This window comes from Pollachius pollachius (genome assembly GCF_949987615.1).
Source record: "Pollachius pollachius genome assembly, chromosome: 2".
Taxonomy (NCBI): domain Eukaryota; kingdom Metazoa; phylum Chordata; class Actinopteri; order Gadiformes; family Gadidae; genus Pollachius; species Pollachius pollachius.
Window position 1 is genome coordinate 44,066,608 of NC_136935.1, and position 51,859 is coordinate 44,118,466.

At 43.9% G+C, this 51,859-nt stretch overlaps 1 protein-coding gene and 1 long non-coding RNA gene across 3 annotated transcripts; both read right to left on the bottom strand.

Annotated features, from left to right (window-relative positions):
• Positions 1-9,467: 9,467 nt before the first annotated feature.
• LOC307070303 lies at positions 9,468-22,525 on the bottom strand. Its single transcript, XR_013811548.1, has 5 exons — positions 22,427-22,525; positions 21,991-22,299; positions 21,655-21,714; positions 21,517-21,567; positions 9,468-10,006 (listed from the first exon to the last, which is right to left on the bottom strand). It is a non-coding gene; the product is annotated as an uncharacterized lncRNA (long non-coding RNA).
• Positions 22,526-32,256: 9,731 nt separating this feature from the next.
• LOC307070462 (uncharacterized protein) lies at positions 32,257-44,291 on the bottom strand. 2 transcript variants are annotated; one of them, XM_079728935.1, is made up of 8 exons: positions 44,193-44,291; positions 43,759-44,067; positions 43,413-43,472; positions 43,274-43,324; positions 33,811-33,870; positions 33,655-33,717; positions 33,412-33,519; positions 32,257-33,287 (listed from the first exon to the last, which is right to left on the bottom strand). In XM_079728935.1, exons 2-8 carry the CDS (start codon positions 44,057-44,059, stop codon positions 33,007-33,009), a joined length of 924 nt encoding a protein of 307 aa, XP_079585061.1. In that variant the 5' UTR covers positions 44,060-44,067; positions 44,193-44,291; the 3' UTR covers positions 32,257-33,006. The 2 variants fall into 2 exon arrangements, with proteins under 2 accessions (XP_079585061.1, XP_079585060.1); XM_079728934.1 differs by having other exon boundaries at positions 44,198-44,283.
• Positions 44,292-51,859: the final 7,568 nt, after the last annotated feature.

Below are 51,859 nucleotides of genomic sequence, written 5' to 3' on the forward strand. Positions count from 1 at the left end.
CTAGACCTTGCCGTAACGAATGAGACATGGACGTGTCATCACTGTTTGTTGTGAGGTAAACTACCGAACCGTATGCCTGTTCGGAGGTGTCACAGAAGACATGCATTGTATAGTCTGTGGCTTCAGTGGCGATGTCCTGTGGTGCGTAGGTTCGTGGTAGGGAGATATTTGCCAGCTCGGGGAGTTCCCTCTCCCAACTGGACCAGGCCTTGAGGATGTCAGGAGGAAGGTTTGGGTCGTCCCAGCTCCTCTTCTTCGCCCACAGTTTCTGGATGAGGACCGTGTAGGGAATGATGACTCCCAGAGGATCATATTGTCTGGCCAGCAGCTTGTATACGTGGCGCATGGTAGGAATCTCGCTTTTCATCGGCTTGGGCTTGTAGCCAAGTTGATCAGTCGGACAATGCCACCGTAGGCCCAGAGCCAGCTCCTGAGGGTCAGTGCTATTCTCAGCTAACCATAGCTCTGTGCTCTCTGATCTGGCAGTGGAAGGCAGATGGAAGACAACAGATGGGAAGTTATTTGCCCACTGCCGGATCTCGAATCCTCCCAAGGCTAGACACTGCCGCATCTTGTCCATGAGGAGCTTGGCAGACTTGGGTGTTGAAAGGCTCTGGAGACAGTTGTCCACGTAGAACAACTGCTCTATGGACTGCAGGATGTCTTCATTTCCCTCTGCGTGGTCTTTGACATGCTTCTGCAGTGCAAACGTTGCGCAGCATGGGCTGCTTGTTGTACCGAACGGCAAGACCTGCCATTGGTAGCTCTTCTCTTCGCAGGTTTCTCCAGACGAACCTCAGCAATGGCCGGTCCTCCGGTAGGAGACGAACCTGATGGAACATTGCCCGGATATCTCCACTGATGGCGAAAGCATACTGCCGGAATCGCAGGAGGACCCGATGGACAGTGCAGGACCCGAACACAGTGCAATCTAACAGCCGACAACGGCGTGGCAGAGTGACGTACACATATGCAATGTCTACACGAGGTGCAGGCTTATACACTAGCTGCCCGATTAGTGAGTGAATCAACTAACACAATAGCAGAAACCAGCTCCAACACACAAATCACGGCCACTATATGGAACAGAATTGCGGACTGCATATAACATTTATCCTGCATAAATATACGTAAATATATGTTGTTCAGTATTAACTCACTCTTCACGGACGCATTCTCTGTCATTGCGGGTTTTGCAATCGAGGCGCAACGAACTCTGACGTAATCCCGTGCACCTAGTAAAACTCTAGGACCCTACGGCGCTACCTGGGCTGTCCCAAGTGCCTGAATAGAAATAACAATATACATTATATATCTTCCATATGCGATTACGATATAACAAACTAACAGGGAAACAAACTAACAGGGAATTTACAACAATAACCCAGGGTCATTATTTGGATCAAACCACTTTCTTGGTTACCATCCAAAAATGTAACATCTGTGAACTAGTCAGAAAAAGTGTCCAGAAAAAATTAATATGCCTTCCATTCCGCCGAAGGGGTCCAACAGGGTTCACATTCTCATACTCTGTTGAGTTTTCTTTCGCTCGATTACTCGAGACAAAGAAAAAAGACAACAACACAGAGATATCACTGTCTCACAGGGCCAGGAGTATGCCCAACTCAATTCTTAGGTAACGGACGATGATCGTCCGTTACCTAATGTTTGCGGTGCCTGGCGGGATTCATCATGTGCCTAGCGATCAGCCACAGCAGGAAGGTGAACAGGCAAACAAACATTAATGCCACCACTGCAATCATCAGGGTCCAAGAAACACGCCCTGACAAAGAGGAAACCTAGAAAGTGCTGGAGGTTAAAATGCATACTCTGAATCCAAACATAAAGACACAAGAGATTCGGCATACACGCCATTTAGGCATTTTGCACCACCTCAATCCACATAGCATGGGATGCTATGCATTTCATGGGAACTTAGTTCACTCACTCAAGTGTATTTTTTGTCCCACCTCTGATGTTTACTCTACTACTACTACTACACTACTACTTTAACTGTTTTTGTTCCAATCAACAGTAACATTTAAACCGGGAAAACATAAATCATATTGCCAAGCTAAATCACCAGACGTGCATTTAACATTCGAATCACAATCACAATTATATCTATATTATAACACTGATAAAACTCAAAACACACGGGCAAGAAAGACACTTTTTCTTCAGTCCTGAACGGTTAAATGGGTGGTTGTGTGGGGTATATGCACGTGTGGCGATCCGGGGGAGACTTTAATTCTTCACAAGATCCAAATTGATTAATCGTGTAATGAGGACCGACAACGCCACCCTGGGAATTTCAACCAGGGAATTCTAAATAGAGAACCATAAGAGAAAGGAACACAGGTACGTTACACTAAGGAATGGCAGGAGACGTGGTTCACCAGTTTAACAAACACCAGTTATTTATTATTATTTTGCTAGCCCCTCTATAGCCAGGGTTCTAAATAAACTTTTTTGATTACCACCCAATTTGGCTGGTAACCAAAAAAGTTAATTTTTGTGGTTACCAGCCACATTGGTTACCAGCCAATTTGGCTGGTAACCTTCTAATGTTACCAGCCAATCAGAATTTCCACTAGCCAAATTTTTTCCAGAGAAAATAAGAGATATGAGTGCCGCTAAATCAATTATTTTTACATTTTGGATTTTATTAACACAATCCAAGTACATGGATATAACAAAAAAAACATTATTTTTTTCATTTTGATAATTTCAGAGCTCTACCGCATCACATTTCTTCAGCACTCTCTGAACTCTCTTCAATACGACCTGTTTTGGCGGATTTAATCCTGAAGCTCTCCTGATGACTCCAGGCACTCTCATGGTCCTTTACAGTCTCGAATTTAAAATTATTCGTTCCCACCACGAAATTGTTTGTTTTGTTTTTTTCTTTTAAATACATGTGGCAGTCCTTACAAAACATGACAACATTTTCGTGATCAAACACAAGCCATTCACGACCCGTCAGCCATTTGGCATTGAACTTTATTTTTTCCGCTTCGCACGCATTGTTGTTTAGATTCTGAATCACTGCCTTCTCGCCCCCAGACCTCTGTCCAACCAACCACTGCCGCATTTAGTTTAAGTTTAGGCTTCTTTCAATTACTTTAGGAAGCTCCCACACTTCTTTTGATAGTTTCTGCTCCGTTCATTAATTCTTTTTATTCTTCTTCTTTGTGTTTTCTGTTTCCATGGTTTCTCACGCTGGTTGGTTGCACTGCCTGCACGCAGCCAATGGCCGTCTTATACGTCATCACGTAACATCACGACAGTGTTCATGGGAAATGAAGTCAGTACTGCCCAGGGAGCCAGAACAGTAGAGCGGCTCTGACTGACATGATTGCCTCATGCATCACCGCCGAAGTGGCTAGTAAGTTTTTATTAACACCCGCCAAAATGATTTTTAACCCGCATTTGGCGGGTTGGCGGGTGTTAATTTAGAACGCTCTCTATAGCAATGGAGGCCAGACGGAGGTGCGGAATAATCAGGGGGAAGGGAATCCAAATTAAATTAAAACAACAAAGAAAACCTGAACCCAGGACCACAACACACCAAGGAGAACCGACATCCGGGACACCACCACCGCTGGCTTTCAGCGACCAGAGGAGAAAAAGGGCCCTCTTAGTCATACGCAAAACACACTCAAATTGCATAATAATAATACAAGTAGATAAAATGCAGACATCAAAATAAAGCAACCCATAAAAAGAGAGAAGCATAAATACACAGCCTGAGACTAGAAATCCACAAAAATGAAGGGACCAAAAGAGAAATTTCTTCAAAAGAATCAAAGAAATCAAAAAGGGAAAATAGAAAAAGCCGGAGATGCTAAATCAACAAATTAACAGTATAATTAGCTCACGACATAAGAACTAATAAACAAGTTCAAAAGAAAAAATAAATCAATAAGATGGCCTGACCGGCTAAACCCCCCACCCACACACTCTCATACGCTCACCCTCACACCAAGCACACACTGCCGATCCGACCGGGCGAATGCCAGTAACGCCAGTTATTGAGAGAGAAACCAGTCCCCGGCAACCCAGGGGCCAAGCAGTTACTGGCGGGAGACAGTCAAACAAGCAGAGTGGTAGTAGCATCGAGGCATGCAGAAGCACGGCAAAGCAGCAGTGTTCCTGTACCTATTTTAAGCGTCCGGAGAGTTCAGCTGGTCCCGACCAGCGGCGTCTACCCGAAGGGAAGTGCGAGGAGGGTCCGCACGGAGCAGTGGCAAACGGAGCCTCCGCAATTTTACGGGTGATGCGTTCAGGGTCTGCTAAGAAACGAACAAAAGAGCCATTTAGCACCTGGGCTAACAGGCTATGGCCATAGCAGTACCTGCGGTGTGCATACCTGTGCAGCGTATTTCAGATTTCTAAAACATTGATTTGTATAAAGACAACTGTGATGAATGAATGAATGAAATGATGCTGTATCTTCTTTTCCACCAGTTTCAAGCAAAGACAGGTTGAGAGGTACTGTCACTGTCAGAGCAGCTTGTCACAGGTCCATGCAGAAGAATGAAAAACCACACAGCTTGAGCGTAGGCTATGTTCAGGGATGGGTTTGTTAAATTGTCTGTTTCAGTTCAATGACTGTACAGAATGCGTTCATCAAGCCAACAAAAACTGCTGTTCAGATGTTGCCGTTTCTGGTATTTTAACATTTTAACATTTGTGAAATTTTAATTTCACAAATGTTAAAATTAAATTTTAATCACACGAAATAGAAAACTAAATACTAAATAGAATACACTAAAGCGAAACTTAGAAGTTACGAGGAGATCACCTACCGCTGCAGTCAACCAGTGTACGGAAGTGAAAAGCGGAAATGATTAGACCCGTTTACACCTGTTTTCCGGTTCGAACGCTGGGCGCTCCGCATAACCCCTATTGGCCAACGATCCGGAGAGGGTGCAAGGCAGCAGGCTCACCTGCCTTCTAGGGCAGTGACATATCATACTGCTACACACGGAATGCACAGCGGTGCAATGTCCCTTCCGTCGCAGTTCATGTGGATGTGTGTGTGTGTGTGTGTGTGTGTGTGTGGATGTGTGTGTGTGTGTGTGTGTGTGTGTGTGTGTGTGTGTGTGTGTATGCACACCGGCGCAGCGTTATTTTTTATTTTTTAATAAATCTTGATTAAATCTTTACGATACAAACAAGAAGAAGCAAACAGTCATTAATACAGAAAATACATTGATCAAGAGCAGAACCACGAGGAGTTTTGAATAAATACATTAAAAATAGAGCATAACTGAATGGATTTAGCAGCTTTCTTATTTTTTGAGTCATAGATGGTTTTGGTGTACTGCTCTGTTTCCTTACCAAAAGCAATAAAAGAAGGTTTAGAGTTACTAAATTTGGCTTTGTGAATATGATATTTCCCTAAAATGATCAACAAATTAATCAGGTATATTTCTTTCTGTTTTTTACTGTTGTTGTCATGGAAACCAAACAGTACATCTTTCCACAACAAAGACAAATCAGAGACAGGTTTATCAGTAATGTATCAGGATAGATCTTTCCAGAAAGTGGTGGTGTAGGGACATAGCCAGAATAGGTGCACCATTGTTTCTGTACATATTCCACATAAAGAACAGTTAACACATGTCACACTTAAACCTAAGGAGATATTGCTTAGCAGGATAATACCTACGTATGATTTTGAAAGAGACTTCTCTTACTTTATTTGTAAGGAGGTATTTGTAAGGAAGGTTCCAGATATTTCCCCAATTCAAGTTGTGAACAAAATTAGACCAATAGTGAACAACATTAGGGGTACTGGTGACATCTCTCTGGAATAAAGAGTGAATGTTACGATTATTATTCCTCATTGTGGTAGCGAAACATACATTACCAACTGAGGTCAACTTAGGGTCCAAAGCTGGTGAACAGTCTGGTTTTCCAGTCCCTCTCAAGAGAGTTAAAATACCAGATGGGATGGTATCCATAACAATAGCAAACTCTTTTGGGGTGATTGGAATGCCAAAAGTGTGAAGGAATTCAGAATAATTCAGCAAAGTTCCATTATCATTTAGTAATTGGGATACTAGGATTATGCTACTATTAAGCCAAGTTTTATAAAAGATTTATTCTCGAATTTAATAAGACGATTATTCCCGATGAAGCACCTATGTGGGGAGAAATTATGTTTGTAGATTAACGACCATGCTAAGAGCATTTGTTTGTGGAATTTGGATAAAATTAAGGGAATTTTTTCCATTTTATAATCACTCAAAAGTTAAAATTCTAGACCTCCAACCTTAGAGAAAATATAGTTAGGTATAAAATTCCATGTAGATGTGGGAATTTTTAGAAAATGCTTTATCCAATTTATTTTAAAAGTATTATTAAAGGGAAACTTCACCAATTTCCATTAAGCTTTGTATCGTTAGAAACCCACTCATATTTTTGAATGGTCAAGCATCATTCCCTTATTTTCCCCTGAGACCAGAGAGATCCGTATCGATCTCTAACACTTCCTGTTTTAAATGACACAATGTGACGTTAAATCACGCAATATGACGAATATTGCGTCATTTAAAACAGGAAGTGTAAGAGGGGAGGATTCTCATAAGACTACAAGCACCGGTCTTAATATGTCCATCGTTGGAACCCACTGACGCTACAGACCTATTAGATCAGTGCCAGTGAGTGGGATTTCACCAGCAGAAACTAAAATCCACAGCATCTGAAGCTAAGCTAACAGACGCTGTGGAGAAAACTGAATTAAAGACAATGGCGGAAGTTACTGGATCTGATATAGAAGATGTGGATTTTGAAGATCTGATGCTCGAATCAGATGTTCGTGGCTACCTTTACGAGCCGCAATATAGCGATGAGCAGATGAAGCTGTTAGAGGAACAGGAGGCGGCTGCTGCGGCCGCTACAGCCGAGGCAGAAGACCTGCCTGTCGCAGACGAGGAGCCCGGAATGGCTCGAGCTGGGGCGGATTGGTGGTGCCTGTGCTCTCACTGTGTGCCTATGGACACAGAGGTAGAGTCCGTCTGCTGCAAAGAATTTCAAAGATGTCGCCTCTCGAACATTGAAAAAAACTTGACTGGATGTAATATATGTTTTCTTGTAAACATATTCATTTGAGTGTCATTAATGTGCCCTTCAGCCCTTAATAAAAAAAAATATGTTTCTCAGAACAGAAACACGAATGAAAAGCACTTTGGTTATTATAGCTTTACTCGGCTTAAGGCACATATTGACAGGTGTGGCGTTTACCATTTTCAGGTAGCTGGAAACAGTTCAGCCCTGTTGGCATAGGCTTGACCTCCAATGAAGTAAGCAGCCTTCCCTTCTTTTCACGCTTTAGCCACCAGTGGCCACAGCTGCATCCTTCGCTCTCTAACTGCTGGGGACAGGTCTTCGGCAAAACGTAGCTTGTTGCTTTGAAGGAAGGTTGACTTCTTAGCAGCTTTCCAGATAGCGTTGCGGTATATACTGGCAATAAACTGTAGAATTATCCCTCGAGGCTTTGTGGCATCTTTCTTTGGTTGGCCGAGGCGGTGCAATGAGTCAATAACATCGGGGAGTCTGGCCTTGCGCTCCGGCGGGATGGACTGACAGATGCGTATCACCTCTTGGTCGACGTTCTGGTCTTTATTTTCAGCCATACCGTAGAGACGCAGGTTCCACCGTCACGAATAGTTTTCCAGCTCAGTTATTTGTTGTTCCAATAGGCTCGCCTTTTCCTCCGTCGCGTTGACTCAGTTCTCAATGTATGTCACTTTACCTTTCACTTCACGGATTTCAGCGCAGGCAAAGTCAACCGTCTTCTTTAGCCCCTCAATCTGTAGTGTATTGTTATCATTCTCGCCACACTCTTTTCCAGAGAGTCGATTCTCGTGGTGAAGATGACTAAGATTTTCTGCACGATACCATCACTGTCTAGACCCAAGGAGCGCTGCGGCTTCGTTTTCTTTGGTGCAGGAGGTTTGGTAGGAGTTGTGGAAGGAGTAATGGGGAGAGGGGGGAAATCTGGATCCCCGAGGGAGATCACAGGTGCATCTGCCATGCAGTAGTCGTGTAGGTTGTTCATAGGCGGATTCTCCGTCGGTACCTGCATGCTGCCGTAGTTGTGGTATGCCAGCTAGCGATGCTGTTAGCCAAAGTTTTTTTTTATCCCCCCCACGTGTGTCGTTAAGAGGCGAGAATTCTGCACGATACGACCTTAACAATAAGTTGACACGATGCACTCAACTCTGCATTAAGATACCTCCAACACTATACTTTAAGTAACTATGTTTCACAGCTCACAGTGAACAGCTCCGAAGGGTACGTGCACTCACACTAGGGTGACCAGATCCCAATTCACCAGAAGTGGGACAAAGACTACGTTTGTGCGGGACAATGCGGGACAAAGTGGGGGGGGAGAGAGAGAGGAGGCGACCTGGGACCTTCAGTGGGGGTTTCAGTCCGCAATAACAGATAATCCCCCGTTCCCCCCTTGTCCGTTCTATTTAGAAACATATTTGATAAACGTGTTTTATTTCGCTTATTTAGTTATATTTCATAATTAATTAAGGCCGCCACCAGAGGGCGCCTTCAACGCATTTGCCGCCCTAGGCGATTGACTAGGATCGCCCTTGCATTGCTTCTTGGTGGTGGGCGTGCCCTTAACCTGCGTCCGAGACCAAGTTTCATTGACATGATCAAACACCCCGCCCGCTCCCTGATGACAGCCCTGCTGTCTCCGCACGCAGCTATTTGATAAATGCTAGATGATAAATCACGCATTTCCAAAAAAAAAAAAAATCGAGTCTGACTGTCAATAACAATGCGGGACAACGTCTCAATTTGCGGGACGCGTTCAAAGTCATGGAAATGCGGGACTGTCCCGCACAAAGCGGGACATCTGGTCACCCTAACTCACACCGCCATCTTCCGCAGCCTTTCAGCGTTGCGCAGCGTTAGTTCGTTCAGTCACAGTTCTGTTCAGGCTGCGCACGGTGTGTGTGTGTGTGTGTGTGTGTGTGTGTGTGTGTGTGTGTGTGTGTGTGTGTGTGTCTTCTGTTTCCGTGTAAATGGTTAGGTGTGGTGCAAGGGTTACCAATACCGTCAGCAGAGATCGCAGAGATCGTCCGCAGAGATCGTCCTTCCTCGTAATAATCACGTGGAGAGCCTCTTTCCCCCGTCGCCTCCACCGACGTCCAGACTCACTCCACAACGAATGCTCAAAACCGCCGCACCACTCCCAACGACCCAGTTGACGCAAAACCGTACCAGACCTAACTCAGAACTAATAAAACAAAACGAAAAAACCTGCATGCAACCGCCTTCCTTCGCCTTGCATACTGTAATATTAATAAATCATGGAGACCGATGTAGCATGACTGTCTGTTTACTGGTAGTCTTCAACACAACACAGATTCACTAGTACAACTGTACTTGACTTAGGTTTCAACTGACACGGGAGGTGTCAGTTGAAACCGGAAGGTGGAGGTAAGGAGGTGAACTACAACTAATGTACAATACATCACATCTCTCTCCTTAAGATAGATATTCTCTCAACAGTTCTATCCTGTAGTAACTTCTGTTAAATTCCTGAGTTGTCTTTGCAAATTAAAACATATCATTTCTTATACTAAATAAAACTCTTACTTCATAGTTTAACCTTACAAACTAAATGTTCCTTGGCAGTATTTCTATTACTTAAAATTCACAACTTAAACAATGCCTTATATAGAAACAGAAAATAGCACAAACTTTTTCTTTTTTTCTTTCTTTCAATACTCAAGTTCATGGAGAGTAACGAGACGGTGGTTTGATCTCTCTGCCGACTCGTGAGCTCTTCACCACTCCTTCATTCACGGTAGGTGTTGCAGATGTTTTCACAGGTGATGACGCTGGTGTCTGGAATGATGCGTCACTTTCTGCAGGTTGTCTTTCTCCTGGATCGTAGTCTTCCAGTTGTGGAGGACTGTGTGTTGTGAAAGTCTTTTCTCTGGTTTTCAGCAGGTGTCGACGGTTTCTGCTGTAGGTACAGTGGGGCAAAAAAGTATTTAGTCAGCCTCCAATTGTGCAAGTTCTCCCACTTAAAAAGATGAGAGAGGCCTGTAATTTTCACCATAGATATACCTCAGCTATGAGAGACAAAATGAAAAATAAAATCTAGAAAATCACATTGTCTGATTTTTAAAGAATTTATTTGCAAATTATGGTGGAAAATAAGTATTTGGTCAATAACAAAAGGTCATCTCAATACTTTGTTACATGCCCTTTGTTGGCAATGACAGAGGTCAAACGTTTTCTGTAAGTCTTTACAAGGTTTTCACACACTGCTGCTGGTATTTTGGCCCATTCCTCCATGCAGATCTCGTCTAGAGCAGTGATGTTTTTGGGCCACACGGACTTTCAACTCCCTCCAAAGATTTTCTATGGGGTTGAGATCTGGAGACTGGATCATCCAAATGCTCTCTAGCAAACTTCCAACGGGCCCGGACATGCACTGGCTTTAGCAGGGGGACACGTCTGGCACTGCAGGATTTGAGCCCCTGGCGGCGTAGTGTGTTAGTGATGGTAGCCTTTGTTACTTTGGTCCCAGCTCTCTGGAGGTCATTCACTAGGTCCCCCCGTGTGGTTCTGGGATTTTTGTTCACCGTTCTTGTGATCATTTTGACCCCACAGGGTGAGATCTTGTGTGGAGCCCCAGATCGAGGGAGATTATCAGTGGTCTTGTATGTATTCCATTTCCTAATAATTGCTCCCACAGTTGATTTCTTCACACCAAGCTGCTTGCCTATTGCAGATTCAGACTTCCCAGCCTGGTGCAGGTCTACAATTGTGTTTCTGGTGTCCTTTGACAGCTCTTTGGTCTTGGTCATAGTGGAGTTTGGAGTGTGACTGTTTGAGGTTGTGGACAGGTGTCTTTTATACTGATAAGGAGTTCAAACAGGTGCCATTAATACAGGTAACAAGTGGAGGACAGAGGAGCCTCTTAAAGAAGAAGTTACAGGTCTGTGACAGCCAGAAATCTTGCTGGTTTGTAGGTGACCAAATACTTATTTTCCACCATAATTTGCAAATAAATTCTTAAAAAATCAGACAATGTGATTTTCTGGATTTTTTTTTTCATTTTGTCTCTCATAGCTGAGGTTTACCTATGATGAAAATTACAGGCCTCTCTCGTCTTTTTAAGTGGGAGAACTTGCACAATTGGTGACTGACTAAATACTTTTTTGCCCCACTGTATTTCCATCAGGTGTTTTGATGAGGAAGGATCTTGGCGTATCATGACTTTTCAACACAGTTGCTGGTTGCCAGTTGTCTTTCACTTTTACTCCGATCTTTTCTCCTTCCTCAAGAGTTGGTAGATGTTTTGCTCCACGATCAAAGTAGTGTTTCTGTTTTAGCTACCTGTCTTTGATGTTCTTGTGTGCGTTCTTGTGTATTTGTGGTTTCAGGAGCTGTTTTGATGTAGGCAATTTTGTTTTCAGTCTACGTCCCATTAACAACTGAGCAGGAGACAGCTTAACGCCATCTAGTGGTGCATTTCTGTACTCCATCAAAGCAATGTATGGTTCGTTCTGGCTTTCTGCAGCTTTCTTTAACAGATTTTTCACTGTCTGAATTGCTCTTTCACTCTGTCCATTAGACTGTGGAAATCCTGGACTGGACGTAGTGTGTATGAATTCCCAGTTCTGTGTGAATGTTCTGAATTCTGCACTTGAGAATTGTGGACCATTGTCCGACACGACTTCATCCGGAATTCCATGTCTTGCAAAGATTGACTTGAGCGCTGTCACTACATGTCCACTAGTGGTCTGTGTGAGCTTGGCGATCTCTGGGAACTTGGAGAAGTAATCCACACACATCAGATAATCACCTTGATTGTAGTGAAACAGATCAACGCCAACTTTTGCCCATGCCCTGTCTGGTATTTCATGGCTGATGAGTGGTTCTTTGGTGTTATTGCGTTTGAACTTATCGCAGACTGTACACTTCATAACAACATCCTCAATCTCTTTTGCCATTCCTGGCCAGTACATGACATCTCTGGCTCTTTCTTTGCACTTCACGATGCCTAGGTGAGACTCATGAACTCTCTCCATCATGTCTGTCCTCAAGCTGTGCGGTACGACAATTCTTGAGCGTTTGAAGAGTAGGCCATCAGAGCATGTGAGCTCTTCTCTGAAAGTCCAATACTTCCTGGCCTCTGGTGGAACATGTCTGATTTCTGCAGGCCATCCTGTCTGAACGCATTTCATCACCAGTTGCATCTCCTCATCTGCTGCTGTTGCTGTCTTGAAGGCATTCAGCTTTTCGGGTGTGATTGGCAGGTAAGATGACAAAACATGAACTTGTAATTCATCTTCCAACAGTGGTTCTGTGTGCTCTTTGAGAAAGGCACGGCTCAGTGTGTCTGCTATATACAACTCTTTGCCAGGTTTATATTTCACTTGCAAGTCATATGGTTGCAGTCTCATGAGCATTCTTTGTAGTCGAGGAGGGGCTTTCTGTAGTGACTTTTTGAACACTGTCTCTAAGGGCTTATGGTCTGATTCAACGTGCACAGATTTCCCATAAAGGTACTGGTTGAACTTCTCACAGCCAAAGACAATAGCGAAAAGCTCTTTCTCTATCTGAGCATATCTTTTCTGACACTCAGTGAGCGACCTCGATCCAAATGCTATGGGGTGTCCCTCTTGCAGTATCACTGCTCCTAATCCTTCAGAACTTGCGTCTACTGACAGCGTAATGTCTTTGCTGACATCAAAGTATCTCAACACTGGGGTGTTACTCACCAGTGACTTCAGCTTTCGGAAGCTCTCTTGTTGTTCAAAGTCCCAATGCCATGTTATGTCACTTTCTAGCAGTTTTCTCACAGGTGCACTCACCTCTGCCAGATTCGGTATGAATTTCGCCAGATACTGCAGCATTCCCAGGAACCTCATCAGAGCTGCTTTATCCTCTGGTTCAGGCATGTCCTGTATCGCTCTGATCTTTTCTGGGTCGGGTTTCAATCCGTCTGCTGACAAGACATGTCCAACATAGCTGACTTCAGTCATTCTGATCTTGCACTTAGCTCGATTCAGCTTCAGTTTGATGCTTCTGATTCTGTCTAACAGCTGTCTCAGTCTTTTGTCATGCTGCTCCTTATTTTCTCCCCAAACAAGAATGTCATCAACAATGTTCACGACTCCCTCCAGGCCTTCTAGACGCTGCGCGATGCACTTTTGAAACACCTCTGGAGCGGACGAGATGCCGAAAGGTAATCTCAGGAACCGATACCTTCCATACGGAGTGTTGAAGGTACACAGTTTGGAGCTTTCGTCGTCGAGTTGCACTTGCCAGAAGCCATGGTTGGCATCCAGTACAGAGAATTACATTTGGAATTTCTGCGACTATCTCTTCAACTGTGCGTAATGGATAATGCTCTCTGCGTATCGCTTTGTTGAGATCTTGTGGGTCAATACAAATCCTGAGTTTGTTTGGTTTGACTACAGTCACCATGCTATTTACCCAGTCAGTGGGCTCTGTTTGTCTCTCAATGACCCCAATGTCTTCCATTCTGTCTAATTCTTCTTTAACTCTGTTTTTCAATGCTACAGGTATTTTGCGCGGTGCATGGATGACTGGTGGAACGTCTTTGTCCAGTTGGATATGGTGTAATCCTGGAACACATCCTAAGCCTTTGAATAAATCTTCATATTCACCTAAGATGTCGTCATTTTCTTCATTTCCTATTTTGAACACTCTTTTGATCAGGCCTAGCTCTGTGCATGCATCTCTGCCAATAATTGCAGGTGAATTGCCATCAACAACTTGGAATTCAAGCTCATATTCCTTGTCTTTGTGGTAGCACTTCAGCTTTGCCTTGCCTTTTGGCTCCATCGTGTGGCCAGAATAGGTAACAAGCCTACAATTGGATTTCAGCAGTGCTTTCTTGTTAACTACTCTCTCATATTCTTTGTACGGCAATACATTGCACTCTGCTCCTGTGTCTAGCTTAAATGTCAATGCTGGCAAATACAATAAGGTCGACTCCTAAATGAGCAGGTCAGCGGTCTGTAATCCAATACTATCCCCTATCCCCTGGCTGTCCTTATAGGTCAATTATTACAAGCTGGCTTATTATTAACAACCTGTGATGTTTATTCGATCCACTAGCGGCGCCAGGATTTTGATTGTGGGTGGGCCTCCAGAAAACTGGATGGGCCAGTTAAAATAAGCCAACAATAAATACCGGGTTCCCCTTCTTCTCAGCTTCAGCGCTTTTCTGCGGCACTGAGGACAGCGACTCAGTAGCCTACCTGTGTGGCTCTTATGTTGCTGTCCTCAGCTCAGTGCTGAAGCGGACAAAGACATACACCTTGGCATTACGCCTAACTTCATTTATCTCTTTTGAACGTTAAATACACAAAACTGATAAATAATCACAAATGCACACAATTCAATTAAAACTTGCTTATGGGACTTGGGGCTTACAGTAGGAGACGGCGGGGTTTCGTGCTGAACACAGCAAGAATTTCTTGATATTCCAGTGAATTAGTCAATTCCCTTTCAAATGAAAGCAGGGACAAAGAGTGCAGTTTATCTGTCAACATTGTAGCCCTGGTGCCTGTTTTTATCCGATTGACAGCTGAAAAGAGTCTCTCCACAGTACATGTCGTCATGGGTAATGTGAGGAGGCTGTTCATGTTGGGGAAAATATCACGGGGCCATGCGTCGAGCACTTCTACGAGTGTTTCTTTCTTCTCGTTCATGGTCTTGTTGGCCTTTGCCTTTCTTTTAAGCTGCTGCACAAACACAGTGTGCTCTGCGTCTTCCACCGGAATGAAAAAGTGCGCGCAGGCGGGCCGGAAGAAAGCCTTGTCACCAACGGTGTCTGACCATGGCAAGCAGGCAGCAGCGGCTCTCATAAAGCCGTAAAGAGTGTTCAGCTCCATCATCTGCTTGTCCAGTATGTCATTCCATAATTTCTGTAGGTCAGAGTTTTGATGTACAGGTGATGATTTGCCCAGAATAGAATCAACGTGCGTATTGCAGCCTGTGGGCAGGCAGTCGTGCCTGCCCACGTGGGGTAGAAGCCGCTGATTGGCTGAGAAGCTTTTACTCAAAGCTTTCCTCAGGCTGCTTATTGGATTAACAGCTAGAATGAAAATCACTCACTACTCACTATAGGCCTCGGTCAAAATGGGCGGGCCCGGACCTAAAATGGGTGGGCCCAGGCCCGACCGGGGCCAACGGTAGCGCCGCGGGTGATTCGTTCTTGAGATATATTTAAAATGCCTCCCCATTACAGTTCATCTCAATACATCCTCTCAACTGCTAGCTTGGAATGAAACATCCAGGACGACTTGGGATTTTTATTTCTCTTACACACGTAGAAGCAGGTCGTCAAATGGAATAGCAAAATCTCGTAGATGTGGTACACAAACAGGCAACGACTATCTCGTCGAAGCTAGAGGCTGGGTTTGGTCACACCTTTAAAAGGCTGATAGCTGTTTCCGATAAATGTGATTGTGCTCAAAAAACCACAACACACACACACACGCACGCACACACACACACACACACACACACACACACACAATTTTACATACCTGGAAATATCCCTCTGGCAATAAGGGACCATCCAGTCAAAAGTGAATTATACAGCAAAAGCCTACATTCACATGCCAATAGGCGTGAGTGTTGTAGCCGCGATATCACCTTCAGAAGTGGTGATGTTAGGGAGAGTAATTATTTCTTGAAAACATGACTCAATCATTTCCTTCTCACCTGTGAGGTGGATTTTGGTATAGTTTGCAGATGGCCGTCTTCGGTCAGAGTCACCAGGGTTAAGTTCTTCAACAGGGTTACCGGTTTGCGTTGAATTTATCAAGTCCTCGCAAATAAGGACTCTGCCCTTTACAGAGGAACTTTTGGTTTTTTGAATGTCTCTCTCTAGTTCAGGGGTCAGCAACCTTTTCAACATGCAGTGCCAGTTTGACATTTTCTCGTTAATGAGTGTGCCTTAAGCAACAATATATTAAAAATTAAACTGAATTATGTATCTATAAGACATGTACAGCTTTGCAATACCATGTGAAGGCGATGCATAAAGGCCACTTGCAACAATATTTTAAATATTTTTTTCTCATATTACTCACAACATAGTGTAATAATATGCGACTGACATCTTAGCTGGTAAGTATTCAACTAACTTTCTTAAACATTTTGTTAAGTCACAGTCTCCAGCTACCTCTTAGGAACATAATAGTGTCTCGCAGGATATCCTTACATCTCCCTTATACAGTAAACAAAAACAGATTCACTGTGCACTCTTTAAACATAAAGTAAATAAATAATAATTTGGTGCCAGAGGTTGCCAGAGTACTTAGCACACCGTAGGAGGACGGTCTTTACCACCGCCTCATAACAAACAGACTGTGTCACGATTACTTTAGCCTAACCTGAGCATGAGAACATGACTCAACAATAAAGCTACACATTATCTGGTATTAACTAAGTCTCAACACATACCTGATGTTGACTCTTTTAACTGATCATTTCCTTTAAAACAAGAAACTTATTATAGCTCAACTGTGTAATAATGAGCTTACAGCCTTCTGCTATTGATCAAGTCTGTAAGGGGCTTTTCGAATGCGCTCTGACCGTCTCTCTGGAGCTGCCTCTGGCTCCGTCATGACAGGTGCATTCTCCTCTAAAACCACTGGCTGATTATCTGTTACTGTTCCCTGCTGTGCATGTTTGTCCGTATGCTCCTCTATTGAAGGAACTGCATTGCTGGCCTGTGTTTTGAGTAGCTGCAACCTGTTTCGTCTGACCACAGCCCCGGTGTCCGTCTGGACTGCGTAGGACCTCGGAGCCACTTCATTTAGCACTGTTCCAGCGCGCTGCCAGTCCTGTCTTTCTGTGTTGAAAACTCTGACTCTGTCGCCCGCCAGCAGAGGTTGCATTGCTTTTGCTGTGCGATCAAAGTATCTCTTTTGTTTTTTCTGTCATTTTTTCATGGCCTCCAGCACAGGTGTGGAGACTTGTTTCTTCACTGTTGTGATCTGTGTCTGTAGTCGTCTGCCCATGAGCAGTTCAGCCGGAGACTTCCCGCACACCAGAGGTGCTGCTCTATAAGTGAGCAGAGCTAAATAAGGATCCTCACCATTCTCTGTTGCCTTTATCAGAAGACTTTTCACTATTTGAACACCCTTCTCAGCCTTGCCATTTGCCTGTGGGAAGTGTGGGCTTACTGTGACGTGTTCAAATCCATACTTTCTGGCAAACTGCTTGAACTCCTGACTGGCATACTGAGGCCCATTGTCCGAGACGACAGTTCCTGGAATGCCATGTCGTGCAAAGCTGGACTTCATATGCTGAACTACTCCCATTGCTGTTGTGGTCGTGAGCAGAGCCATCTCAGGATAGTTGGAGTAGTAGTCGATCATCAGTAGATACTCTCTCCCTCTGAAGTGGAACAGGTCTCCCAATTTTTTCCCAGGGGTGCTCCGCCCTCATGTCTGTGAGCAGCGGTTCTCTTTGCTGTCTGTTACGGTAAGTAAGGCAAGTGGCACAGTCATTGATCATCTCTGCTATGTCACGATTCATGCCTGGCCAGTAAACAGTCTGTCTGGCTAGTCTCCTTGTTTTCTCTATGCCCAAGTGCAATTTATGCAGTATTTGGAGGACCTTCTTCCGCAGCTTTGTCGGGATGACTATTTGATCACCAGACTTGAAAACCATTTAAGCAGCAGGCCACCAGCTACCACCAATACATCCTGGAATGAGTAGTACTGCTGGCACGCTTGCTTTGGCCACTCATTTCGCATGTGCCATATCACTTTCTGCAGCTGGCGGTCAACTGCAGTCTCCATTGCTATTTTTTCTTTCAGGGTAGAGCTCACAGGTAGAGCCTCCACCACAGCATCCACATGGCCTCGTATGGCTTCATATTCCTCTGTGCCGTCTGTGTTCAGTCCTTATGCTGGATTGGCCCTTGACAGAGCATCAGTCACTACCAGGTATTTTCCTGGCTTGTATGACAGTTCATAGGTATACTTCTGTAGACGCATCATCATGCGCTAGATGCGTGGTGTCATCTCATTCAAATGCTTTTTGCTGATAGATATGAGTGGCTTGTGATCATCTCAAGTTCAATGTGTGGCAAGCCAAAGACATAAGAGTGGAACTTGTCACAGCCAAAGACGATCCCCAGACACTCTTTTTCTATCTGCGCATATCTTTGTTCTGTTTCTGTCATGGATCGTGCAGCATAAGCCACTGGTTTCCAATCTCCATCATGATCCTGCAGCAAGACGGCCCCCAGTCCATCTTTTGAGGCGTCCGTGGAGATTCGCGTCTTCTTACTCGGATCAAAAAACACCAACACTGGCTCTGTGATTAAAATGTCCTTGATTTCTTTCCACTCTTTGTCATGTGTTTGGTGCCAGGACCACTCTGTGTTTGACTGCAGGAGCTGGCAGAGAGCAACAGTCTTTGCGGCCAGATTAGGCACGAATCTTCCCATGTAGTTCACCATCCCTAATGTTCTTTGTACCGCCTTCTTGTCCGTTGGCTGGGGCATGTCCGTCACTGCTTTGATTTTGTTCATGTCCGGCTGTACTCCTGCCGGTGTCAGTCCATCCCCAAGAAATGTGACTCCTTGTGTGCTGAACTGACATTTCTCCTTGTTCAATCTGAGCCCGTACTTGTGGACTCTCTGAAGCGCACTGTGCATTCTGCTGTTGAGCTGTCCTGGGGTCTCCGCCCATATTATGACATCATCAACATAAACCCTGCCCCCCTCCAGTCCTTCAAACACATTGTCCATTGCACAGTGAAAATTTTCTGGTGCTGAGGAAATACCAAGGGGGAGTCTCTGATAACTGTAGCGCCCAAATGGCGTGTTATAGGTGCATAGGTCTGTGCTTGCACTTTCAATTTGCAACTGCCAAAATCCATGTGACACGTCGAGCTTTGTGAACCACTGTGCCCCAGCCATCTCACTCAGGATCTCTTCCCTCTTGGGAATTTGATATTGTTCTCTGAGGATGTTTTCATTGAGGTATTTTGGGTCCATGCATATTCTGAGAGCACCATTAGCTTTCTTACGCAGACCATTGAGTTCACCCACTCCGTGGCTCCCTTGGTGGGTTGATTGACATTTAATGACACCATTCTGTCCAGTTCTTTGCGAAAATCTTGTCTCAGTGGAACCGGAATTCAACGTGGAGCATGCACCACAGGTCTATCATTATCCTTTAGATAATGCTGTATGTGAACGGCAGCACCCCTATGCCATCAAAAATGTTTGGATACTGCGCTTCCCAGCTTTCTGCTTGTAATGTGGTGTTTTTCAGCTGCGGTGACTGTACTTTTCCCTCTGTCTTGGCAATGTTTAGAACACGCTTAACAAGTCCCATTTCCTCACAAGTTTGATCTCCCAGTAGGGAGTCCTTCCCTTTTGGCACTATCACAAACGGTAGATTTCTCTTGATGTGCTTATTCTGGACTTGTAACCTGCAGACACCCTGTGTTTCAATCATTTGCCCATTGTAAGCTCTCAATCCCACTTTTGTGTTTTTTATGACCAGCTTGTGGTGCAGAGCTTTGAAGTCTTTCAATGTGATGAGATTTGCCATAGCTCCTGTGTCAAGTTTCATGTGAATCTCTGTGCCATTCACTGTAAGTGGCGCAATCCACTTGTCTGCATTTATTGTGTTCACACTAACTTCCAATGTTGAAGTGGCCTCATTTTCCACAGTGACAGTGTCAGTATAGAATATGTCATCCTCATCGTAGCCTTCGCTTAATTTGCAGTTGCGGTGTTGCCAGCTTACTGTTACATTAACGTTAATTACGTTATATGCTATGGACCCTATAGTATCTGTCGTATAAAGGCTGGGACGAATTTCAAATTATAAATATGTATACCTTATTTTGAAAGTATAGACCGGCGCGATTCCCATTGCACAGTGATTATTCTTCAAAACGAGAGCTGTTAAATTGTTGAAAATGAATTAAACTGTAATCAGACAACGAGGTTATATGCTATAGACCCTAGACTATCTGTGGTATAAAGGCTGAGACGAATTTCGAATTATAAGTATGTACAATCCATAACGTTAGCTCTCTGGCTCATAGCTCAGCGGACTAGAATACCTCATAGAATCATTGCTTGTTGGCCGGAAACGGAAAGGGGGGCTGTTCATGTTTGTTTGTAGTCTTTTCGCTCGGTTCTCCGTCTCATCAGTAGGGCTAGAACCGAGCGAAAAGACTACAACCAAACGTGAACACCCCCCCTTTCCGTTTCCGGCCAACAAGCAATGAGTATTCCAACAGAAATCAATGGGATTTACAAAATGCGCTAAATGTGCAATAAAACACGATAGAAACTGTATTTCGCTGTGATACTTGATTCAACCACTCTATTTCATCCTAGACAAACCACAAAGTTCAATGTTCAAAATACCAGAAAAAACCAATAGCTCACAGCAACATATTGAAAAAAAGAACTATGAACTAGTTCATTTTTGGAAACTGTGAACTTAGTTCAAAATTTTGAATTATGAACGTTTAAATGAACTAGTTCATTTTAAAATTTGTGAAGTGAACTTTGAACTAGTTAACGTAGAAAGTGAACTTTCCCAACACTGGCCATAGTGGAGTTTGGAGTGTGACTGTTTGAGGTTGTGGACAGGTGTCTTTTATACTGATAAGGAGTTCAAACAGGTGCCATTAACACAGGTAAACAGCCTCTTAAAGAAGAAGAAGTTACAGGTCTGTGACAGCCAGAAATCTTGTTGGTTTGTAGGTGACCAAATACTTATTTTCCACCATAATTTGCAAATAAATTCTTAAAAAATCAGATAATGTGATTTTCTGGATTTTTTTTTTCATTTTGTCTATCATAGCTGAGGTTTACCTATGATGAAAATTACAGGCCTCTCTCGTCTTTTTAAGTGGGACAACTTGCACAATTGGTGGCCGACTAAATACTTTTTTGCCCCACTGTATATTTCATTAGACAAATTGAATATTAATTTGTCACATCTAAGAAGGGCTTGAATCATTTTTTTGAGTGTACTACATCATTGTACCATTCACACCGGTCACACGGTATTGTCAAAATCCATACCGTAACGCAAATTCACACCGATGTACTCTCTATACCGTTTATACCATACACCCCTAAGTCCCACCCACGGGCCCTAATCTGGCTCTGAGCCAAGTGGGTCCCGCCCCCCTCTTACCCTTCCTGCTTTAAATAATTATGTCATTTAAAGCAGTGTTAGAGGTGGATACGATCTCTCCCGTCTCAGGGGGAAATGGGGGAATGTTGCAAGAGCATTCGAATATATGACTGGGTTTCTAACGATACAAAGCTTAATGCAAATGGGTGAAGTGTCCCTTTAAAGTCTGATAGCTGTTTCTGATAAACGTGATTGTGCTCCAAAAACAAACCAAACACACACACACACACGCGCGCACACACACAAACACACAAAAACACGCACACACACACAAATTTAAGAGACGGATTACCAGAAATACTTTCTCCTCGTGAGCTTTCATTTTCGAAGTCTGTTGGCCGCGCTAAAGAAAGTAAGAACAAAATAAAGATTACATTTACTATCCTGCACAGTGCCATTACATTTTTTTGATTATGCTTCCTATATTTACCTGTTGGTTTAAACCCTGTTGTAATAGCTTCTTCGACAGCATGAACATCACTCGTCCCAACTTTAATAATAATGGTTTGAAAGGAAGAAGCAGGTCGTTAAATGGAATTACGTTAGATGTGGTTAACAAACCGAGCACTAATTTGGTTGGATTAGATACAACTTTATTAGATAATTTAACCTATAAATTGCAAGTCAAAAGTTTGCAGTCTGATTCTACTTTCCGACAAAAAAAAAGGGTAACTAAACCAGTCCTCTCAAAGAGGAAGTAGGCCTATGTTGAGCGGTCAAAAAAAAAATGAAATACTGGTAAAACATAGAAAAGGGATTCTCTCACCATCGTTCACCTTGAGATGCACTTCCACATATGTGTCGGGACCAAACCTTTCTATCCCACACCAATAAGTCCCAGTGTCTTCCAGGCGCAGATCCCTAATAGTTGTGATGAATGTGTTTCCCTTGTCTTCGATAGAGTACTTATCCGATCCTCCCGTCTCACTGCTTATGAGAACGTCCTTGTCACTACATTCTCCCTTACAGAAGTATTTGATGTTGTTACCCGCAAATGTGTGATTGCATTCGAATCTGACTGTTTCCCCGACCACTCCATTCACAGTCAGGACCTCCGTCCAAGTCATGCAACAGCCTATCAAAAATCAAACGTGTTCTCTGTTATAACAACCACTTGATGATGTACAACAACAACAACAAAACCTGAAGATGGCAGAATCAAGGTGGATATAAACTGGATATAGACAGTGAGTGAACCTTACCACTGAGGAAAAAGAGGAAAGGGACCATGGCCTTCATGTTCCTGAGACACCACTCTGCTCCCCACAACCCTCCGCGGCTTTAATGGCGCCGTGTTGAAGTGCTGCTTCTTCTTCTCTCGGTTAGCTTCCCCTTTCTGGTCGCACTTAGCACTTCTGAGCTATATTATTAACTTTTTCTGAAATTTTGTTGATGCAACTTCCTGACATGGTTCATTTGAGCATGTTAGAAATTAAAAGAGATGTCTTCAATATATATACATAGATTTAATGTACATGTAATTCATAGAAACAAACTCAGGAAAAAGGTTATGGGCGCTTTATTCTACAAGTGATTAGTGCTAGGCATACATGTAAGTCAGGCAGGTGCAATATACAATTTTAATCACACTTATTGAAATCGTAGCCCAGCCCAAGCGCCCAGTAACATTACAAACCAGGGTCATTATTTGGATCAAACCACTTTCGTGGTTACCATCCAAAAATGCAACATCTGTCAATTAGTCAGAAAAGTGTCCAGGAAAAAAATAATGTGCCTTCCATTGCAGAGGCCTATCTTTTATGACATACAGATTTTACAAGAAATAAAGAGGGGATTGTAACTATTTTTCATTTTTTAACGCATTGTGTTATGTACCCTCTCGTCGTTCAGGTTGAAGTTCAGGCTTTGGTAGTGACACGTCTGTCTGGAATCAGCCACATCGGCGTGTTCATTGAGGTCTATGGTGATGCAGGCGCTGACCGTCGGACGCCGTGGTTTTGGGGGGACAGTGTTTGGCGCTGATGGTGGCGGGTCTCTTTTCGTACGACCAGAACGTACACACTTGGACTCCAGCCAAAGAGGTCCAACAGGGTTCACATTCTCATACTCCGGTCAGCTTACTGTCGCTCGATTACTACCGACAAATAAAAAAGACAACAGCACAGAGATATCACCGTTTCACAGGGCCACGAGTATGCACTACTCAATTCTTAGGTAACGGACAATGATCATGTTTGCGGTGCCTGGCGGGATTCCTCATGTGCCTAGCGATCAGCCACAGCAGGAAGGTGAACAGGCAAACAAACATTAATGCCACCACCGCCTTGTACATCGCAATCATCAGGGTCCAAGAACCATGCCCTGAAAAAGAAGAGGAAACCTAGAAATTGCTGGAGGTTCAAATGCATACTCTGAATCCATACATAAAGACACAATAGATTCGGCATACACGCCATTTAGGCATTTCGCACCACCTCAATGGCATATCATGGGAATGCAATGCGTCTCATGGGAAATTAGCCCACTCACTCAGTTGTATTTTTTGTCCCCCCCTCTGTTTAAGCTTTATGTAGGGCTGTCTATAAAAAAAATGACAATGTAATTTTAATTTCGGTATTCCTATTTCTGTTCATTTTGTTAATGTTTTGCTATGTTCAATGAGAATCAGAATGCATCCTATGAATTGTCATGGATAATACCCACGGTCTTATGCTCGGTCTTACACTTATACACAGATAGTAACAAGATCACCTGTGTTGGTTTGCAAAAGGACTCGCGAACAGTCTCGGAGCTCCGCCTTATATCCTAATTGTGTGGCCTCCCCCAAGATGTCCTTGGCCAATCACAATGCTCTAACTACGGGCTCTTGACGTTCACGCCCACGATGGCAATACGATATGTTCCATACAGTAATCAAGCTTTAGTACAGAAGGGTTACATATTAAACATTAGTTGCATGAAGTTACATTTTATTCATTAGTTATACAAAGTGAGGTCTTTCATTAAAATCCATTCATCGCCTTGTTTATTAAACTAGATCTTAAATCACCATGACTTACCACATGGGTTTAAGAGATGAGCCCTGTGAAAGCAATATTAATTTAAACAGTAAAATATGTATTTGTAATAGTTAAAACCACTTTATTTGTCTGTGGCATATACAGTCAGGGTGTGATTTGCCGGTGGGGATGGTGGGGATTATCCCCCCCTCTGGTTTACACGTCCTACCCTCTGCTGAATTATTTTTATCCTCGGTGGGGATAAAAATGATCCCCCCCACCGAAAGTATTTTCACCATTACATCGTAATAATTAACAACCAAAATACACAGGGTCCGTCTTCATTTTGAAACATTTTAAAATGTTTCTCAAAATTATCCCCCCCTCTGTTTTTTTCACAAATCGCACCCTGTATACAGTCATAATCCTAAAGCTGGTAGTGTCTGATTTTAATCAGGTTATGGTTACCTTAACTCTAATTTGGAGCCTACAGAATATATATTCTGAAACCAGACGAGAAACCATAGGAGGGCGTTTCCTCTCACCGTGACGTGAGCCAGCCGTGTTTGAGGGGCCACTTATACGTAAATGAGGGGGGTGGGGGTATATCTTTTGTAACACGTGAATGAGGAACTCTTGTTATTGTCCCTCAGAAGGCAAGCACTTATTGACCAAGGAAAGCCCGGTAATATCAACTGTAAATATATTACCTCATATTCTTGTATAATTCATGCTTTAAGTTAACCTTACTTATACTTGTATCTAAGTGAACTGAGAGATAGCCTGATGTCATTGACTACAGAGGGATGTCTGTCTGATCCTCTGAGCTGTTGAATAACAATGGAACAAGGTCTGGAGGGTCTGAAGGTCTCACCTGTAAATACCCTTTACCTGAACTGTCTGCTATTGGGTCCTACCTGCCTGCCTGCCACCCGCTAACCGTGACAGAATGATCCGACCTGAATTGGACCCAGCGGACGCTCTTTTTGCTCTGAGTTGGAGGCTGTGTTGGGGCGTTCGTGCAGAGCTGTCGCTTCAAGGCCCGGAGGGTGCCTTACCCGAGTGGGCAGTCGAGCTTCTCAACCCCACAGTTTTTTTTGCCAGAGAGCTATAGGCCACTGCCACCGGACTTTGGCGATCGTCTTTGTAGTGTTAATGGATTTATAGGACACGGGATGTGATGTCTCCCCCTAGTGGTTAGGCGGGGGAGGTTGTAAACAGGCACTTGAATAAAGTCGTGCTTCAGGAGTACGCGCGGGAAGCCTCTCTCTCCACTTATTTCCGAGTTACAACTACCTAACTCTACATAGTGTCAGAAGACTTCAGTTACTCAATTCGGGTGAACATGAGATTTGGTTTGGCCAAACTAACTGGAGAGAACTCACGTCCGTTTTAGTCAGTTTTGAGTTTTTAAGTTTTCAGCATAGCTAACGGTTGCGGCGGTTGGGAAGCTAAGATGGAGCGATTCCAGATCCTCCCGCCACCCAAGTTCGACTTCACAAAGCCAGAAGAGTGGCCCAAGTGGATTCGGAGGTTTGAGAGGTTTCGGATTGCATCGGGTCTGGAGCTACAGTCGGATGAGAACCAGGTGAACACTTTAATCTATACTAAGGGGGATGACGCGGAAGACATTGTCACTTCACTTCGTATGACGGGGAAAGAAGCAAGCGAATACATCACTGTGAAGCAGTAGCTAGAGGGACATTTCGTGGTGAGGAGAAATGTTATTTTTGAGCGTGCCAAATTCAACCAGAGACAGCAGGAACAGGGGGAGACGGTGGACAGTTTTATCACTTCACTCCACTGCTTGTCAGAGCACTGCGGCTATGTGCAGCTGCATGACGAAATGATTCAGGACAGACTGGTTGTGGGCTTGCGCGATAAAAATCTGTCGGAGAAACTTCAGTTGGACTCAGAGCTGACGCTTGAGAGGGCGGTGACGCGCGCGTGTCAGAGCGACAGAGTGAAAAAGCAACAGGACCTGTTGAAGAGTAACTTCAAGGCAGAGACCACGGACGTGGACAGTGTTCAAACAAAAAACAAGTTTGACATAGGCAGAGGGAGACAGCAGAAAATGCAGGTTAGAACAAATGACAGAAGCAGTTATCACACACAGCCAGGTAACCAGACGCGGTGCATGTGGTGTGGTAGAACGCCAGCACACAGCAAAAATCAGTGCCCAGCTAGAGATGTAGCATGTAACCAGTGCCAGAAAAAAGGTCACTATGCAAAGGTGTGCAGATCAGGGGTTCTCAACGAAGTAAATACAGCTGAGTCAGATGAGGAGGGAATCGCTTTCCTAGGCACAGTCAGCTCAGAGGGTGAACCCTGGCTGATCAACCTTAATGTGAATGAGCACACAGCAGTATTCAAGATAGATACGGGGGCTGATGTGACAGTGTTATCTGAAGATGATTTTAAGAAGGGGCAGTTTCCAGAGCTAGAGAGCGCAAAGAAAGTGCTGCAAGGTCCAGGTCAGACGCCCATCACGGTGAGGGGAAAATTCACGGCTACCATAGGGATGGACAGTAAAAACACTACACAGGAAGTGTATGTAGTCCCAGGTCTGAAGTTTAACCTGCTGGGACGTCCAGCTATTCAGGCACTTGGACTAGTGGCTAGAGTAGACACAGTGGCACTGGATTCAGTCGAGAGAGTCAAGGAGCAGTTCCCCAAACTGTTCAAAGGGCTAGGCAAGATGGAGGGGGAATACAAGATAGAGCTTAAAACAGACGCCAAACCATTCTCCATATCAACCCCACGTCGAATCCCGCTGCCTCTCATGTCTAAGGTGAAGATGGAACTCTCACGTATGGAAGCGATAGGGGTGATATCAAGGGTTGAACAACCCACAGACTGGTGCGCCGGAATGGTCACTGTGCCGAAGCCAGGCAAGGATGAGGTGCGCATCTGCGTTGATCTGACGAAATTGAATGAGTCCGTCAAGAGAGAGAGACACATGCTCCCGTCAGTCGAACACACACTTGGACAGCTAGAGGGCGCCAAAGTATTTTCAAAAATCGATGCTAACTCAGGGTTTTGGCAAATTCCCCTTGCCAAGGAGTCCGCCCTCCTCACAACATTCCTCACTCCCTTCGGGAGGTTTTGCTTTAATCGCCTCTGCTTTGGCATATCCTCTGCACCTGAACATTATCAGAAAAGAATGTCCCAGATACTGGAGGGACTTGACGGCGTCCTGTGCCAGATGGACGACGTGCTTGTGTACGGAGACACACAGGCCCAGCACGACACACGACTGTTGGTGGTGTTGGGAAGACTGCAGGAGGCAGGCGTCACACTGAGAGGTGAGAAATGTGAATTCTCAAAAAGCCAACTTAAATTTCTCGGACAGATCATAGATGCAGTCGGCGTCAGAGCAGATCCTAACAAAGTGAGAGCAGTGACAGACATGGAGGAGCCGGACGATGTGAGCGGAGTGAGACGATTCCTCGGAATGGTGAATCACCTGGAGAAGTACTTACCCCATCTAGCAGAGAAGACACAGCCACTCCGGGACCTGTTGAAGAAGCAAAACATGTTTCAGTGGGGGCATGATCAACAAAGAGCATTCAATAACATCAAAGAGGAGCTGAGCTCACCACCAGGGCTGGCGCTCTACAACGCAAAGGTAGAGACGGTCGTCTCAGCTGACGCGTCATCGTTTGGCCTAGGAGCTGTGCTACTCCAGAGACAGGAGGAGGGCCACCTCAAGCCAGTCGCATATAGCTCAAGATCACTCACGGACACTGAGAAAAGGTACGCCCAGATTGAGAAAGAGGCCTTAGAGATCACATGGGCGTGCGAGCGTTTCTCAGACTTTCTGGTGGGCATCAGGTTCCATGTGGAAACAGACCACAAGCCTCTGGTTCTGTTACTGGGTTCAAAGAGCCTGGATGAGCTCCCCCCACGCATTCAAAGACTCAGAGTGCGGCCGGCAAGAAGTTGGCCATGGCAGATGTGCTGTCAAGGGCGCCGTTGAGGGACAGGGGGCAGCCGGAGCAGGAGAAAGAAGTCAACCTGTATGTCAACATGGTCATGTCAACCCTCCCGGCTACGGAAAAGAGGCTACAAGAAATAAGGGAACACCAAGAACGTGATGAAATACTAAGCCAAGTGAAAGCGTACTGTAATGAGGGCTGGCCAGACAAATCCACAATAGACAAAGCTTACCTACCATACACTCAGGTCCAGGAGGAACTATCAGTGGAGAACGGCTTACTACTAAAAGGAAGTAGGCTAGTTATTCCCAAGCCACTACAGACAGACATACTTAAGAAACTGCACGCAGGACACCAAGGCATAGTAAAGTGTCGTGAAAGAGCCAAACAATCTGTCTGCTGGCCGGGACTGTGTACACAGCTTCAGAAAGTGGTCGAGGGCTGTGACACATGTGCAAAGGAAAGAGTCAACCCCAGAGAGCCACTGCTTCCTACAAAGTTTCCTGACAGACCATGGGCAAAGGTGGGTGCTGACTTGTTTCAGTGGAATGATAATCAGTACCTATTGGTGGTAGATTATTTTTCCTGTTTCATTGAAGTAGCTAAACTGACATCAACAACCTCAGTAGCAGTAGTGGAACATTGCAAGTCCATCTTCGCCAGGCATGGCATACCGTCTGAAGTCAGGACAGACAATGGTCCCCAGTTTGCGTCTGAATACTTCGCTAGGTTCGCTACACAGTGGGGGTTCACACACACAACGTCCAGCCCCAGATACGCTCAGAGCAATGGAGAGGCGGAATGCGCTGTGCGTACAGTTAAAGACCTCCTCCAGAAGGAAAAAGACCCTTATTTAGCCCTCATGGCTTACAGAGCCACCCCACTCGCCAATGGATACAGTCCAGCACAGCTGTTAATGGGCCGGCAGCTCAGAACAACAGTTCCGGTCACTCTGTCCTCTCTGAACCCTGGCTGGACTGACATAACCAAACTCAAAAAGGAGGAGCAGAAGAAGCGACAGAGATTGAGTTGGAACTTTAACAAAAGACACAGAGCTCAACATCTCCCAAGTCTGACACCAGGCGACCATGTCTGGGTAAAGGATACGAAGGAGAAGGGGACAGTGATAAGACAGGCGGAAGCACCAAGGTCATACGTCATAGACACTCCCAGAGGAGTCCTGCGCCGCAATCGAAATCACCTCGTCACTACTCCAGTGGCGCCAGCAGCGCAGACCATCCTACCAGAGCCGGAGCAACCCACTGGTCAGCCAGTGACTCCAGATCAAACAGGGCGGGGCCCAGTTCAGCCAGGCAGTCCTGAGCGTCCCGCACGCTACCCTGCAAGAGAGAGACAAACCCCAGGGTACCTGAAGGACTTTGTGGTTAAATAGCAGGTACCCCTGGTAAGACTGGGTGGTTTCTACGGGGCAGAATAAATCCCCACACTCAGTAGGAGGTTTGGGCAGTCTACCCCACCTTCTTAGTTCAGTTTTGCCAATAAATGTTCATATGCTTATTGTTCATGAAACATAGTCTGTTTAATAACTTTTCAGGAATGTTCGAGACTGGGAACAGTTAACCTTTTCAATATAGTCTGTTATAGTACAGTGTTGTTAGTCAGATATCAGTACAACTGATCTTAGAAAGGGGGATGTAATGTTAATGGATTTATAGGACACGGGATGTGATGTCTCCCCCTAGTGGTTAGGCGGGGGAGGTTGTAAACACTTACTTGAATAAAGTCGTGCTTCAAGAGTACACGCGGGAAGCCTCTCTCTCCACTTATTTCCGAGTTACAACTCCCCAACTCTACAGTCTTAAGCCTCCACGCTCCTGCTTCCAGCCGAAGCCCCCGGTCTCCTACTTCCAGCCTCTGCCTCCGGGCCCCAGCTACCAGCCTCCTCCTGCCTTACGGACTAAGGCAGGAGGAGTGGGGGTGGTGAGTTCGGAGTGCCATCTGGTTCCACATTACTCTCCAGCTCCTGAGCTGACTCCGGTCCCCGAGCCGTGTCCGGTTCCTGAACCCACTCCTTCCCGAGGGTGCCCCTCTTCAAGATCTTCCAGACCTTCCAGAAGGGGCCCGCCCTCTACCTTGCCTTCCAGAGGGGTCCCGCCTTCTAAACCTTCCAGACCTTCCAGAAGGGGCCCGCCCTCTACCTCGCCTTCCTCCAGAGGGGACCCGCCCCCTACCTCGCCTTTGTCTTCGCCGATGCCGGCCTCCAGAAGGGTTTTCTCGCCTTCGCCGCTGCCAGCCTTCAGAGGGGTTTCTTCGTCTTCGCCGCTGCAGGCCTCTGCTTGCCCTCCAGGCTGTCCGCCTGAAGCTCCCTGCCATGCCCTGGTGCATTATTCTGGCCGCCCGCCTGACACCCCTCAGTTCTGCCCCAGTCCAGTTCCCTGGCCAGCCAGTCACCCGTGCTCTGCCCCAGCCCATTTTTTTTGGTACCCTCATCCTGGCTTCCCTCCACCCACCCTATTTGGGTTTGACTTTCTTTTTTTTTCTTTTGCTTGTCGTGGGTCGCCTGGTAGTCGACCCTTAAGGGGGGGGTACAGTCATGGTCTGTCTGTTTCCTTGTCTTGGTGTGTTTCCCTGTGTTCCCTGTTTTACTTTGGTATCTCTGTCTTGTTTCTCCCCATTTCCTGTCAAGTTTCCCTCCTGTGTGATTACTGCTCCCTCCCCTAATGTGTTTCAGCTGTTCCTCGTTGCGTGCCCTGTGTTTGGTATTCAAGCCCTTGTCTATCCTTTGTTCCTCGTCGGATCATTGTGGTTTGTGGTGAGCTGTGTTACCGGTGTTACCTGCGTCAGCTGTGTTTGCGGTGTTCTCTGTGTTCCTTGCCTTTTTGCGTTAATAAATTACCCTTTACCTGAACTGTCTGCTATTGGGTCCTACCTGCCTGCCTGCCACCCGCTAACCGTGACAAGATTAACTGATCAATCAGCATCAGAAACCTCTTCCTTGGGTGTAATGCGATCGGAGAACAAGATTCGATTAGATTAAAAATTCATATTAAGTGGAATATTTAGATTTATTAGATACAATTTGATTTAACTCAAATTGAATTATTTTAGATTCGATATAGATAAAGACTTGTATTAGAATTTAGATACAACCAACCAGGCTCACGAAAATACGTGACACTGCCTCGTCACGTCATTTAATCTATTCAATCGTGATCTGGGACACGTAATTACAATTTTTTGTGCCAAAAAGCATAAATTTCAAACTCATTCTAAAAAGTAGAGATAAAGCAGCTACCTTTTTTTCCGTCGCGGTTTGTCTACAGAGCAGCGTACCTGCATTAAATATATCTGTGAATTGTCACAATTTCTCAGAATCAAAGGTGAAAGTAGAAACGGGTGGGCAAAAGCTGTCATATTGTTAGAAATTTGTGCTTTTTGGCACAAAAAAATTGAAATTACGTGTCCCAGGTCACAAATGAATAGATTAAATGACGTGACAGTGTCACGTATTTCCGTGAGACTGGGTTCATACAACAGGACCTCTTTGATCCATACCCGCTGATGTCTTGCAACAATAACCTGAAAGGTAAATCAAAATAGTTTAGAGCATAGGATTATCTGTAAAAATGCTAATAAAAGATATTAAGAAATATTAAGATCAGAAAATCGCAACTATTTGAAATTCGGGTAGGATAGTCTGGTAACATATGTTAAAACCTAAAAGAAGGAACTGATGTATTTGTCTTTCAAGCCTTTTAAATTTATACGGACACCTTAACCTAATACCATCTCCAACCAACCCAAACCCTAACATAGGCCTATTACTAACTTTTAATAGAGCCAGAGTCTACCATGATTATGACCCAATATTAAGGACAGGAAAAGTTTGAGCAATATTTGCCACTTGAAGTCCTTAGTCACTCTTATATGTTAGCTTTGTAAAGCGGATTGTTCTTATCCCTAATAAGCAAAATATCGTGTTTATTATGCTACACTCTCTCTCTATTTCTCCCCATTATTACATTTAAATGTTTTAAAATGAGAAGTGATGGTTAGATTAATTGGGAATCAAATGTTTGTAGCAATTACTGTCACAAGATACTTTTCATGTATTTAATTATTATCAATAATGGGTTCATTAATTATCTATATTTTTAAACATGACAAATACTTTGTGTGGTTTATTATTTAATTTGGCAAGAAGCACTGCCCTCTAGTGGCCAATGTATGAGAACCAGGAGAGACGCTGACTTCGCTGGACCATAGCATATTCTACTACATGGTTCTCTTTAGCTGTGACAAGGAGAACAATTAAAAAAATGGGTCAAAATGGTGAGGTCGGTACATCTTTTGTTTGTTCAAGCTTAATATTTTCTTTTTTCATTTCAGCTATACCAGTCCTTGCTTACTGTCCTGGAGGTCTTTAATGTAAGACTACACTTGTCACCTCATGTTTAATACATTGATCTGCATGCAAAACCCTCTTGTAAGGTGTAATTATCTTCTCTCTTAAGTTTTACTGAAGGAAGTTGTCGGTTCTCAAAAAGAAGAGTTTTGTACACACCCTTCTATGATTGCTGATTTGCTCTCCGCATTGGATTCATTAAAATGTTGCATATTTTCACATCTGTGCAGTTGTGTGTGTGTGTGTGTGCTTGTTTGCCTGCATGCATGCACATTTTTGTATGTGTTCATTGCAGTTTCCCACGTTCACCGAAGGAAGTTCCATTCACATAAGAATTTGAATGGCTTAAGATCATGACAAATGACAATTGCAAGAATATAAAAAAAGTTAACATACTTTGATTATGATCCCAACACTACGCAATAAATAAAACTATTAATAGTAGTACAGGTATTACGATCACTATTTATAGTATTTTCCGAAAGCAGAATAACTCTTAATTCTGATCATCTAGGCCCTTACTGAGTCATTGTAATGGTAGAATACATGGCAGAGTCTGTGTCCGTTATGAGAGCCACACCCTTGGAATCATTGTTGTGGTTCACTTTGGAGTAGAAGACACCGGGCTGCTCTGGTCTGGAGGGGACCAACACACTCTCATCTGGTTGGTCCTGAGGCTTTGGAAACCCACTGACATTGGAGTAAATAGCGCTATCAGGGTGCGGATTGGTCAATGAGGCGGGAAGGAGGCTGTTCCTCCTAGGGTCTCCTGGACATTCATTGGTGCTTTGGTTTTTGTCTGCAAAGAAAAAAATGACAAGATCCAGTATAGATATATAGTAGTGTAGTAAATGGCTTGACGGTGATTGTTTCCGGTCGGTTCGTTGTGGAGGATCACTGTGGTGGGTCTGTTTTGGTCATACCCGAAACAAACGAGGCTCTTCTGCGTTTTATCCTGCAGAAGACCAGAAGAACCAGAGCCAGCACCAACACAGCAACACCAAGGGCTGCTCCTATATATGTCCACTGATCTGTTGAGATAGATTACTTTTTTATTCATTTATCCATTCACACACACACACACACATACACACACATACACACAAACACACACGCACACGCACACACACACACACACACACACACACACACACACACACACTTACAAGACAGATCACCAGCAATGCTTTGTCCTTCTGAGCTTTCATTTTTGAAGTCTGTTTGGCGTCCTAAAATAAGAAAGAACGAAGGAGAGAACGATTCCATTGACTATAATGCACAGTGCCATAACAAAACCTGTTTATTATGCTTCCAATATTTACCTGTTGGTTCAAACTCTGTTGTAATTGTCTCTTGGACAGCAGGAACATAACTCTTCACATCTTTAATAAAGATCGGTTGAACAGAAGAAGCAGGTCGTTAAATGGAATACAAAATCTCGTAGATGTGGTAAACAAGCAGGCTACTACTATCTCATCAAACCTAGAGGCTTAATTTGGTCACGCAGTTTTAAGTCTGATAGCTGTTTCCAGTATATGTGATTGTGCTTCCAAAACAACACACACACGCAAACACACACACACACACACACATACACACACACACACACACACACACACACACACACACACAGAAGATTTAAAAGAAGATTGCAGAAGATTTAGCATTTTTGAAGCACCTCCTCAAAAACTGAAAATAAAATAAATAAAAATAACCTTGCTCCAAAGAACGAAATGTAAACCAATGCATTCTGAATGGGAGTGTTTCTCCGATTTTTCCATGCTACACAGAACGAAATGTAAACCCATATAATTTAAATATAATTAAATTAAAGCGTGTAACGAGGAAATGAGACGATCTAGTTGTGGGCCAGCAGAGGCTGAATTTTAACCGAATTTGGCTCATAACCTTATTTCTTTTAGATCGTTTTTATATTATTAATAGTTTAATATTTTCTGGTATACCTGAACCACACTTACAAATTGGAAGTGGATTTTCAGCGGTCAATTAGGCTACAGATGTTATAACGATAATTGAATAAAAGCTACATGGTCTAAATATTAGAGGCTAACTAAATAATTGTATATTTATATATATAATATACATATATATATTAATATTAAATTAATTCAATATTAAACCAATGCATTTCAATCGGGAAATTTTTTTCGACTTCAGAAGGGGGGGCGGGCTGCGCAGGGCACGCTCTAGCATCATCTTGTTATAACGATAATTGAACAAAGCTAGGCCTACATGTCTACTTATAATATAACTAAATCATTTTATATTAAAAAAAATATATAGGCCTATATAATATATATTTTAATATTTAATTAATTAAATATTAAACCAATGCATTTCAATCGGGAGATTTTTTTCGACTTCAGAAGGGCTGCGCAGTGCACGCTCTCGCCCCCCATATCGTTCTATTTCCCACAGTTTAGACTTGTAATCAATACGTTTCTTTTGTATTCAACGTGACTCCTTTCATTTTTTCATCACTGTCTGGTGGCTAGTAGGCCTAGGCTATAACGCCACTCTGAGAGATGTGCACGGACACATTTAACTTGGCAGGATTATCTGAAATAATTCATTAAGTTATCATGTTAGAGAGGTCATTCCCCCTCCTGAGTGTGTAGGGTGTGTATTCTATTCTTTTCAATGGGGTTGCGTCCACGTCACTTGACTGTCATGGTTGCCATGGTGGTTGTTATCGACCGCCCCCTCTGCTCCTTACATGGCTCTAAAAACCACGCGGCAACGGAGCTGCCGTCAACTGTGTTGTTGTTGTCGTAAAGTAGGGTCCGCTGGTTAAAAAATAGACAGATATTCCAAGGTTTCCTTAAAAGGCACCTTGGATGTTTTTATTTTCTGCAGTTTAGACTTCTTCTATAACCTGTTTTTGAAAGCAAAACAGCAAGCTCATTGATTTAACGAGGCATGGTTATTTGAAACAATTAATTAAATGTGTGAGAGGTCATTCCTCCTCCTGAGTTTGCTTCCTATTTATGTCTAGTGTACCCCTACTGTCCACAAGCACCCCCCCCCCCCCCATATGGATTTGGAGAATTGTTACCACGTCCCAGTGGTGGTGGTATCATATATATGAAAGAGGGCATTCAATTATACTACAATGATCAATTAGGAGGCCGAAGCCCTAAAGGAAGTGATGCAAAAGGTGACTGAATCGAGAACATTTACAAGTAAGCTATACCTTGGGGTCTCTTATATATCAAAGGGGGTCTCAAAGGATGCATACGCATCAACCTGTGGTTCCAGCCCTACAGGAAATGACTCAGCAAGTGCTCCATCTCGTTGCACCTCACCCAGCGGCTCGCTTGCAAGATTTTGGCCTGAAGTTCTTCCCAGACCTACAGCCTAGCAATCCAACATATCTGAGAATCAAGCCTCTCTTTAAGAATGACAAAAAGTTATGAGAGAAAGGCACATTAACTTTTTGTTATCTCATAAGCGGCGTGGTGCCGGCTCCTTTTGACCTTTTGACCCCAGACTTCAAAAACTCGGCCACAGGCCAGATGTTTCTACGCACCTTAAGCCACAAATGTACACCTCCATCCCACAAAAAATGGGGACTAGAAACTAACCTCTGTCTTATGTACATTTACTCTACTGTTGGAGGTCATGCCCCTTTTCCGGCCTTTTAGAGATAGCTAAAGCTGCCAAAATGTTTACACACATTTCCCGGGGTCCCGAAAACGACATATCCGAGATTTGGATTTCTAGCCCTTAGAGAAAAAAGGTTTTCCCAAATGGACTGTTATTTGGACAAAGCCCCTCAGAAGTGTTGCCTGCAAGACCTAGTGGTTCAGAATGTGGTGGAAAAACAGTTTTTGAGATTGGAAGGTCCTACCGCCCTGAAATTTGAATACCTTATTCTAGGGCCTAACTGGGACCCCCGCACCGAAACTTGGCCCGGTCGGATCCTGAGGGCAGGGAGGGGGGGGGGGGGGGTCTGAGGTTTCGGGTTAGGATTAGGTTTAGGGCCGGCTTCTTCCCAGAGACCCACAAATAATTATATATGATACCACCACCACTGGGAAGTGCCAACCATTCTCCATATACATATGGGGGGGGTGCTTGTGGACAGTGGGGGTGTACACTAGACATAAATAGGAAGCACACTCAAGAGGAGGAATGACCTCTCACACATATTCAACTAATTGTTTCAAATAACCCTGCCTCGTTAAATCAATGAGCTTGGTGTTTAGCTTTCAAGAATAGGTTATAGGCTGTGTCACTATAAAATCTGTCCATGCGCGTCTCTCAGAGTGACGTAACAAACCACCAGACAGCGATAAAAAAAAACCGATTCAAGTTCATTAAAAAAGTAACTTATTAATTACAAGTCTAAACTGCGGAAAATAACATATTCCAAGGTGCCTTTTGAAGGAAACTTTGGAATATTTCTATTTCCTAACCAGCGGACCCTAGGTCACGTGACGTTGACGCAGGTCTATTCAAAAGAAAAAAGGGCACGTAGGCATGTCACATGTTGAAAGCCATTATGTATTTAATTAATTAAATATTAAAATATATGTTATATATATATAGAAATATACAATTTTTTAGTTATAATATTATAAGTAGACATGTAGGCTTAGCTTTTCAATTATCGTTATAACAAGATGATGCTAGAGCGTGCCCTGCGCAGCCCGCCCCCCCTTCTGAAGTCGAAAAAAATCTCCCGATTGAAATGCATTGGTTTAATATTGAATTAATTTAATATTAATATATATATATATATATATATAATATATATAAATATACAATTATTTAGTTAGCCTCTAATATTTAGACCATGTAGCTTTTATTCAATTATCGTTATAACATCTGTAGCCTAATTGACCGTTGAAAATCCACTTCCACCAATTTCTAAGTGTGGTTCAGGTATACCAGAAAATATTAAACTATTCATAATATAAAAATGATCTAAAAAAAATAAGGTTATGGGCCGAATTCGGTTAAAATTCAGCCTCTGCTGGCCCACAACTAGTGTTGTAAATTCCCTTAGTTCCATTAGTTCGTTTATTATATTACGTATATAATGCGTATATATATATCGTTATTTCTGTTCAGACATTTGGGACAGCCCAGATAGCGCCGTAGGGTCCTAGAGTCACGTGGTGTACGGGGCTACGTCAGAGCTTGTTGCGCGCGACCGCATAGCACGCCACGATAAAGAATGCGTTCGTGAAGAGTGAGTAACATTGTACTGTAGCACGTATATTTATGAATATTTATGTATGATAAATATTATATGCAGTCCGCAATTCGGTTCCATATTAGTGGGTGTGATTTTATGTTTGAGCCGGTTTCCACTATTGTTTAGTTGATTCACTCACGAATTGGGTAGCTATTATATGAGCCTGTACCTCGTGTAGCATTGTGTATACGTCACTCGGCGGCGCCATTATCGGCTGTTATATTGCGCTGTGCTAACGTGTGTATTTGTTATGTGTATATAGCATTTATGGGGTGTTAGGCCCGATGTTTAGGTAGATATTGTAATAAGTATGTTTATTTCTTATTCTGTCTTACAGAAAAACCATTCATTCATTCATTCATTCATTCAATCATTATTCATCGTTCATCCATTGCTTGATTCCTTGGAATTCCTTTATGTCACCGCAATATTGAAACAATATAAACAACCAGAACTGTTCCCTGTGTATGCGTCTACTCTCTGACCGGAGTTGCCGTCCTGGATAAAGTGGTCCCAGTAAAACACAGTAACACAAGCGTATTCTCCAATAACTAGATCGTCTAATTTCCTCGTTACACGCTTTAATTTTATTATATTTAAATTATTATGACCATGGAGACTTTATTTGCATGAGTTTACATTTCGTTCTGTGTAGCATGGAAAAATCGGAGAAACACTCCCATTCAGAATGCATTGGTTTACATTTCGTTCTTTGGAGCATGGTTACTTTTATTTATTTTTTTATTTTCAGTTTTTGAGGAGGTGCTTCAAAAATGCTACATTTTCTGCAATAATCCAAAATCCAATGGAAAAACCCGTTGGCTTGTTGTCAAAGAAACCCAGGGCGACGCTAAGCTCCGTGTTATAACATACGTTATCCCTCCACCACTCTAAACTGTAAAAACACATGTTCAAGTTGAATGATGATTAGGGTGCATCAAAAAACACAATTCTTGAATTTTGATATGGCTGGGTGCTAAAAGTGTTCCAATATATGTAGAAACAACACATGCAAAATATTTTTCCAGTACATGATGATTTAGGGGCGCCACCGCACATCTGTTTTTGTTGGATAAAGTGGTTAACAGGGCTCAATGGTTGCCATGGAGATCTGAGGTAAACAATACTACAGCTCAAGGAAACTAAGGTGATCTTTCTGTTTGAGGTGATCTTTCTGTGTTGGGTATGTATTATTACATATTCCAATCAAAGCTGTAGTTGTGTCTTTGTATAGTTATTTAATCATAAGTCATTTAAGCCATGTTTATAGGATTTGGTGCTCATTACATCTAGGTAACGTTAGCTAGCAACAGTTTGCTATCTATGTTAGCTAGGCTATTAAGCTTAACATCAACAGTATTCTAGAGTGGACAATGTCATATTCAGAATATAGATGTCTCATGTTTATTGAGAGTAGCATTGTAGTTGTTACAGTAAATTAACATTTTAAATACAAGTATATTTGCAAGCACAGCTAGCTACTCTGGTAGTGATGTAACAGTAAGTTATGATGAAGTTAGACTATGTACAGAAAAAATTGAGGCTTATACAAGAATGGTTTATCATAATTGTGTGATATTAAGTATGGTAAGATATGATTTTAAACACTATCCTTGAGCTTGTATCCTTTTCATTCTCAGGCACTGCACAACACAATCCACCCCAGGATCCAGCTCTCCTAAGATGCTGCTCTCACCAACTGGTCCCTGCCAGACTAGCAGTCGCAGCCTGGTCTTTGGTCTGGGCCCCAGCATCACCAGTGGGGATGGCATCATCACCGGTGCCAAACTGCCAACTGGTCGTCAGATCTTACGCTGCATGCTTGCCAAGAAAACTGGTGCAAATGGAGCGTTGTCGCAGTTCGAGGCAGCCAAGGTTGTCCTGGAGCAGGTGCGGCCAATTTACAAGAAAGCCAACATCCCAATGGTCAGCGATAAGCGTGCGTGCCACAAGATGGTAGACTTAGTCAATGCTAACAACAAGCTGCGGAAAATCTCCCAGGCCAAGCGCTCCAATGAGAATACAGCGAAACAATTGGAGAAAATGGAATGAAGACTTGATGCCACATTTCCGCTGTGGCCTCCAAATATTGAAAAGCTAATTGATAACCAAGAAGACCTAGCTTTCTTGGCCAGCATGAAGATTGACAGAGTCGCCACATTTGGTGTATTGGACAAAAAGCTGCAGCTCAAGGTGAAGCGGCGAGAGGAGCGTCAAGCTGCCGCAGCAGTCAGGCAGTCCCACTGTGAAAAGGAGCTGGAGGAGATGACGGCAATGTCCATCTTGGAGTCGGAGAGTGATGAGGAGTCAGAGGAGGATACTAACACAGTCTATCCACCATCTGAGGGCGAACAATCCCACAAGCACAAGAGTGGAACAAACGTCTTCATTCCACATGACATCCTTAGCCGACCAAGTGTCGTGTCACTGGCTACAAGGTTGAAGATGTCACCAATGCAACAGGCTGCCTTCACGCGTGGCCTTGTTGCAGAGTCAGGCGGTGAATGTACACATCTCTCTGCATCTTACGCAACAGCTGACCGAGCAAGACGCAAAGTGCTGGAGACAATCAGTGAGGAACAGCACAAGCAGTGGACACCAACTCCGTTGTGCACCCTACACTGGGACAGCAAGTTAACACCGATGCTCAGCAATGTGCGCATGTTGGAGGAGCGTCTTACAGTGGTCGTTGGAGATGCAGAGCGGCTGAAACTGCTTGGTGTCCCGGCATATAAGAAGCAGACTAATGAGGCATGTGGAGTGATCATTGCCCGGTTGACATGCAAGTTGCTGCAGGACTGGTGCTGCGCTGACCAGGTTGTCAACATGGCATTTGACACCACTGCGTCAAACACCGGCCATCTCACAGCAGCCTGCATTGACATACAGCTCTCACTGGGCCGACCACTGCTTTGGTCTGGTCCTCCTGAATCAGGTTTTCACAGACCTGAAGGTGGAGACATCACGCTCGCCAGAGGTTACCTTGTTCACACATCTGAGAGAGAAATGGAACCTGTTACCACAAGAATCCAGCAGCCACTGGTCCCGCTACATTCCTGGCAACACTGAGCAATCAATCCTGGGCAATTTACGTGCTGAACTTGTCAGGTGCACAAAAGAAGTCAAAGACCACAAGCGAGGTGACTACCATGAGTTTGTGCAGCTGTGTCTTGTGTTTCTGGATGCAGATGGTGAAGAGCAGACTGCAGTGACCTTCCAACGACCGGGAGCGCTCCACAAGGCACGATGGATGGCCAAGCTGCTCTATACTCTCAAGCTGGCTTTGATGGAGCAGCACATCGCGTTGCTTCCCCAGGGCACAATCACCACACGGCAGCAGGTGCCGAAGATTCGGGCATTTGCCATTTTCATTACACACATCTATGCAAAGTGGTGGTTGACCTGCGGAAAGCTGTAGATGCTGCCTGGAATGACCTGACACTCTACCACCACCTGCAGGCATACAAGGCTGTAGATGAGGGCATTGCAGCATCAGCGATCAAGGCGCTGGAGAGGCATCGCTGGTACTTGACAGGTGAGATGCTACCCCTGGCTCTCTTCAGCAGCAAGGTGCCTAATGATGACAAGCGTGCACTTGCTAGAGCGATCTTGGAGCACAAGCCCGCTGATCTCCCCATGCACATCCCTGAGCAGCGCTTTGGCACTGGCTTTGGCAATGTGAAATGTGAAGGAATGGGCGACCAATGCTGCATTCAAAAAAAGTGAGGTCAATGTACGTGCAATGAACGTGGTCAATGACTGCCAAGCGTGGCGTCAAGCTCACATCCGACTTCGTTGCAGTGGCAAGGAAGGAGCAGCACCTGCAGAATGTTCTGCAGGCAGTTGAACATGACCGCAACCAACAGCCAAACCTTCGTCGCTGCAAACGCAAGCTAATCCCTGAATAGGACCGTTACTCTTGGGTGGCGGGTGGGGAGACATATCTGGGGGGAGACGCACTGGCTAGGTTCAGGTTCCATTTCCTCTCTCTTTCTCCCTGGTGATGTTGCTCAGTGGAGCAGTCTCTGGCACAGACTGAGCAATTAAGTTTGAAGTTTAGTTAGTGTCAGCTCTTACCATTAGGCCCTGTTAGTTGCCAGTGAGTTAGCCACTAGAGGGGGTTTGTTATTTTAAGTGTGTCAGTATCGCCCCTTGTGTTTAACAATAAAGTCAATTAAACTTTATATGTGTGTCCAACATCCATCACTGCTGCACAAAATTCAGGGTAAGGCCACGTGAACATGTCCCATTGACCTCCATTTATTTTGTCTATAGAACAAATGAATGAAGAATCTTGAAAGTTGAATTCTGAGAAATGCCGAAGTTACCCAAAGGGCAAACAAACAACTTTTACTTTGATAACCCTATAGAACATGTAACTGTATAAAATTTCACTGTACTGAACATTTCCAGGTCAACCTTTTGGCAATTAGACAAAAAATTGCACATTTTTCGAAATTTTGCCAAAGTTCATGTGTTAGGTGGAACCCCTAAATCTCAATAGAATTCCTCAAAACTTTGCAAAAGTCATTTTTATGATAATTCGAACAAAATGCAATGCCAGCCAAATTGATATTTTGAAATTAAAATTTCCCATTCAAATTTGATGCACCCTAATGATGATGCATGAATTTATTCTTTATTCTGCCATAGTATTTATCGAAAGGGGGGGGGGGCATACAAGTCTTTTTGGCCATGGATCCAGATCTGTTCCGGAGCATTTCTGCACCTCGGGCAACAGCGCAGGGTTGCAGGTCCTGCAAAAAAACGTCCTGCCCACATACCGTTCAAAATCCACCCAAAATGTCCTAGGAGCAGCCCAAATAAAAATATATTCCATTTTGGCCAATGTTTTGAAAGTAATAATATTTGAGGGAACTTTTTCTTCCATTTTTTTTGTTGTTGTAGCAGCGAAATGCATTGTGTGTGTGTGTGTGTGTGTGTGTGTGTGTGTGTGTGTCTCCACTGCCCAACCCCGCCAATCCTCTGGTGTTTAATAGTTCTGACTGAGTTTTCATAAAGATTATACAATACATATTACACCCCAACTCTTCCTGCGGTGGGTTTTGAAAGTAGGGGAAAACCGTGACCCGCGCCTTTGAGGTTTACACCCGCGACTCTGTTTTTAAAACAACCCGTGAAGCTTGCAACCCTGCATTACCGTCACCTTCGCCGCACTGGCAGCGATGGGAAGTTTCCAAATAATTATAATTTATGTATTGTAGATAACCAGGAATTTATGTATTTTATAACCTTGTTGGTTGTACTTTCTTCAGGCGCCTCCAAAGCGCTACGCGCGGATACTTTAGGTATAACACGCTATTTTACATTGAAATGCGACTTAATCCAGTGTTCACGAAAACGTACACTGTCAACGTATGCTTTTGGGTACTGGGTTGGGCTGTGACGTGCTCTGCGAAACTCCAAAAACAAACCGCGCGCGCACACACACACACACACACACACACACACACACACACACACACACACACACACACACACACACACACACACACACACACACACACACACACACACACACACACACACACACGGATTACCAGAAATGCTTTCTCCTCGTGAGCTTTCATTTTCGAAGTCTGTTGGTCGCGCTACAGAAAGTAAGAACAAAATAATGATTCCATTTACTATACTGCACAGTGCCATTACATTTTTTTTTATTATGCCTCCTATATTTACCTGTTGGTTTAAACCCCGTTGTAATAGCTTCTTCGACAGCATGAACGTCACTCTTCTCCACTTTAATAATAATGGTTTGAAAGGAAGAAGCAGGTCGTTAAATGGAATTATGTTAGATGTGGTTAACAAACAAACAAACCACATCTAACATAAGTACTAGTTTGGTCAGATTAGATACGAGATTGGTAGATAATTTAACCTATGAACTACTAGTCAAAAGTTTGCAGTCTGATACTACTTTCCGACAAAAAAAGGGGAACTAAACCAGTCCTCTCAAAGAGGAAGTATATTGAGCGGTCAAATAAAGAAAAAATACTGGTAAAGCATAGAAAAGGGATTCTCTCACCATCGTTCACCTTGAGATACACTTTCACATATGTGTCGGGACCGAACCTTTCTATCCCACACCAATAAGTCCCAGTGTCTTCCAGGCGCAGATCCCTAATAGTTGTGATGAATGTGTTTCCCTTGTCTTCAATAGAGTACTTATCCGATCCTCCCGTCTCACTTCTTATGAGAACGTCCTTGTCACCACATTTTCCATTACAGAAGTATTTGATGTTGCTATGCGCATTGTTGTGATTGCATTCGATTCGTACTGTTCCCCCGACCTCTCCATTCACAGTCAGGGCCTCCGTCCAAGCCATCCAACAGCCTATCAAAAATCAAACGTGTTCTCTTTTATAACAACCACTCGATGATGTACAGCAACAACAACAACAACAACAACAAAGCTGAAGATGGCAGGTTCAAGGTGGATATAACAGAGAGTGAGCGAACCTTACCACTCAGGAAAAAGAGGAATGGGACCGTGGCCTTCATGTTCCTGAGACACCGCTCTGCTCCCCACAACCCTCCGCGTTGAAGTGCCACTTCCTCTACTGTCGATTAGCTTCCCCTTTCTTGTGAGCTGTTATATTCACTTTTTCTGAAATTTTGTTGATGCAACTTCCTGACATGGTTCATTTGAGCATGTTAGATATTAAAAGAGGTGCGGTCTATATATATATATAAAGACCACGAAACAAACTCAGGTAAAGGTTAAGGGTGCTTTATTCCATAAGTGATTAGTGCTAGGCATACACGTAAGTCAGGCAGGTGCAATATACAATTTTATTCACACTTACTGAAATCGTAGCCCAGCCCTAGCGCCCAGTAACATTACAACCCAGGGTCATTATTTGGATCAAACCACTTTCGTGGTTACCATCAAAAAATGTAACATCTGTGAATTAGTCAGGAAAGTGAAAAAAATAATGTCCCTTCCATTCCATAGGCCTATCATTTATGACATACAGATTTTACAAGAAATAAAGAGGGGATTGTAACTATTTTTCTTTTTTTAACGCATTGTGTACCCTCTCGTCGTTCAGGTTGAAGTTCAGGCTTTGGTAGTGACACGTCTGTCCGGAATCAGCCACATCGGCGTGTTCATTGAGGTCTATGGTGATGCAGGCGCTGACCGTCGGACGCCGTGGTTTTGGGGGGACAGTGTTTGACGCTGATGGTGGCGGGTCTCTTTTCGTACGACCAGAACGTACACACTTGGACTCCAGCCAAAGAGGTCCGACAGGGCTCACATTCTCATACTCCGGTGAGTTTACTGTCGCTCGATTACTACCGACAAAGAAAAAAGACAACAGCACAGAGATATCACCGTTTCACAGGGTGATATCTCTGTTCTTAGGTAACGGACTCAATTCTTAGGTAACGGACGATGATCATGTTTGCGGTGCCTGGCGGGATTCCTCATGTGCCTAGCGATCAGCCACAGCAGGAAGGTGAACAGGCAAACAAACATTAATGCCACCACCGCCTTGTACATCGCAATCATTAGGGTCCAAGAACCATGCCCTGAAAAAGAAGACGAAACCTAGAAATTGCTGGAGGTTCAAATGCATACTCTGAATCCATACATAAAGACACAATAGATTCGGCATACACGCCATTTAGGCATTTCGCACCACCTCAATCGCATAGCATGGGAATGCAATGCGTCTCATGGGAAATTAGCCCACTCACTATTTTTTTGTCCCCCCCTCTGTTTAAGCTTTATGTAGGGCTGTCTATAGAAAAATGACAATGTATTTTTAATTTCGGTATTCCTATTTCTGTTCATTTTGTTAATGTTTTGCTATGTTCAATACAGGGGTTTAAAGAACAGTGCATATAGTAAGAAAGCTGTCGATTGTTCATCAGAATGCATCCTAGGAATTGTCATGGATAATACCCACGGTCTTATGCTCGATCTTATACTTATACACAGATAGTAACAACATCACCTGTGTTGGTTTGCGAAAGAACTGGCGAACAGTCTCGGAGCTCCGCCTTATATGCTAATTGTGTGGCCTCCCCCAAGATGTCCTTGGCCAATCACAATGCTCTAACTACGGGCTCTTGACGTTCACGCCCACGATGGCAATACGATACGTTCCATACAGTAATCAAGCTTTACGTACAGAAGGGTTACATATTAAACATTAGTTGCATGAAGTTACATTTTATACATTAGTTATACAAAGTGAGGTCTTTCATTAAAATCCATTCATCGCCTTGTTTATTAAACTAGACCTTAAATCACAATGACTTACCACATTGGTTTAAGAGATGAGCCCTGTGAAAGCAATATTCATTTAAACAGTAAAATATGTATTTGTAATAGTTAACACCACTTTATTTGTTTGTGGCATATACAGTCATAATCCTAAAGCTGGAAGTGTCTGATTTTAACCAGGTTATGGTTACCTTAACTCTAACTTGGAGCCTACAGAATATATATTCTGAAACCAGACAAGAAACCATAGGAGGGCGTTTCCTCTCACCGTGACGTGAGCCAGCCGTCTCTGAGGGGCCACTTATACGTAAATGAGGGGGGTGGGGGTATATCTTTTGTAACACGTGAATGAGGAACTCATGTTATTGTGCCTCAGAATGCAAGCACTTATTGACCAAGGAAATCCAGGTAATATCAACTGTAAATATATTTACCTTATATTCTTGTGTAAATCATGCTTTAAGCTAACCTTACTTATACTTGTATCTAAGTGAACTGAGAGATAGCCTGATGTCATTAACTACAGAGTGATGTCTGTCTGATCCTCTGAGCTGTTGAATAACAATGGAACAAGGTCTGGAGCCGCCCCCCCCCCCCCCCCCCAACCTTCATTATTTTGTACCACAGAATACATTTGATTTAATTAATGAAATTGCTGGATGTGGGACCGCATGGTTGTGTAGAATACAGTGTGTTACATTACATTACAAACACACATAAACACATCCTTACTCAGTGCAAAGGTGAAGGTCTCTATTGAAACATCTGAAAAGAAGCCCAGACATGTATTTCAGGCACAACATGTACAGTAGGGATACTAATAATACAATGAATAACACAATTATTCTATGATAATTATTTATATAAGTGTTTTTATTGTTCTTTTGTTTTTCCCCCACAAATCATATCAATCAAATTTAATTTAATATCATGACATGACAGTTTAACACCTGTTGAACTGATGTTCCTACCTTTCAATCCGTTGAAAGCAGGGAAAGAATCCATGATGATTGTCCTTATAGGTCACTTATTACAAGCTGGCTTATTATTAACAACCTGTGATGTTTATTCGATCTTGAGATATTTAAAATGCATCCCTATTACAGTTCATCTCAATACATCCTCTCAAATGCTAGCTTGGAATGAAACATCCTGGACGACTTGGGATTTTTCTTTTTCTTTCACACGTATCAGCAGGTTGTCAAATGGAATAGCAAAATCTCGTAGATGGGGTACACAAACAGGCAACGACTATCTCATCGAAGCTAGAGGCTGGGTTTGGTCACACGTTTTAAAGGCTGATAGCTGTTTCCGATAAATGTGATTGTGCTCAATACACCCCCCCCCCCCCCCCCCCCCCCCCCCCCCCCCCCCCCCCCCCCCCCCACACACACACAGACACACACGATATTACACAACTGGAAATATTCCTCTGGCAATAAGTGTCCCCCTGGCCTACGCGTCCCTCAATACCCTCCATTTCCTGGCCCTGACAGAGACCTGGATCACTCCAGAGAACTCGGCCACTCCTGCTGCCCTTTCCACTGTTTACTCATTCTCACACACCCTTAGACCTTCGGGGCGAGGAGGAGGGACCGGACTCGTCATCTCTGCGATGTGCTCCTATCAGGTCCTTCCACTAGAACACTTGGCCAGATCTGCATTTGAACTCCACGCTGTCACTGTCACCCTTCCTATCAAGCTCTTCATTGTGGTAATCTACCGTCCCCCTGGTCCCCTTCGTGACTTCTATGACGAAATGGATGCCCTTCTCAGCTGCTTTCCTGAAAATGGCACACCACTCAATATACTTGGCGACTTTAACATCCTGCCAGAGAAGTTGCACTCACCTGAATTAACCAACTTTTTTGCCACCTTTGACTTAACACTATCCCCTTCTCCTCCCACACACAGGGCAGGGAACCAGCTTGACCTGATATTCACAAGTTCCTGTGGCACCTCTGCTCTCTCTGTTACCCCACTCCCCGTGTCTGACCATCACTTTGTTGCTTTTTCTCTCCCCTTAAAGTCCTCTCCCCCCTCCTCTCTAGTCCCCACATTGTCACCACCCGCCGCAACCTCAAAACTCTCTCTCCCTCTACGTTTGCCTCAACTGTTCTGTCTTCACTACCTTCTATTGAACAATTCTCTCAACTATCCACAGAGGAATCCTCTGACACTCTGCTATCCTCCCTCTCCTCCTCTTTGGACTCCCTCTGTCCCTTCCACTCCAGACCGGCGCGATCTTCACCCCCCCCTCCTTGGCTGTCTGAATCTCTGCGGACCCATAGAGCAGAGTCGCGGGCAGCTGAGAGGAAATGGAAGAGATCAGACTGTCCTAATGATCTATCTCACTATCTCTTTCTTCTCTCTGATTTCACCTCCAATGTGTCAACAGCCAAATCTGCCTTCTACCGGACCAAAATTAACTCCTCCGCCTCAAACCCCAGGAAACTGTTTTCCTTGTTCTCTTCCCTCCTCAACCCTCCCTCCCCTCCTCCTCCTTCCTGCCTCACTGCTGATGACTTTGTTACCTACTTTACCCAGAAAGTTAAGGACATTAGCTCCTCTTTTATCACTGCCACCATCCTCCCTCCCCCCACCCCCACCTCTGCCTTTACCCAATTCATCCCTCTCAACTCACACGAGGTCAACAGAATTATAACATCTAACCATGCCACCACCTGCCCCCTGGACACTATCCCTTCCTCCCTCCTCCAGGCTGTGTCAAACGACATCCTGCCATTTCTCACCGCACTTATTAACTCCTCCCTCACTTCTGGCATTGTTCCAACGTCTTTCAAGACTGCCAGAATAAGGCCTCTCCTCAAAAAACCAACCCTTGATACCACTGACATCCAGAATTACAGACCGGTATCTCTTCTTTCATTCCTCTCTAAAACATTGGAACGTGCCGTCGCTAAACAACTGTCCTCCTATCTCTCATCTAACAACCTGCTTGACCCTCACCAGTCAGGCTTCAAAAAAGCACACTCCACTGAGACGGCTCTCCTCGCGGTGACTGAGTCCCTCCGTGCGGCCAGAGCCTCGTCCCTCTCATTGGTTCTCATTCTCCTTGACCTGTCTGCAGCATTTGACACTGTGAACCACCAGATCCTCCTCGCCACTCTCGCCAAACTTGGCATAGCTGAATCTGCCCTTTCCTGGTTCACATCCTACCTGATGAATCGCACTTATCAGGTAACATGGAATGGCTCCTTGTCCAAACCTTGTACGCTTGATACAGGTGTCCCTCAAGGCTCTGTACTGGGGCCTCTTCTGTTCTCCCACTACACCAGATCTCTGGGCTCTGTAATTACATCCCACGGCTTTTCCTATCACTGCTATGCTGACGACACTCAGCTATTTCTCTCCTTTCCCTCATCTGACAAAGCCCTGATTGCAACACGCATATCTGAATGTCTGGCAGAAGTCAGCACCTGGACAACTGCCCATCACCTGAGGCTTAACCTCAACAAGACTGAGCTCCTCCTAATAGCAGGGAAAGATTGCCCACACATGGACTTACTGGTCACTGTTGAGAACATCACTGTATCTCCTTCTCCAACTGCCAAAAACCTTGGTGTAGTGTTGGACAATCAGTTATGTTGCACCGCAAACATCACTGCGGTGGCCCGATCCTGCAGATTTGCACTTTACAACATCCGCAGGATCCGGCCCTTCCTCACAAGGGAAGCAGCTCAGCTTCTAGTCCAATCACTGGTCATCTCCCGCCTCGACTACTGCAACTCGCTCTTGGCTGGACTCCCTGCCTCTGCGATTAAACCCTTGCAGCGCATCCAGAATGCGGCAGCACGCCTCGTGTTCAACCTACCAAAGTTCTCACATGTAACCCCCCTCTTCCGAGACCTCCACTGGCTCCCTGTAATAGCTCACATCAGATTCAAGATGATGGTACTGGCATACAAGGCAGTCGATGGAACTGCCCCTGCCTACCTCCAAGCATTAGTAAAGCCACACACCCCAGCTCGATCCCTCCGCTCAACTACCTCAGCTGGACGTCTGGTACCGCCATCGCTAAGAGCAAGCAAAGGTCGATCAGCGAAGTCACAACTTTTCTCTGTTTTGGGACCTCAGTGGTGGAATGAACTCCCTACCGATGTCAGGATCGCAGAGTCGCTCACCAGCTTCCGCAAAAGACTCAAAACTAACCTGTTCAGAGTTCACCTCGACTCTGCATAGAAACCGATGCACAGCCACCATTGAATGTTGTACGTCCTGGCACTTGCACATTGCACTTATTCAAGGTACTTAATTGTGTAGCATCTACAGTAGCTGCTATCGTTGCTTTACACGGGGAATGGGTTAGCCTAGCGATTGTAATACTTGCACTTGGTTCTATCAACATCTTTACTGTACCGACAGCGATATATTGTTTCACTTCTTATGACAAATGTACTTATTGTAACAAATGCACTTATTGTAAGTCGCTTTGGATAACAGCGTCTGCTAAATGCCCTAAATGTAAACGTGTCAGTCCTTTAAGACATGTATAGCTTTGCAAAACCATGTGAAGGCAATGCATACAGGCCACTTGCAACAATATTTTAAATATTTTCTTCTCTATTACTCACAACATAGGTTTAAAAACTATTAATTGATCCCATTTCAGAACACTGCTTTCTGTAACTGATTTAAACATATTTGCACTGGGAGGAAATGCCCAAAACAGAATAAAGTGCAAAAAAAAAATGGTAGCAATGATTATGCTGCCGCATTGTGCTGTGAATAAAAAGAAGGGTTTTTTTTTTTTTTTTCCAAGTGTGCCAATGATTATGCTGCCCCGTGCCAGTGGTGACATGCGTGCCTAGGGTTGCCGACCCCTGCTATAGTTGAACTGATCTTTCAGCATAAGAAATCTCTTCCTTGGGTGTAATGTGATCCCAACAGGATTAGATTTGATTAGATCCTTCAGATTTAGTGAAATATTTCCATATATTAGATCCAATTTGATTAAACTCAAATTGAATTATCTTAGATTCGATTCAGATAAAGATTTGGATTTGGATTTAGATACATTAGATACAACAGGTCCACTGGGATCAATACCCGCTGATGTCTTGCAACAATAACCTGAAAGTTAAATCAAAAAGGTTCAGAGCATAAGATCTGTAAAATTTAAAAAAGAAATATTAAAGAAATATTAATATAAGATTTCATCTATTTCAAATTCGGGTAGGATAGTCTTGTAACGTATGATAAAACCTAAAAGGAGTAGTAACTTATGTATTTTTCTTTCAAGCCTTTTTGCTCTATACGGACACCTGAACTTAATGTAAACTCCAACCCAACCCAAACCCGAATTTTACTAACTTTTAATATAGCCAGAGTCTACCATGACCTTATGAAGAAAGATTAAGCATGGCCTACCTGATATTAAGGAGAGGAAAAGTTTGAGCAATAAAATAGCATTGTAAAGCTGATTGTTCTTAGCCCTTATAAGCTAAATATAGTGTTTATCATGCTACACTCCCCCACTTTCACTTCTCTCTCTCTCTCTCTCTCTCTCTCTCTCTGTCGCTCGCTCGCTCTTTCTACCCATCATTACATTTAAAGGTTTTAAAATGGGAAATGATGGTTAGATTAATTCACGATCAAATGTTTGCAGCAATAACTGATGCAAGATTCATACTCGTTGAGTTGAATTATTATTCTTACAATAATGTTTTCATTAATTATTCATACACAGGTCCTTTTCAAACATAACACATATTTCGTGCGATTTATTATTTAATTCATTTGGCAAGAAGCACTGCCCTCTAGTGGCCAATGTATAAGAATAACGAAAGACGCTGACTTTACGATGGACCATAGCACATTATACTATTTTTTTTTCATTTCAGCTATACCAGCCCTAGCTCATTGTCCTGGA

Coding starts and splice junctions, on each gene's coding strand:
- LOC307070462 (XM_079728934.1), bottom strand. CDS start 44,234: ATGAAGGCCACGGTCCCATTCCTCTTTTTCCTGAGTG. Junction 44,068..44,197: donor ATTCCTCTTTTTCCTGAGTG/GTAAGGTTCGCT, acceptor GATTTTTGATAG/GCTGTTGGATGGCTTGGACG. Junction 33,718..33,810: donor AACAGAGTTTGAACCAACAG/GTAAATATTGGA, acceptor TTCTTATTTTAG/GACGCCAAACAGACTTCAAA.